This window comes from Pleurodeles waltl, chromosome 2_1, assembly GCF_031143425.1.
Source record: "Pleurodeles waltl isolate 20211129_DDA chromosome 2_1, aPleWal1.hap1.20221129, whole genome shotgun sequence".
Lineage (NCBI taxonomy): Eukaryota > Metazoa > Chordata > Amphibia > Caudata > Salamandridae > Pleurodeles > Pleurodeles waltl.
Window position 1 is genome coordinate 95,603,014 of NC_090438.1, and position 72,089 is coordinate 95,675,102.

The following is a 72,089-nucleotide window of genomic DNA, read 5'->3' on the forward strand; positions in this document are numbered from 1 at the left end:
TTCGGAGCCTGTCAAGTCCTTCTTTTGACCCATTTTGCCAAAGGAAAGGAAGTTGCCTAATAATTATGCACACCTGATATAGGGTGTTGATGTCATTAGACCACACCCCTTCTCATTACAGAGATGCACATCACCTAATATGCTTAATTGGTAGTAGGCTTTCGAGCCTATACAGCTTGGAGTAAGACAACATGCATAAAGAGGATGATGTGGTCAAAATACTCATTTGCCTAATAATTCTGCACTCCCTGAATACAGTGAAATATGGGGGTAACATGCCAGGCAAGATGGTACTTTCCTACAGTGGGTCTCCAGGGTTGGCTATTGACGTGGGGGTCTTTATGAGTGGATCCCCTCCTCATCCTGGTCCCTGATTTGTATATGGTCTGTTTTGCGGTTGCTCACCCCCAACCCCGGCCTCCCCCCCAGCCGCGTGTGCGTGATGCCTTCAGTGTCATATGGGCATTGTTACACGATTTTCAGCTCTGTCAGTGCTCACTATAATCACAGTGTTCTGTCTGTTTGATAGTTGGGGTATTGAAATGCACTACACTAAATGTATAGTGGTTGGCGCCACCCACTAATCAATGTACCTGATACGTTTGTGATGGTTGGTTCGACCTAGTCTAGTGCTATAAATGTTTATTTCATGATGCCTACTGGGCCAGAACACAATGTGTAAACCAAGGTGGCGGCCTCGAACGGGTGCTCTCATTGGTTGGTCAACTGACTGTATTTTTTCTTAATTGTAATATGCTGTAATGTAGTGCATAGTTGAATGTGCCCCTTTCTATGCATAAATAAACAAGTTAAAAAAAAATAAAACACGACACTCCCCGAGATGTCACACGTAAAGGCTGCCACAAATCACCTTTTACTGTTTTGGGTTTTTGATGAGGTGCTGCTTGGGAGCTGGGAGGGTTGAGACAACAGCTGTGACTTGTGGGACTGGCATAGTCACCTACAAACATAAGTACTGTCATCCTTAAACCAGCAGTCTTGCCTAGAGCAAGAGTCGAACTACGACAGGGTCTCCTACTTGTTGAATGGTTATTGTGATTGCACAACTTCAGCCATGCTATTATAGTTGTCTGAGATCCTGATTTTCCTGTGGGAAACTGCTGACAGTTCAGATGGCATGAATGCATATGGTATGGCAAATGTTTGGGCCAATCAGGTGGAGTATGTTGCTGGGGCCTACTTGATGTCATGGTAATGTTTGCTAATCTGAGCTGTTGTTCAGGTGTGATCATGGAAATGTGATGACCCTATTTCTCTTTGTATCTGCAGCATCAGCACCAGCAAGCGAAGGAGACGGGGCAGAGAGAGAGTGGGGAAGCATCTGGCCACGGGACCTCCGGTCAATTCACCACTGACACAGAGGGAACCAGTGGCCTGGCAGGTGAGGAGAATGCCATGGGGAGACCAGACCATCCTCTTAATCACTGGATTCTTCCTACAATGGACACTCCCTAGTGGTGGCGGACCCATCAGGGCATTCTCTGGTAGCATCTTTGTCTACCACCCCCAGTTTTAACACCACTCTCCCTGTTGCTCCCCACCCAGTTGGCTGTGTCCACTCACCCAAGGCGGTGGGTGTCTCATTTGCCGCAGGTACCTCCGCCCTAGTCCTGTTAACCCTGCTGCCCTCAGTAAGGGGGCAACTGACCTCCTGAAAAGCATCTTGGTGTCTCAGTCAGCCATTGCAAATGCCATCAAGGGTTTGGCAACCCAACTCCAACAAATATGCATTCCTGGAGGGCATTCATGGTGCAATGGCAGGCCTACAGAGATCTTTTCAGGCTCTGGCCCTCTCACTGACGGCAGCCAGTCACCCCTCACCTTCCCACACAACAGCCACCACTTCCCCAGACAACACCACCACCCCAGCATTACACACACACGACATCTAGCACACCCACAGGCACCACCACAACAGTCAGTGACACACCCAGCATACCAGCAGACACCACACCAACAGACACCAAAACATCCACCACAAGCACCATACCCAAAGACACCACCCAGACAGAAACACACCCATCCACCACTCCATCCCCCAGCACCTCCACCTCTCAGACCCCCAAGACACACAAATGCACTCACTCACCCATGCAACAGCCACCACCCAGACACAAGCATCCCTCCCAGAAGCATGATCCCATGACATCCACACCTACAGAGCAGACACCCACTCCCTCGAACTCCAAAACCTCACCCCCTTTTGCTACCATCCCTGTGTCCTTAAGAAAGTTGTTTGCTTGACATTAACCTTTCCTGTTCCCTCCAGCCCCCATCCCAGACCCAAGAGGCACTCACCCACCTCCCAGGCCCTCCCTTCCACCTCCAAGGCTCCCCTGCAAATACCCATACCTCTCCCCCAAGAAGAAGCTCACCCCTGCCAAAAAGCAGACCACCCTTCACAAACCCAAGACCACCTCCTCCCAATTCTGACCCCCCCCTCTTCCGCTAAATCCCCCCCCCCCAAAAAAAAAAAGAATGATCCCTGAGGTGCCTGCCCACTTGATGCCCATTCCTGTGGAGGTTTCCTGGCAGTTAGGAGTCAAGTGACTTCACCATGATGTGCATGTGCCAACATGCAAGGACTGACCAATGGCCTTGGACTATTGGAAGTTGTTTGTTAATTAACACAAACTTATGTTTTTGGGGTATACATTTGCCCTGCAATTCCTTTTCTACTTTAATGTTGTTCCAGATTAACTTGTGTTGTCTACCTACAGTTGTGTGTGTTAGACCCTGCTTGCTGATCCATTTGCTGTTGTTTGCAGTATCTGACTTTGTGCACAGTGCTGGTGTCCCCCAAGTCAAGGATATATGTTGATTGTATGGATATCCAGGTGTAAATGCATTGGTGGTGTCATGGCATTGTGTACTGTTTGTTATGCTAAGTATTTCATCTTGTGTTATCCAATGTGAGCATGTATGGTGTTAGACATGCCCCCCTGATATGGATTACGTATTCATCTGATGTGAATCAGCTTGAGTTTTGTCAGTGGAGACATGGAGTGTGTTGAATTGTGCTACCTTTGTTTGCATTTGCCTGTACATGTGCCCATTTAGCTGTGTGTACCTTGCAGCTACTTAAAGGTATGTCCCATGCATTTGAGTTGTATCTGCTTGGTTGACTTGCACTTTCACATTGTGCAGACAGGCGTGTCATTTGGGTTGAATATTGTTTGTCCGAGAGATACCTCAAGGGACAGTTCCTGTGCAATAGTTGTTCTATGGGCAGTTGCAAGTTGATATGTGTCTCAGTGATGCCTCCTTCCCTGGGTGTTTCTGCTGGCCCCATCTCTATTGTGCAGGTATTGTCTATTTTTATATATTGTGCATTTCACTGTCCTTCCATTGTATTTTAATGTGTGTGATGTATGTGTCCATGGCAAGCCTGTTTACTGGTAGTGTTGTTTGTGTTACCTGCCAATTCAATACATATGTCTGTTGAATGTGACAAGAGTCAATGGCATGTGAGTGTGTGAGTAGTATTTGTAGATGTGATGTTGGTGTGTTTGTGTTGTGTGAGACAATGCTGTGTACACTTCAGTGTCCCTGCGCCTGAGATGCGCAGAATTGTGTTTTTGTGTAGTGTTGCAGTGCTAGTGACCTGGTGGCATAGTGTGCCTTTGAATACATCCTTCTTTGTGTTCCATTCCAACCAGGGACACAAGGAGACATATACTTGGTGCCCATAGTGTGATCCCCATATCATGTGGACGACGGAGCAATGATCTGTTGGAGCAGTTAATAACACAGGTAGGTTGTGTACTTACGGTCGGTTGCGCCCACAGTGGCGTTGATTTTGGTCTCCTTCGAAGATCAGCGGCAAGATGTGTGTAATGGGCCTCATGGCAGCACACGGACGTGTAAGGCTGCCGGCAAGTGAGTGTCTTCCTTTATAGTCCCAGTTTCCGCCTTCTGAGACATGGTGGTTGGACCTCCACGTCCCAATGGTGGTGTGCGAATATGTCTGGCAAAAACACTGTCTCCACCGGCCTGTTTGTGCTGCCTCATGAAAGTGGCCGTCTGTGCTGCCTGGTGGTGCGGGCAGGACTGCAGTTGTCTTTTCACCATAGGCCAGCATTACTCATAATCTGGCAGTTTGAAAATCAAGCTGGCGGTGGTCGGACCGCCAACGCCACCAGGCAGTCAAACCACCAAACTTGTAATGAAGCTCTAAATGTTTGAATGCTGCAACATACTCATCCACATTCTCATTTTCCCCTTGCCTGCGTTGAATGAATTTGTACCTGTCCATAGAAAAACAGACTACAGGTGAAAAATGAGCCTCAAAGTCTTATAGCACAATTTAACAAAACATCACCAACTCCTTTCTGCCACACTTTTTTCTCAATTTGATAATGCATTTTTAACCCACCAGGTTCTAAACAATCTAAAAGTACTTTCTTTTCTGGAATAAGTTCTTCTTCGACTGTGAAAATGTAATTACAGAAGTACTGTTTCCAATCCTGCCACCGCATTGATGGTTCTCCTTTGGCTTGTAAAAACGCCTGTGGTTTGACAAGTTTAATGAATTCAAAGCACACATGGTTAATTGCGACCAGGAGGTTTGTGCTACTTGGCTGTGGTAGAAATAAAAGAAAACAAAACACTCAAAAAAAATATTTGTACCACTGTTACAAGCACAATTGTTTAGGTAACTACCTAGTATACAGAGAAAAGACGGAGGAATGCACAACATAATTTGAAAATATGGGTTGCAAACTCAAGTTCTCTACCGTATATTCTGAATGTGCGCCAAAATAATTTCAAGTAATTGTTGAATAAGCGAGCCAGTCTTAGCAGTATGAGCTTAAATGATCTCAGTTGATTTTTCATTGCATGCATGCAGATGCCAGTACGTAATTGCCCGTGTAGCTGCACACGCGGTTAAATGCCGAGTGCTGAAATTGCTGTCGCTTTTATTGATGATGCTCCGCTCACTGTAATCCTCTCGTCTAACTTCATAAGCGCATAAATACTTTCAGCGCAGTTATTGCTAAAACTTTGCTGATACGCCACTCACCTTAATCGTTGGTGTAGGCACTGGGAGTCCTTCACACATATGCCATAAATATGCCCGTGAACTGCCAACAGAACACGCAGATGCGCACGAACTGCCTTTTAATTGCTACACAGAACTAAAGATGATGGCACATCCGGTTCATTGCGTGACGGAACAAATTGTAAATTTACAGCTGTTTGCGGTGCGCAATGTGACGTCGGTGCGCACTATGCCGTCATTGAGACGCACCGCGGACAGCCGTGGACCGCAGCACTGCTAATCATGAAAGTTGAGCATTTTTTTTTAAATCAGGTAAACTAAGGCAGTACCTGTACTTACAGTCAAAGTCGCTGTTTCTAGCCACTCTCTGTCACCGGGCAGCAGTATATGGCCATCAGGTTTGACCGTTGCAGCACGTAGCACTAGAATCCTTGTTCTGGGGCTGAAATTCTTATTTCTTCACAGTTTTGCACTTGTTTTCGCCACTTTCGTAAAGATGATGCTGTACTTCACTCGAGTTGAGACTCCTTTATTCAACCCCAGTATGTAATTCATACAGCGACGGCTACAGAAGCTACTGGCTCGCTGCGCAGTCTCCTCCCCCTCTCAACTTCCACCAAACCCTAGAACCCCGTTTGGTCCCATATTCCATTGCTTGCATTTATAATGCTATTGCTTAGAATGGCCTCATTACCACAGAACAGAATGATTTAGATTTCAGGAAGCAGTTGGCAATCCACAAGTTTGTTAGATGAAACACCCATCCCTACCACGTGGGTGCCCAACTTTGAGGCCTCCTGAGCTTGTCAGCATAATTTTCCCCAAAGGAGCTTCGTGCAGCAAGGGTGCGAGCTGTTCAGGCTTAAAAAGTGTCTGCTGGAGCAGGGCGGCTTGGTGGAAATACAATCTCATGTCTAGATAATGGAATAAATAGATTACCAATATCTGCATAAAAATGCACTTCACATTCTCGACGTTTTCTCGCAGGGCGAGAGGCGTATTTTGAAGCTTCTCTGCGCACAACCTGTACTGTTAATTTGTTCAGAAGAAATACCATTTCAGGCAGTGGCAGGTTCGCTACACTAACTTGGCCAAAACATTTCTGGTGGCCTCATATATGCAGAGCAGCCCTATGTGACGCCAGCTGTGGCTTTGTAATGTGCAATATCGTCTCCCTCTACTCAAAGTAACGTAGGCACAGATAAGGACCATCCAGGCTGTTGCAATGCTGGACTTCTCGTTTCCATCCTACTCAAATTCAGGGCGTGTTCCTAGAAGCAACAACAACTTTTGGAAGACAGGAAACTGTATTCCTTTGTTAAGCACACTGAAAATGATGCTGGCATTGTATTTGGCATTCTTGTGCAAGTGGATTAATCCCAACAAAGTAGAAAATACATATGAGGACTAACACATAACAGTCTTAGAATGTCAACAGCTCAGGTAACCAAGGCGGGCTCACTATAAGCAGCATTTACAATAAAGGAAAAGTGACTTTGCACAAAATAACGTATGTGAATGGGGTTAGGCATTCTTGAGGTTGCAGAGTATATTTTACTGTAAGCTAAAGGTTGTACCATTTTACCCTTAGCCCTGTACCATTAACCCCAAACCCATCAACCTTCATGCTATAACCCGTAGTCTTAACCCTGTACCCTTAGCTCTGCAACCTTAACCATTATCCCCCTAACTCACAACCCATTACCCTGTCCTCTTAACCATGTCCCATAAACCCTGTACACTAAACCCTATACCATAAACTCTGTACCCTTCACCTTCTATCTTTAACCCTGAACTCCCAACCTTATACCCTTAACCATTACCCTGAACTCATAAGATTGTACTTTGATCCTCAACACTGTTCCTTAACCCTGAACCCTTCACCATTGGATCTGTACACTTACCTTTGTTCCCTTAATCTTAAACCCTTAGTCTGGTCTCCTTAACCCTCTACTTTTCACCCAGTAATCTTTACCCTGTACCTTAAATCCTGTATGCTTAACAATTATGCCTGTACTCATAACACTTCCCCTTAACCCTTAACCCTGAATGCTTTACCCTCGATTTGTACTCCTAAACCTCAACCTTAGCCTGGTAAGCGTAACCATGTATCCTTAACCATTAACGATGTATTGAAACCTGTTCTCTTACCTTTTTGCCCTTAACCCTGTATCCTTACCCCATGCCTTTCACCCTGTACTCACAACCCTTTACCCTTAACCAGCACCATTAGCCCTAAATCTCCTTCTTTTAACCCTGTAGCCATAACCCTTAATTATGTGTGAGTTTCTGTGTCTGTACCAGTTCTGTGTTTGTAAAATAATAAGTGCCACTGCCCAAGGCACTGCTCAAATGCCTGCAGCTGGCACTACGAATAGCAAGGATGCACAGTCCTGAATCAAACTCAGTACTGTTAAATTTTCTGCCAGGCATTCACTGCCCCATTATCTCACTTTTACAGGTTTCTGCTTTCTCCCTTGGTGGGGGATTTTATGTATTTCTCTTTCTCCATCTTGTTTTTTTCCCTCTGTTGGCCTCAGGAAATGTCTGATGTAAAGAAATCAGTGCTGGCCTCCAAAAATAAGTGCCAGTGTCCTCCACCGGCTCAAATTAAGCACTGGTGTGGACGTGTGTTCAGTGTGACTTATTTTAATTTTGACGTAGTGATTCCCGATCATATTGATCTGAGTCAATACATTAACAGTAAGGTAAGTTAAAATCTGATGTCATTGTTCATCAGATGTAGCACCTGCGATGTAATGGTCCGCGAAGATGTAGTCTCAGATAGAATAAAATAACTCAGACAAAAGTGTTCTTCACGGAAAATAATTTTCTGGAAAAGCTCATTTTCAGTTAAAGAACTACAACCTAGAAATGCTTTGCATTGAAAATAAGAATTACTGTGGAGTGTATAAAAATGCAATACTCTCTAAGTTTAAAGCTTAGAAACTACAAAACTTTGCTTGACATTTTTAATCAATAGAAAAATATTTATTTTTGGCTTTAGTTTATTTTGATGTGTCTTTAACATTTCCCAAAACCTGTGATTATCTATTAATAATAAGCATATTTGCAAGATTTACAACAATGTTTGATTTATGGAATGATTTAACATGGCATTGTTGAAAGTCAATATACGGTAAAGCGCTCATATTGAGGTGAACCAACAAAAGGTATTTTAGGAAAATCAGAAATACACACTGCGTGTATATACCCATTAATTTTAGTAGGTTTAGATTTTTCACAAAAATCACTACAACCACTGATAGAAATTAGGGTTGTGCATAATTCAAGTAATTTGCTTTTGTGTGAAATTTCAACAAGATTAGATGTAGTTATGCAAAATGTGAATTTGTAATTTTGCTCTATGTTTTAGTATGAAATATGTTCTCACTTCAAACAACTGAGAGCACTTAAAAAGTGCAAAAAAGCAAGGCAAACTTTATCTATTTGCATTCTGTTGTTTCTGTGCATTGGCAGTAAAGTTTTATATCCCTTTTCTACCTCATTTGTACATTAATTCCAACCATTTTGGAATACAACTCTATGTGAAGAGGAGGAAATGACATTAAAATTGTATGTGAATACTCACAAAGCTAGGACTTTGTTGGTTTTCCCCTTTTTCTTCAATGATCTTCCTACCCCCTCCCCCGAATGTCAATATAGCCAACCCTGCCCCTAAACGTAGCACTGCAAATTATCTGTGCACTAGAGGATATTTGTATGCCAAGGCCCAGATTTACTAAACGTTTGTTCTTGTGCCACAAAGCCTCTAAAATAGGCACAAACTGATGCAACGGATCAACTTTCACATGCAAAAGCAATTGTGCACTGAAAACTGGCCTTCATACAAAAACCCCATTACACCATATCCTAATGTTTGCAAGAAGGGTGGGGGGGCAGGGTCTGGGTGGGTCTGTACAAAATCTTTTTTTTTTTCTGTAAAGCCAGTCTACTAAATTTGCATGATCTGGCTTTGTGCCAAGGAGCCAAGTGATATATCGCCTGACATACCTACCTGTAACAGGCATGTTTAATCCCAAAGAATAAATCTTGAAGTATGATCCCTGTGCTGTTGTCTTCACCTAGGCATTTATACTGGAAGGTATACCTCCAATGCATATCCTAAGCTAGTTAGTCACTGCTGAAGTCCATCAAATTTAGTATGATCTCATTGGCAGGTGACTCTTACTAAATATGATGAAGTGTTATATATTGATCTTCAGGTAAAAACAGCACAGCACATTTTCTTGAAGTGCTCTGTTACATAATGGAAGTGAGTCACTGTTACAGTCATCCACACACCCAAATAAAGGGCATCAGGAACTCTCATTTACTCGGGCAGATATGTTTTGGCAGCTATAATGAATTAGGTATCCAAAGTAAATTGTAGCTTGTATCCATAGGGTCAGCTAAGCTGGTGACCTTAGCACATGCTTTTTTTAGGTTTGCCACTAGCCTTAAGCTATTATTCTGTCAGATCAATTGTTTCAAGAAAGTACTTTAATTTTTAGCAATGAACTCAAATATTAGCCAGTAGCTAAAATAAATTCTACACATTAAATACTGGGTTTCTCTGCTTATGAAATGGTGAGGCTCTGCACTATTGGAAGTCAGCTGGCCTTCCGATTGCTGGTATATAAAAATCTCAGCAACATCCTAACTTTGACTGGTATACCAAAATCTCAGTGACATCTGAATAATAGGCTTTGGCTGATATAGAAAAATTCTCAGTGACATCCTAAGAGTAGGTTTTGGGTGGCATATGAAAATATCAGTGACATCCTAAGAGTAGGCTTTGGCATCCTAGACAGGTAGGAGTGATATTTATTTGTTGTTCATGCCAAAGTGCCTCTCTGCACATCACATTTGGAGAAGGTGGATGAATGGTCCTGTCCTAATATATCATGCCAATTTTCCTATTGGACTGTCTTAGATTGGTAACTTATAAGGGCCAAATTTATATTACTTTTGAAGATCATTCCTTGCGTTCATAGACAATTTCAGGTATACTCAACAAGATCTTGATTTTGTTGACTCTTCAAATGTGAACATATCCAATTCTAGATTTTTAACTCTGTAGAAAAGGGCTGTTGCTTTGAGAATGAAATTTCCAATCTTTTTATGGCCGCATTTGAAAAGAAAATATACAGCGATCATCTCAGAACATAACAATATGGAAAAGGTATTCACATAACGAGCAGCTCTGAAGAACTGCTCAAACATGCCCATGAATGGTGCGCCATTGAATGAATGACATCAAGTTCACAATCACCTTTAGGAAGGATAGGATCCATTTTCTGTACTTACACCTTTATCATGACAACAGGACAATATAGGGCTCCCTATAGAGAAAACCAACTGAAAGAAAGACTCTTCAGAATCATGCTAAACTGATCTACTAAAGAAGCCTACTTTACAAATGCAAGTGCTCTTATGGAATGACTAAGGCACAGACCATCCATGAAAACTGCTGAGAACTGCAAAGGACATGCATGGGACACACCAATTGAAAGCTTTCTGGAGCCATCTAGTAAGAAAGATACAAATATTTTGGAATGGGTACCCACTTTTGGAGGCACGTCAAAAACAATAACCAAAAAAATTGCCACATCCTCATTACACTAAAATCACCTCTTGCCAGAATAATTCTTGCTCTAAAGAGAAAGAGAAAATTTAGGGGCCAATTACAAGTCTGGCGGTCACAAGACTGCCAGACTCGCAGTGGTGGGCGGACCGCCGCGGCTGTGGTGGTCCGACCGCCACATTACAAGGTTAGCAGGCAGACCTTCCAACCTACCGCTGTCCCTCGTATTACGACAGATCATAATGAATAGTATACAAAGAGATGTTGAACATACATTCCTTCATGAAAAAGAGAGACAGATTCTTCAGGTCAAATGTTTTCCGGCTGAATAGCTCAAATGAAATAGGAAATCTTACATACATAAGTTATGAATCTCCGAGAACGTTGAAGGAATCCCATTAAGCATTCAAATGCCGTGATCTAAATACCACCATCTTATGATGTGCTCAAATCAATATGTCAACATACTGACCTGGTTAAACATCTACAAGAACAATATGGATGAGTGAAACATTAAAGCAGAGACTATCAAATCACAAACAACACTGCTGAACAAGTCAGTATTCAATAACAAAAACAACACATAATGAATGCCACCAACACTGTGACAACTATTCACTGATTTAGAGCTAAGGACTTGCTTTCATCTAAATACAACAGCACTATATGAGACAAACCAGGTAATGCCCTGAATAACATTTGGTACTCTCTGAGAAAGACTCAGGCAAGCCATAGTCTTTCCTGACTTTTTGGACATGCAAAAAATGTTTTGTTTCACCTCTAACCTAAATCTATTTTCAATCAAACACACCATATCACTACCCAGGTATGCACCATAGATCTGTCATATATCTGACATACTAACTGCATTTTTTAGCCTATACATGAGCAATATTTTAATATGATATATCCATGTTGTTTGAATTTTACAAGTATAAATAATGAGGGTTACTGAAGGATTGTAGCAGTAACAATGCCTTTATTAAAAAACCATACAGACTAAGACATCCATGTTTCCCATTGGACTGAAATCACTCAAGTATCAATGGCATTCGAGGTTGCACAGTTTCCTTGCTTTGGGCCGCAACATCATGATCTGTGATTAGAGCAGCGGAGGGCATACACCTATACATAATTACCTATCCTTTATGAATTGCTTGGAAAAGGAAAGAGTTAGACTTGGAACCCTAAGGCACGATGTACAAAAAGGATATTTAGTGTTTCCTAAATTGTTAAATATCAATCAATCAATGGAAACTTTATTTCGGGCACTAGGCCATAAACGTGCGAACCACAATAAAACACACTTTTCATGTAGAAAAAATAGATAACACACAATATAACAATAAATAGCTGACCCATCTCGCCCACAACACTTATAAAAAATGAGAATAAAACCATCCAACCCAGCCAATAAAATAAATTACAAACTCTAATGTATAATGCAGTCCAGTTTCATAAGGATCGAGATTGTGGCCTTCCCTATTACTGAAGATAGGCAATATAGTTACACAGTATATCACAATCCCAGATCATTGACTGCCATCCCTAATGTGTCCGGAGTAGCATATGCCTTTAACCTTAATCTCCACATGCCCCATACAAATCTGGTCAGTGCGAGCACCAGTGGCTTACTTGTATCAGTTCTCAGAATGCTGAGGGCCACTGGATGCTCCCTGATACCCATATTCCGACACAGTGGAAGAAGCCAGCTCTCAAATATGATTTAAATATGATTTAAGTACCTTTCGTATAGGCAATTACTGATTCATAAGCATTCAGGCCCTCATTGCAACCCTGACGGTCGGTGATAAAGCGGCCGTAATACCGCCAACAAGCCGGTGGTAACAAAAATGGAATTATGACCACGGTGGAAACCGCCCACACAGTCAGCCACTTTAACACACCAACCGCCACGGCAGTAGCAACAAGCACCGCGGCAGTAACCGCCAACAGCCAGGCGGAAGACAATGTACCGCCCACAGTATTACAAGAGGCCTATCCGCCACCTTTTCCGGGGCGGTAATAACGACATCAAAAGCACGGCAGAAACAGTACACAGAAGGCAAAGGACTCACCTCTGGAGACTCAGGGAAGAACCACGCCGCCATGGAGCCCGAACTGCAAGTGTTCCCCATGCTGGTCGACCTCCTCCAACACCAGGAATTCCAATGCCGGCGAAGACGACCACGGTGAGTACTGCCACCTAGCACACAGGGGAGGGGGGAGGAAAATGAGAGTGACACACACACACGCAACATGCAACACCCCCACCCCCACCCCCAACAGTATACACACAAACAGATGCAACAACATTACACATCCACCCCATACCCCTCAGGAATAATGCAAGGACAAAAGGAATTGATTGAAGTGAGTGTAATAAGATAAAATACTAGAAATACGTTCTCACAAATCAAATCATTATTTACATATATACAAATGGAGGGACACTGACCCGTCCATAATGTCCGTGGGTCACAGTGCCACATCACATAGGCCAAGGCCCCATCTTACTCCTGCATTAACACGGAGAGAACACTGCAGGGGCATCAGGTCGAAAATACAAAGGCACCTCAGGGGGATGGGGAATGGGGGGGCACCTCAGCCGGAAGACGGTACAACACCACTTGTCCTTGAGGGGGAAACATGCCTCGTGCGATGTCCTGGGGAGTGCAAAGCCACAGTCTTTCTAGTGGGTGGTTTGCCCACTGCTTGGTCCTGGGGAGTGCAAGGCCACAGTCTCTCAAGTGGGTGGTTTGCCCACAGGTTGGTCCTGGGGAGTGCAAAGCCACATTCTCTCTACTGGGTGGTTTGACCACTGCTTGGTCCTGGGGAGTGCAAAGCCACAGTCTCTCTAGTGGGTGGATTTCCCACTGCTTGGTCCTGGGAAGTGCAAAGCCACAGTCTCTCTAGTGGGTGGTTTGCCCACTGCTTGGTCCTGGGGAGTGCAAGGACACAGTCTCTAAAGTGGATGGCTTCTCCACTTGTTCTGGAGGGGGCTTTGTGCCCAGTGTGCTTCATCCTGGCAAGGATGGGGCGCTTAGATGCCTTCTTCCACAGGTTCTGGAGGGGGCTTTGTGCCCAGTCTGCTTCATCCTGGCAAGGAGGGGGTGAGTGGATGGCTTATTCCACTGGTTCTGGAGGGGGCTTGTGCTCAATCTGCCTCATCCTGGCAAGGAGGGGGTAAGTGGATGGCTTATTCCACTGGTTCTGGAGGTGGCCCTGTGCCCAGTGTGCTTCATCCTGGCAAGTAGGGGGTGAGTGGTTGGCTTCTTCCACTGGTTCTGGAGGGGGCTTTGTGCCCTGTGATGTAGAACTTGGGGAGTGCAAGGTCACAGTCACTCACCTGGGTGTCAGACCCACACGATTTGCAGTGGTCAGGATGCACTACCGTCCATGGAGGCAGGGCTACACACTGCCCGGCGGCGGCGACGGCTGCTCAGTGGTGGGAGTGCCAGTGCTGGTGTCCGTGCTGCCAGTGGTGGGGGGAGGCTCCAGCCCTTCCCCTGCAGCCTCGGATGGCTGCCCACTGGGGCTGCTGCTGCTGGCAGTGGTGCTGGCAGTGGTGCTGGTGGTGGTGCAGGTGGCGGTGCTGGTGGCAGTGCTGGTGGTGGTGCAGGCAGTGGAGGGGGGAAGCTCCAGCCCTTCCCCTGCAGTCTCGGACGGCTGCCCACTGGCGCTGTTACTGCCGGCAGTGGTGCTGGTGGCGGTGCAGGCAGTGGTGGGGGGAGGCTCCAGCCCTTCCCCTGCAGCCTCGGATGGCTAAAGTGCCATGGTTGGTGTTAGGGGCTCAAATTCTGTCCCAGCACCAGCACTCCTGTCCTTCCTGCCTGCAGGGGCAGGCCCTTGCCCTTGCCATCTGGTGGTGCCTCCTTGCCCTTGCCATCTGGTGGTGCCTCCTTGCCCTTGCCAGCTGGTGGCACATCCTTGCCCTTCCCCTTGGCAGCTGCTGGTACATCCTTGCCCTTCCCCTTGGCAGCTGGTGGTACATCCTTGCCCTTCCCCTTGGCAGCTGGTGCAGGCACACTGCCAGTGCTGATGGCTGTTTCCTTGGAGCCTCTCACACCTGCAGTAGCTGTCGAAACTACTGTGGCCGTGGACTGGGTGGCTGAGGTACTAGCCTGGGTTCTGCCCACCCTGGCCTGACATGAAGGACGGGGGGTGTAGGGAAGAGGTCAATGGCGGAGAGGAAAAGCTTCTTAGGGACACTGAGGTGGGAAGAGGGTGAAGGTTTCAGAGTGGAGGAAGTGGTTGTTAGAGGTGTCTGTCTGCTGTGTTTGGGTGCAGGTGCATGGGCTGGATGCTGTTGTGAGGTGGATGGCTGTTGGATGTCTGAGTGCTTGCGTTTGTGTACTTTGGGAGGGGGGTACAGACACAGTGGGAGAGGACACAGGGGACGTGTGCATAGATGTGGGGGTGGTGGCTGCAAGTGAGGGGCATGTAGTGATAGGCATGATGGTGATGGAGGCAGTGGGTGTGGATGTAGTGCATGCAGGTGTGAGTGGAGATGTTATTGGGAGGGAGGTGGACGAGGAGGAGGAGGGGGACACAGTGGGGGCAGTGGATGTTGGTGTGTCTGCATCTGGATGGTGTTTGTGTGAGTGCCTGTGGAATGATGTGTGGTGCTTGTGTTTGCCTGAGCCACTCCTGTGTGTTGTCTTGGGTGCATGCTGGTCTGAATGTGTGCTTGGGATAGGTTGGGGTTCAGGGGAATGGGACTGGGCAGAGGAAGTTGGAGGGTGAGGCTAGAGACAGGAACAATGGCTGCCATCAGGGAGGAGGCCAGAGCCTGCAATGATCTCTGTTTGGCCGCCATGCCAGAGTGAATGCCCTCCAGGAATGCATTTGTTTGTTGCAAATGCCCTGCCAGCCCCTGGATGGCATTCACTATGGTTGACTGCCCAACAGAGATTGATCTCAGGAGGTCGATTGCCTCCTCACTCAGGGCAGCAGGGCTAACTGGGCAGAGCCTGAGGTGCCTGGGGCGAAGGAGATGCCCACCCTCCTGGGTGAGCGGGCACGGGACACACTCTGAGGGGCTGCTGGGAGGGCAGTGCTGGTACGGGGGGTGGCGGCTGTACCTGTAGTTGGGGTGGCCACAGAGCTGTCTACCAACATTAGGGAGCTTCCATCGGAGGAGGTATCACTTTCAGAACTGTCTCCTCCTGTCTCCGCTGTGGTGGTCCCCTCGCCCTACGTCCCACCGGTGCCCTCACCGTCGGTGGATTCGGCCTCTTGGGCCCTGTGGGATGCAGCTCCCTCCGTCGCCGGTGCCTCTGCTCCTCCACCAGATGATGCTAATGCACATAAGGACAGCATGACAAAACAAAAAGGGGGGAAGAGACAGAGGATATACTTGGTCAATGGCAGCAACAACACCGCCCGTTGGCGTACACAAAACACAGGGAACAGCCCTAGGCATTAGGCAGTGCACTACCAGTCACAATGCTATTCACCATGCCATGGACAGTAATACCTAACGCCAATTGCAGCATACATGAGAACCACAGAACCCTGCCCAGTAGTGGATGCCCACTAGCTCGGTTGGAGGTGGAGTTCATCAGCCCCAGCCCAACAAGAAACCTACCCTGCAATGTCCGACCTGGCCTAGGGGCACCAACAGGCCCACATCCCCCACCACGCACAAGTAGTATATTGGGAAACTGTACTCACCCCCTTGAGGCTGCTGTGATAGCCTCAAGCGCCCATCCAGCTCTGGATAGGCCACCGCCAGTATGCAGAACATCAGGGGGATCAGGGTTCGACAGGCACCCCTTCCTCGTTAGGAGGCCATCCCCAGCTGGGCCTCCGCCGTCTTCCTTGCCCAGCGTCTCAGGTCCTCCCACCGTTTCTGACAGTGGGTGCTCCGCCTGCCGTAGACCCCCAGGGTCTATGGTAGGTTCCAGACACAGGTTACAGCAGCACATGCAGTGTAGGTCCTCTCCTGTTGAAGGTCAGATAGCAGGTGAGAGAACAGATAGAAAATGGCAGTCACGTCCGCGGCGGTGCGTACCGTCACCGCCGGCGTCCATCACCATTGGCTACTGTAAGGAGGAGTTGCATGGCGGTACTCGACCGCTTCCCGCAACGGCGCACAACGTCAGCGACATTACCTCATTTCCACCTGTCCATCCACACAGGACAGGCGGACGCCATTTCGAGGGGGGGCAGGCCAGGGCACCTAAATGCGTCACAGCACACATAGGCACCATTTGGGCCTATACAACAACATACTGTTTCTGTCACTACATGTAATGCACTGTACATTTTGGAAATGTTGAGTACTGACCAGATGCTCATCGTTTTGCCCCCTAGATTACAACCGCTGAGGATGAATAGGAGATGGAGACATCCCCGTGTACAGACCCCTGGTGGACTTGGCAACAATGGAGGACAGGCACATTATCCTCACCTACAGACTTGACAGGGACACAATCCAAGAACTGTGTGCCCAATTAGAGCCAGACCTGATCTCTGCTATCCGTCACCCCACTGGGATCCCCCCTCTTGTGCAAGTCCTATCTATGCTCTATTTCTTGGCAAGCGGCTCCTTCCAAGTGACAGTGGGCTTGGCAGCAGGAATGTGTCAGCCAATGTTCTCGATAGTGCTGACCAGAGTGTTGTCTGCCCTGATGAAACACATGCGCAGCTACATTGTTTTCCCCCAGGTGGAGGATTTGGCCACAGTGAAAGCTGACTTCTATGCACTGGGACATATCCCCAACATCATTGGGGCAATTGATAGTACACATATTGCATTTGTCCCCGCCCCGTAGAAATGAACTGGTATTCAGAAATCAAAAGAGCTTTCACTCGATGAATGTGCAGATAGTGTGCCTGGCGGACCAGTACATCTCCCACGTCAATGCAAAGTATCCTGGGTCTGTGCATGATGCCTTTATCCTGAGGAATAGCAGCATCCCATATGTGATGGCTCAAATCCAGAGGCACAGAGTGTGGCTAATAGTTGAGCCCATGGTCCCCACCCAGTATATGTTGGTGTTTGGGTATGGGGTTGGCCCCAAGGGTTAGTGTCTGGCTAACAGGTATCCCTCGGTATTTGCAGGTGACTCTGGTTACCCCAACCTCTCATGGCTACTGACGCCAGTGAGGAATCCCAGGACAAGGGCAGAGGAATGTTACAATGAGGCAAATGGGCTAACAAGAAGAATTATAGAGCGAACCTTGGGCCTCCTGAAAGCCAGGTTTCGGTGCCTCCATCTAATAGGTGGTTCCCTGTACTACTCACCCAAGAAGGTGTGTCAGATCATCGCGGCATGTTGCATGTTGCACAATCCTGCCTTACGTCGCCAGGTACCTTTTCTGCAGGAGGATGAGGCTGGAGATGGGCTTGTGGCAGCGGTGGAGCCTGTGGACAGTGACGAAGATGAAGCAGAGGATGAGGATGTGGACAATAGAACATCAATCATACGACAGTACTTCCAGTGACACACAGGTAAGACACTGTAACTTCACCTTCCATTGCAGTTTTGTATTGTAAATTTTCACTGGCAGGCTGATATTCCCACTACTATGGCCACTTACTGTACCCTTTGACATGTCTATTTACAGAGATCTGTGCCCCACTCTGGCTCCTGGTGTATTGACTGCAGCCAACTACAGGTCATACCTACGTATACATTACCGTACAGTTGAATTGCAATGTCTACAGATTGTTAAACAAATACATAGTTCAATCAGTTGACAGACTCAATACTTGTATTTTTTACAAGGATGCTTATTTATGTGCTAATAAGTGGATGGGGTATTGCTATAGGCTGGGTGGGGTGGTGGAGGAGAGTCCAGGTAAGAGTTCCAGTCTATTTGTATCACAGGTGCATTATCCAAGGGGGCATAGGACGTGGAGCAATGACAGTTGAAGGTGGACAGGGTGACAGAGTGGGACACAAAAGTGACAATCAGGAGAGTCTTATTTCCTGGCGGGGGTCTTGGCAATGTTCTCTGGCTTCTGCCAGGATCGCAGGGACCGTTTGCGGGGTGGTTCTCCTTCTGCAGGGGGTGAGGTGCTGGTGGCCTGTTGTTCCTGTGGCGGGGCCTCCTGTCCACTAGCGTCAGCAGAGGTGGAGGGCTGTTCATCATTTTGGCTACTGTCAGGGGCCCGTTGGTGTGCCACTGCCTCCCTCATGGTGTTGGCCATGTCTGCCATCATCCCTGCAATGGTGACCAGGGTGGTGTGGATGTCCCTCAGGTCCTCCCTGATCCCCAGGTACTGTCCCTCCTGCAGCCGCTGGGTCCCTTGCAACTTGGCCAGTATCTGGCCCATTGTCTCCTGGGAATGGTGGTATGCTCCCAGGATGTTGGTGAGTGCCTCGTGGAGAATCGGTTCCCTAGGTCTGTCCTCCCCCTGTCGCACAGCAGTCCTCCCATCTTCCCTGTTATCCTGTGCATCTGTCCCCTTAACCGTGTGCACACTGCCACTGACCCCAGGTCCCTGATCGTCCTGTGTTTGTGGTGTGGCCTGGGGTCCCTGTAGTGGTGGGCACACTGCTGATTGATGTGTCCTGGGGACAGAGGTATGGGCCCGCTGGGTGTTTCCTGAGGGGGGAGGCTCTGTGGTCGTATGGGGTTGTGCCTGGGTAACCAACTGTCCAGAGATCCCTGATGGGCCAGGTTGGTCATCCTGATCCAGGCGTGCAGAGCTGCTATCGTCACTGTGGGCCTCTTCTGTGGGGGGACTGGATGTTGGTGGCACCTCCTCTCCGGTGAAGTTGGGTGGGACACCTCTAGGGATGTAAATGCAGTGTTATTGTTTCTGCGTGTGACATCTTGTGCATGGGTGTGTTGCCCTATATGGTTGTGATTGCCCTGGCAGCTTATGCTTGTGTGAGTGGTGATTTGGTTGGATAGGTGATTGTCACAAGTGTGCATGCCTTGGTGATGGGTGTCCATGCAGGTCTGTGATTGGTAAATTCACAGCTGTCGCACCATCAGCGAGTGATGACATCACTCATTGCTGGAAGAACATTTATTTTCAACTGCACAGCACAAACAGAACTTTTCTCCCTACAGGCGACTAACTCATAGCTGCATGTTCCTCCAGGAACCACGGAAGGAAGTGGGCAGGAAAAAAAATATAAAGTTCAGGATCAAGAAGAGCTGTGAATATTAGTTAAGGAGTCTGCTGTGGAACATGACAGGGATCTAACCGTTTGTAAATTCACTGAGTGCTGAAAAGAGGCTCGGGACATGAGAACACACTGCTACAACATGCGCTCCTGCAGTAAGGTGAAGATAACAACCAGAATAAAGGAGGATAAAGCTACAGGTCTAGGACCAACCACAGAGCCATCACTCACCTTTATGGAAGAATTAATAGAGACAGCATTCCAGCTAGAAGTCGTCTCTAAGTCTCGAATATAGACGCATCAGCCCTCGTATATGATGCTCCAGGTTAGTTATTTACCATTTATTCACCTGTATAAATATATCTGAATTGAACACTAATTCTATAGCTTGCAAAACAAAAGTAACACCAGAAAGGTTAATATTTCTTTTATAGTTTCAAAATACTGGAAGTAGTATTTCTTCCAACAAGAAGAAATGAGAATTGAGAAAACATTCCATTTCAAGATTTCATAGTGTTAAAAACAATCCATATGGGTAATGTAGGACGTATGAATAAACCAATACTTATGTACAACACTTTTCTCTTTTCATTTCTACCTCCAAGACCTTTATAAAATATCTTATTAATGAGCATATGTTTTAAATATTACTGAAATATAAAATTAAAAAATAATGTTGATAATTAATTAGCCAAGGTAATTTCTAAAACATGCGGATCACTATATTAAATTAATAGTCGTGCTGTCTTTTGACCTACAATACCCATACAACACCACCAGAAAAAGAGGATGTTGAGAAAGCAGTCTGTCACAAAGAAGCTAAAACTGCTGAACCTGTGATTCCCATTCCTAAAGATGCTGAAACTGCACCAGGCAGCCAAAATGCTACCCCTACATTAGGACACCGATCTACAACTATCACTTCATCAGCAGTAACTCAACAATGAACATCACGATCCATTGCTGTTTTAGAACGAGGAATAAAGGCTTTAAGGCCTCTGTAAGGCATAGAATGCAAGAAGCCAGAAAATATCACCTGCTCAGTTCCACGAATTGGAACAATCCATGTTGGTAATTCAAAGAAATCAGCACAGGGCTACTTCTGAATTGAGTAGATGAGTTGCAAAATTAGATAGAACCGTTTCTGAAGGTAATGAGGCCATTAGATCAAGCTCTGAAGGATTAACTATAATTTCAAAGGATCTGGGCACTTAGGCCCATATTTATACTTTTTTAGCGCTGCATTTGCGTCATTTTGTGACGCAAAAGCGGCGCAAACTTACAAAATACAATTGTATTTTGTAAGTTTGCGCCGCTTTTGCACCAAAAAGTGACGCAAACGTGGCGCAAAAAAAGTATAAATATGGGCCTTAAATCGCTGAAAACTCTGCATCACACAGATAGCAACCGAAAGACATGAACATTCACCTGAAAACATTTTGGCGTTCTGTTGAAAGATTGGCTAACCTACCTCAACTATGTGTTGGAGAAAAACTAACATAGAGATGGAGTTAGTACACCACAGTGGTGATGATGTGGCAAGAAGCCTAGCCCAAATATCAAACACCTAAGAGGAAATGCGGACTGCTAATGCAGGAATTAGGGCAATAAGGTTGGTTGGGGAAACTGAGTTGGGACCAACTGTGAGCAGTATTTCCGTTGGACATTGAAAGCATAAATAGAAAAACAAAGAAAATAACTTGTTTTTTTGTTTAAACTTAAGTAATATCTCTATACTCAAGTAATATGTTCATAATGTATATGCTCCTCATCTTCAAATTTATCTCTGAATAACGATAAAAATGTTTGTTTAGTAATCAATAAACATTTTTGGGCATTTATTTAGAAATATATGTCTTTGATGTGTACCTTAAAAGTAGTTGTTTGCAAGATCATTGCTGTGAACATGTCCCTCTGCAGCTCTGGCAGCATCAGATCCTGGTGGTGGAAGCAAAGTGGATTTTTTACATCATTTAATCAGAATTGTCACTTGCCGGGCCAAATGGGAAGCTCCTTCAGAATGCTAGATTATGCATCATAGCACAGGTGACTAGTAATTTACGGTGCATTGCTGGATCATACTCTAACCATCCCCCCACCCACCGTTGTACAGACATTGGAATCTGCACTTAAGTAAGCCAAATATCCCCTCAATAATGCTTTTTGTTTGCCTCTGAGCAGAAACATACCTCATTTTGTTAGGGGTTCGGGATAAAAGTATGGAGTCATAATCTGTGGTCCTAATGCATATGCACGGCCATCTGAAAATTAACAAAGCACTATAGAATTTATGAAATACCCAAACGCAGACAATAAGGTTCATTTTTAAAATGAGCACAGGCAATGGCAAAAGGTCTGGCTTTAAAGGAATGCTATTTGGTAATGTGAAGCATTGCAAGTAAATAGCATGCAAACAGATATGTATTTGTGTGGAAGCAAGGCACTATAAAATAATATTGGTGTAGGTGAAAAGGCCAGGTGACTGTAGAACTGTCAAACAAGACCTAAAAACTCATATAGGTTAATGACTGCCCTTCTCTCATTTGTGCTGCTGCCGAAGAAGTACAACATAAATTATCTAGTTATCTAAGACCCTTTAATAGTATTCTAGTGCCATGTCTATGCCTCTGAAAGTTCAAGCTGAGGCAGCTGGATAAACAAACAAAATGATCACGGTAGTATGGAGGGCAAGCACTTTTTTGTGGTGGAAGCATACAAATTCTGCCCAATCAAAATATGCACTCCTGGCTCCCAGCATGTGGGTGGATCCAAAGCTCCTTTCTAGTGATGCTCAAGTTATTGCCAACTGCTGCTCTGTCAAGCCAGACAATAAAAATCACCCAACAACCACCCATTTCCAAGCTCTCCTCTTGCTATCTGCTCATATAGTCCACAGTGTCTGGAGAAGTAGGAGTCGTGTGGTCCCAGAGTACCGAGCTATTAGATCTGTGAATCGGCATGTGGTACTACAAACTAATTGTATAATTAATTATTGTTGGGCCTGATTCACAACTATAATTTTTGAGTAATTTACATGTTTGAGTAACTTTACTACCATTTTGTGTATTCACAAAATCCAAGTGTAAGTTTCTACTTTAAAAAAAAACAGGAGTAGATCCAGCACCGCACATGACCAACAACTAATATTGCAAAGTTTTCCAATGGAAAATAATGGAGGTATGGAATGAAAATAAAACTCCATAGTAAATAAAATAAAAAACAAAAATCTAAAATATTTAAGAATATAAATAAATATAATTTTATGTTGTATAGTATATATTTATTTCTTTATTGTTCAGTTACAAAATATACTAATACCCACTTTTGAATTTCTAAATTAATTTAACAGTATTTGTTATTAAAATGCAAATAAATTTATTTTAATTCATTCCAGGAATCACTTTTAATAAATATTAATTATATTTTTTCTTTAGGTGAGAATTTATTTTTATTTTTGCATTCAGAAAAATAGGTTTTATTTGATTTAACATAATTCTGTTAATTAAAGTTTTATTTCAAAATTAATGTAATAGGGATGTAGCACTTTTTTATTTTGTTCTACGTGTTTAATAGATATATAATAGTAAATTGTATAGTATTAGTCATTTACATTAATATTTCATATATCTAATATAAAAAATATAAAAAAATAATGTTAAATATATATTTTGAAAACATTCTCTGTACTTCAAAATGTATATGGGTCTGCTCTGACTCGATATTTGAAAATTGCATTTAGCAACTCTGTAGTTTCTCGCACAAAAATAAGAATTCGCTGAATATTCTGTGCAGTGTGCTATTTTAAGAAATACGCCATTAGTGAGTCTTTGTAAATGACAAACAAGGGGCCTGATTTAAAAAGGACCTTCACATTCTTGGTGGAGACCCATGCAGTTATGGCAGGGGTACCACACTCGTGGCAGGGCCCCCGTTCTGCAATTACTCATTGTGGAGGTCTTGCCACGGTTGTGGACTGTGGGGCTTCTGCCACAAGTTCGGAGGCCCTCTGTTAATCAGGCCCAGCCTGATAAGCAGTTGCTAACCAGTTTGTGACTGGTTAGCGACTCGCTATATTTTCATGGGTCAAGGCACAATTTATGCAGGACAGCTGATCAGTTTACTAATGGCCACAGAAGCCCTTGTACCTCCTCTGCTGGTTCCCTGAGATCTTTAATCTGCTTCTCCAGACACAAGTAAACACAATACAGTCATTTGTGTCGATCTTCAGTTTGGCTAAACATTTTGTGACTGCAGCACTGAAGTTAGAGAAGCAAGTCTGTGGACTTGTCTTGCCAGAGTTAAAGGTTTGTGTGGAATTACCCTTTCCAACAGTTTGTTACATCTTTGTGACATAGTAGCCAGGCATTACATTGAAACCCTCCATGTCTCCATTAACTATTGGCACAAGGCGATTCTTGCAACCTGTGATATAGATCTGTGGGTCTAAACCTTTTGATTTAACTGGATCCTTATTTAATCATTGCTGGAACCCAGGGACCCCCATACGAACATTATAGGAATCTGGAGTCCCCTACTGAGTCATTACTGGAAGCCAGGGACATAGGAGTAAGCACTTCACGATTATTTGAATTGCAAAACAATACATAAAAAATACAGAAGCAACCATTCATCACAAATTATGAAATATTTTATTTTATTTAGAAAAAGTTGAGAACATTTCATTTTATTTTAATGGGAAATCTTGTTCTTAGATATATTAAATATTAATGTCAATTACTAATACTATGCAATTTACTATTATATATCAAACATGTAGAACAAAAAAAAAGTGCTACATCCCTATCACATTAATTTTGAAATAAAACTTTAATTAACAGAATGATGTTACATCTAATAAAACCTATTTTTCTGAATGTAAAAATAAAAATAAATTCTCACCTAAAGAAAAAATATCATTAATATTTATTAAAAGTGATGACTGGAATGAATTAAAATGAATTTATTTGCACTTTAATAACAAATACTGTTAAATTAATTTAGAAATTCAAAAGAGGGTATTAGTATATTTTGCAACTGAATAATAAAGAAACAAATATATACTATATAACATCAAATTATATTTATTTATAATTTTTAAATATTTTAGAATTTTTTAATTTCATTTTTAATTGAGGCCACTCATTGTCCATACTATGTTCTATCTGATGCACGTCCACTACTCCCATTAATCAAACTGAGGATACTAACTTAATGTTTAGCCTCTAATATCAAATTCCTCCCCATTTACAATTTTCAATTTTCAATTTGGCTTCTTTAGTTATATACGCTTTATAAATCTGTTAATACTATTTTATTTACTGAGCTGTTGCAAAAACTTTGAGTGGACTTTACGGACCACCAGAGGTCCCAGACAAAAGCCTAAGAACCACTGACATAGATAAAAAGGAAAAAAGATTTTCAACCTCCAGTCTACCGTTGCAATCTAAGCCAGAAGCCAGCCTAGACACATTATTATTTTTCATTTTTTTTCCAGTGATTGTGTGTTTGTCCAAAAGTCACAAAAAATGAAAACATAACATTAATTTACATTTACACTAAACCTTGTACAAAATGTGTTGAAGATCTGGAGCTTCGGCTAAATCAAGGGCAAGACATAGCCAGTCAGGTTGCAATCAAAGCAATCTTTATCAGAACTATGTCCTGCTTAGATGATTGCCCAAAAATAATTATAGATCAAAAGACAACATCCAAAAGGTTGTTATACTAAATCACTTCACCTTAAAGATTGCAGAGTGAAAAAGACAACTAGTGTTATCCACTAAAAACAAACACTATACACATATGTTTGACTATACCAAACCAAAAGGAAGAGTTGTTACATCTGCACTAGGCCTTACAGGGAACAGGGTGTATTAGTGGAATTGTGAGGAATGTAAGAAGGCAGTATTTCTGTGCAATAAGGCAGTGCATATATTCATGCTCAGCACCCAGGAAGGTGTCCTTCAATCAGTGTTGTTTTTGTGGGGGGCTATAGACCCCATGAGTGGTGCTGTGCAGCTTTTTCAGAAAGTTGGCCTGGAAAGGTAGTTACAAAGGCATGGAAGTTTGAAGGATGTTAGTAATGTGTTTTTTCATGTTGTACTTCAAGACAAGACACAATATTTCTGAAGATGTACGAACGGCGAGCCTTAAATATAAACCTAAGCCTATAAAAGCTTGCTCTTTCAGTATTTGTTGTCTGAAGATCCCAATCCAAGATGGTGCTACTGTCTTTTCCTGTGATGCCCATTCCTGCTTCTATAGCATGTAAGGAAGCATTGCTTTGAAATTGTGTTCTTTTGTTCTTTATCACATTCATCACCACTCAATAGCCTTTTCTTGTCTCGATTTTCTATACATTAAGTTAGACGGGATTCCTTCTGGATTTCCTAAATTCTTGATGACTAATGCTGAGTTTTCTCAACCCGGATTTAGGGAGGTTTTAGTGCCTTATTTGCAACTCCTATAACAAACATCATCTTCAGCCAAGTATACCAATACTGCCAAGAATGTTTTTATGCCCTTTGTGGCTTTTTCATACTAACTGGGAACCCCTTAGAAAAAAACAAGACACCTTTCTGCCAGCAATTATGAATGAAAGTATAGAGAACATCACTGCCCTGCATTTTGTTCCCTCCACACTCGATTGTGCACACATACCCATGTTCTCTGCATACGAAGCCCTTAATGTTGTACTCTTAGCCCTGGACACTTTACCTTAAGATTTGTATTCTTAACCTTCGACCCTCAAACCTGTGCCCTGGGTATTATATGCCTTACCTTGTTCCTTATACTCAACCTTGTACCCTATCCTCCTAACTCTTACCTTTTAACCTTGTTCCTTTAATCAGCAAACCTTAAGTGATGTAATATGTGAGGTCACAAGCAGTGCATGAAGAAGACCCAAGTTACAGATAGCTCAGTAAAGTATAACTGGTGAATTTCTGTGTTTTTTCTAGTTTAACTGCATTTTCACCTAACTATAAACTCACTATAACTTTTGTTTTTTTCAGTGAGTTTCTATTTTTTTTTAAACTCAAGTAAGATATTATTACCAGACCTAGCTATAATATCACTTAACCTTTGGTTTTACACACACACACATATATATATATATATATATATATATATATATATATATATATATATATATATATTTGTTTCGCTAGTAACTTTGGTGTCATTTGACAAATCTTCACAAAGCTTTCCTAAAAAAGTTCATCTTTGTCAGCTCCTTTTTGGAAAGGTTGGTGGTGAACCATCAAGTGAGGGATGAGTAAAAAAGGGTGGTCCCAAAATGCTATTTCCATAAGGATTTTTGAACAGTGATACAGGAAATATGGTTGAACAGAATTACACCAAATTTGTGAGAATGCGCGATTACTCAGTTCAGTAGTTTTTTTTAGATATTAAGGGTTAAAATATATAGATATCTGGGCTGGACTTGCCAGATATACTCTGATTGGCCACTTTGATGGGGACGAGTCAATCCTGATTGATTGGTCACAACCTGAACCACATGTTGTTGCAGCAATTGTAGGACGCTGGGACATGATCCTAGTGTCCTGAAATTGAGTAAAAAAATATATAAGGGAATAGGGTGAGCACACTCTGACACCAAAGGACATGAAGGGGGAGCCCTTTGGGGTTGTCTAGCAACAACATGGACAGCATGATGCCCACTAAAATGCATTGTAGAGAAAATCTGTTTTTGAGGGTCAAAAAAAGTAGCACACATGAAGGGTGATAATAGATTGTAGTCACAATGTAAATTTGTTGGAGATATCATACTAATTTAAGGAATTGTGGTGTGTTCTAAGGTGATTTTACCCTATTTAAAATACTAATCCTTTGCTACAGTTTGATGAACCATGTTTGGGAGAAAACAGTTTTCTTTCATAATTCACCCATGGAGGTTATGGAAGTTGCTTGTAACCTCAAATAAGAGCATATTTTCTGTAATCTTACACTAACTTCCTGAGTCGTATGAGAATAATATCTGACACATTGAGTAAAACATGTACTTCTAACAGCAGCAACCTGTCAGTTGATTTCCCTGTGTTCTACTGTAGCCTCCCACAAAGAGAGTGCTAGCATTCTTATTCATGCCAAACGTGTCACACTGAAAGCCGTCTTGATTGAATCAAAGCTGTGAAACTTAAAACAGTTCCTTTAGAAAGTTTAACAAATTGGGGGGGAGGGTATTTTGTTAATAGAAATTATGGTTAGTGCTGTAGAAAGCAAAATTAGGATCCATTTTCCATGAGTTCTTAAATATATTCCTCATCTATTGCAGTAAAACATTCAGATATGCAGACTGAATCAGGGACTTTCAAATCCAGCAACACCCTGCCAGTTAACTATCTGGTGATCATCTGCCGTTTTACCACACTGTTCTCATGAGCAACAAGAGTGATAATATTCTATATTTATTAAGCCTGGCTGGGCATGCGTAATTTACCTCTGTGGAATTCCACAGATTTCCATAAAACCTCTGCGCGATTCAGCTGAGCTCTTCCAATGGAGGAAAACAAACGTTGCTTGCACTCTGGTTTTAGCTCCGGTAGCACGTTGCACGCTGAAAAATCAGCGCAAATGGCATCACACTACCATTTAGTTGATTTTGCTGCTGCTCAAGTAGAAAATCATAAGAGTGATGAGATCAAAGCTATAAAGCTGAAAGTTTTTCTTTGAGGACACTGCAATAAATTAAATATAAATGAAATATGTAAAACATGTTTAATTCTGACAAAACCAAATGAGACTATACTGATTATCTGAGGAATACAGATGTATCTCCATTAGGCAAGATGGCCATTAGGGAGTTGTAACATAGTGCCATTAACACTTTTTATATAAACTGAAGATTTATAAGGTATAGATATTTATTCCCGGAAGTTCAATGAAAATTCTGAGAGATTATACATTGTTGAAGAATGTAAAATCTATGGGTGACTCAGCGGAAGATCTTGCGGAGCATGCAGAGGGTGAGGAAGCAGGCGGAGGACACGGCATTGACTTGCTTGGTCATGGTGAGAAGAGGGTCCAAGATGAAGCCGAGGTTGCGGGCGTGGTCTGAGGGGGGTCGGTGCGGTACGAAGGGCCGCGGGCCACCAGGAGTCGTCCCAAGCGGACGGGGTGTTGCTGAGGATGAGGACTTCCGTTTTGTCAGAGTTCAGCTTTAGGCGGCTGAGCCTCATCCAATCTGCGACGTCCTTCATGCCCTCTTGTAGGTTGGTCTTGGCGCTGGCGGGGTCCTTGGTGAGGGAGAGTATAAGTTGGGTGTCATCGGCGTAGGAGGTGATGATGTCGTGCTTGCGTACGATGTCGGCGAGGGGGCTCATGTAGACATTGAAGAGTGTCGGGCTGAGCGATGAGCCTTGAGGTACGCCGCAGATGATCTCGGTGGGGTCTGAGCAAAACGGTGGGAGGTAAACTCTTTGAGAGCGTTTTGAGAGGAAGGAGGCGATCCAGTCCAGGGCCTGGCCTTGGATCCCAGTGGAGCGGAGGTGGGTTATTAGGGGTTATTAGGGTGCGGTGACAGACGGTGTCGAAGGCCGCCGAGAGGTCGAGGAGGATGAGGGCGACTGTTTCACTGTTGTCCATCAGGGTTCTGATGTCGTCTGTGACTGAGATAAGGGCGGTTTCAGTGCTGTGGTTGGTTCGGAATCCGGTTTGTGAAGGGTCGAGCAGGTTGTTGTCTTCCAGGAAGGTGGTAAGCTGTTTGTTGACGGTCTTCTCTATTACCTTGGCAGGGAAGGGGAGGAGCGAGATGGGGCGGAAGTTTTTCAGGTCGCTAGGATCAGCCGTAGGTTTCTTTGGTAGGGCGTTGACTTCGGCGTGTTTCCAGCTTTCGGGGAAGGTAGCAGAAGAAAATGAAGAGTTGAGGATGTCCTGGAGGTGCGGGGCGATGATGTCGTCGGCTTTATTGAAGATGAAGTGAGGGCAGGGGTCCGATGGGGCGCCGGAGTGGATAGAGTTCATGGTGGTTTTGGTTTCTTCAGTGTTGATGTGGGTCCAGGCGTTGAGGGTGATGGCCGGGGGTGTGGGTTCGGTGATGCTTGGTTGGGTCTGGTGTCCGAAGCTGTCGTCGAGGTCGCTGATCTTGCGATGGAAGACGGTGGCGAGGGAGTTGCACAAGTCTTGTGAGGGCGTGACGGCGTTGGCGAACTCTTTGACGATGCTGAAAAGTTCTCTGGTGTTGTGGCAGTTTTTGTCCAGTCTGTCGGTGAAAAAGTTCCTTTTGGCTGCGCGGATCAGGTGGTGGTGTTCGCGGGTTGCGTTTTTGAGGGCGGTCATGTTGTCGGCGGTGTGGTACTTGCGCCAGGCCTTCTCGAGGGCGCAACAAGTTTTCTTCGATTCTTTAAGGGTGTCAGAGAACCAGAGAGTTTTTTGGGTGATGGCCTGTTGATGCGTGCGTCTGAGGGGAGCAAGGTTGTCTGCGCAGTTGGAGATCCAGTTCGAGAGGCTGAGGGCTGCGTCGTTGGGGTCGGTGGTGAGGGTAGGTTGGTTGATGGCGAGTGCGGAGAGGAGTTGCTCTTCGGGGATTTTGTTCCACTGTCGACGAGGGATGGGTTGAGTGCGGAGGTGGCGGGTCTCGCGTAGGAATGTGAAATGGACACAGCTGTGGTCGGTCCAGTGTAGAGCGGAGGCGTGGCTGAAGGAGACGTGTTTGCTGGCGGAGAAGATAGGGTCAAGCGTGTGTCCGGCGATGTGGGTGGCGGTGTTCACCAGTTGCTTGAGGCCGAGGTTGGCGAGGTTGGCGAGCAGGGCGGTGGTGTTGGGGTCGTTGTTTTGTTCCAGATGGAAGTTGAGGTCGCCTAGGAGGATGTAGTCCGGCGAGGCGAGGGCGTGCGGGGAGACGAAGTCGGCGATGGAGTCGCTGAAAAGGGCGCGCGGTCCGGGGGGACGGTAGACGAGGGATTCTCTGAGGGTGGTCCTGGGGTCGGTGCGAATCTGGAAATGCAGATGTTCAGCGGCGAGAGGGGTGTCTTCGGTGGAGGTGGTGACGCTGATGGAGTCTTTGAAGACGATGGCGATACCTCCTCCTACTTGGTTGGTGCGGTCTTTTCTGGAAATCTTGTAGCCTTCGGGGATGGCAGTGGCAATGTCTGGGGCCGAAGAGGCGTTCATTCAGGTCTCCGTGATGAAGGCGACGTCCGGTGTTGTGGAGTCCAGGAGGTCCCAGAGTTCCACGGCGTGCTTGTGGACAGATCGAGCGTTGACCAGGATGCACTTGAGGTGGTTGATGGCGCGTGGGCTGGTGGTCGTGGTAGTTGCGTGGTGGAAGATGCGTTTGCAGGAGTTGCAGGCGAAGTGAGTGTTGTTGTAATGGTGTACGCCATTTTGCTCATTTCTAGGGGTAGGTGGTGAGCTCTGCTCTGTATGTGGAGCTAACAGAGTTTTGGGCAGTTGAGTTCACCCAAAAACTCAGCTAGCCCTGCCAGCAGAGCTGAGCTCACCACGTGCGCACTGCAGCCCAATTATGGGCTGCACAGTGCAAGCACAGACAGTCTGTGCATGCACTGTATAGCCCATAACTGGGCTGCAGTGCGCACTCTCAGCCTGATGTTGGTGTCAGGCCAGGGCCGTAGGCAGCAAAAGAAAGTTGCACTTTCAGGCATCTTGTGCACCGGCCTGAACCGTGTGCAGTGCACATGGTTCAGGCCGGTGTACAAGAGGCCTGAAATGTCAGCTTTCACTGCCTACAGTCCTCTCCTGAATGCGCCCGATCTCGGAAGTGCTAAGCAGGGTCAGGTCTGGCTAACCAGGCCCGATCCTGCTCAGCGCTTCCGAGATCGAGCACATTCAGGATTCCGCTGCTTATGGAACTCCGCCTCCACAGTATTTCACAGAGTTTTGAATCAACTCAGTCGAAATCCACTGAGTGGAACTCCGTGAACTCTGCCCAGATCTACTAATTTCAAGAATATTTATAAGGTATTCTTACAAACATGCATTTTCAATGGCTAAAACATATATGTGAAGCTGTTGACTTAACATTCTATGTCAGATTGAGTATCTAACATGAAATCTCATTAAGGAAAATAATGACCAAACACTCTTTTGAACAGTATTGATGGCGGAAACCTGGCTCAACCCATGATACAATCCAGCCATTGCCGAGGCCATTCCTCCTGTCTACAAGATAATGACAATGACAGGTACCACAAACCCGGAAGAGGTCTCACGATCATCCACAAAGACCCACTGCGTTCATCCAAAAAGACCCACTGCACTTCCTACTAGATAACAGCCACTCCACAACCAACTCGGACACCCTCGCTTATCACCCACCAGGAAAGCCGCCATCATGCTAAGACTAGAATCCTGAACCAGTTCTGGCAAAGAACGTTTCAACATAGTCAGAGATTTCATCAATCCAATGGCAGCCACCAAAACCATTACCCCCGCACAGGACCTCTGCTAGAACCTCTCAGACTTCTTCCACAACAAAATACTCAAGATCTACTCCAACTTCTCACCCCAATACATCATCATGCAACCTCCCACCACCAGGAATGCCCTTTATCTAATGAAATGGAGCCCACTCTCCACAGAAGACACTGCTGTAATGATGCAGACCATCCATTCAGGGTCCCCCACAGACCTTTGCCCTTACTAAATGTACAACCTGGGAAGAACACTGATCAGTGCCAACCTCACCATCATCATCAACTCCTCCCTCCTTACCAGAACTGTCCTGGATAGCTGGAAACATGCAGAAATCACAGCTTTCCTGAAGAAAGCCTCTGCAAACCTGCACGAACTCAGCAACTACAGACTCATCTCGCTCCTCCCTTTTGCATCCAGAGCCCTGGAGAAAGTGACCAACAGGCAACTTTCCGCTCATCTAGTACAGCACCACCTCCTGCCCTTCACCAAGCCAGGGTTCTGCAGCAAGCACAGCACAGAAACAGCTTTCCTGGCAGCAACCAACAACATTCAGTCCATCATGTAAAGAGGTGAAACCACCGCTCTCATCTTGCTCGACCTCTCAGCGGCCGTTTTCCTCTCCAACAGAACTTAACATGTGAGACTCCCCACTTACACCTCCAAACATAAGAAGCTCATCTGCAGCGTCCCCAAGGGTTCCTCCCTCAGCCCAACTATGTTCAAAGTGTGCATGGCACCCCTCGCCCACATCATAAGAGCCCATGGTATCAACACTGTCTCTTACACCGATGACACTCAGCTCATCCTCTCCCTCACAGACAACATCACTAGGACTAACTTCACCTCCTACATGAACAACGTGACCAGCTGGATGAGAGAGAAGTGCCTTAAACTCAACAGGGACAAAACAAAGATCCTGATCTTTGGAAACAAGAGCTCCTCATGGGACTACTGGTGGCCTTTCGAACTAGCCAGCACACCCACCCACCCCCACAGACCACAACAGAAACTACGGCATCATCCTAGATGACAAACTCAGGATGAATAAATAGGCCAATGCTGTGACAGCATCCTGCTGCATCATTCTCAGAATGCTTCGCAAGATTTTCAAATGTCTCCCCATGCACACAAGAAGCCTGGTCATCCAAACCTCATAACCAGCAGACTCAACAACGGTAATGCACTCTACTTCGGCATCCCCAACCCGCTCACTCAAAAACTCCTGACGTCCAAAACATCACCGCCAGACTCATCCTAGACGCCCCCAGAAGGGCACACATCACTCCCTACCTCACTGAACTACATTGGCTGCCCACCCGGAAACCCTGCCAGATCAAGCTGCTCATACATGCCTACAAAGCCCTCCACAACACCGGGCCAGCATACCTCAATGACCGACTTCAACTCTTTAACATTCCAGACAACTACGCTCTACCGTTCTCAGCCTCGCACAGGTCCCCCAGATATGCAGATGCAAGTCAGGTGCGCATGCCTTCTCCTTCATCACCACCAAGAACTTGAATGTCCTTCCTCAACACATCAGGACAACTCCTTCACTTCTCAACTTCCGCAAGAAACTGAAGACCTGGCCTTTCAACCAGGAGCGCTGACTGGGATACATTCCTGCTCCAGCTTCTGGATACCCTCACAGGTGACAAGCTGCACCTTACAAATCAACATAACATAACATAACATTGGAACTTTACCTAAACCTTAGACTGACTAAAGCCTATCACTTTTTGTTAACTCAATTTAGGTTTAATTTGATACACCATTTGTTTTGTGTACCAAAGCATTGGACAGACAAGGAAAAAAATATTACTTCTGATTGTGATGTAGGTTCAGTGCAAGTTACAGTGCACTTTGTTCTTGTATGTCCTTTTCACTTGCGTATGCGCAAAAGATTTTTGAAGCCAATCTTGGACGAACGCATCTTTAGACAAGTCAGGCCCGTTTTGTTGCACCAGCAGATGTTGACTGATATTATAGCCTGTTATCATGTTGCCTGTCTTTTAATTAGTGCAGTTAATATGTGTTATTCTATGATTTTAGATTGATGCACCAGTTTTAAATGTTGTCTGTGTATCTTTGTTGTTGTTAGCTGCATCTTGGAGGGTTCTAATGTGTTCTGACACATATTATGTCATTATTTTTATGTCTTTATGATTTTAATTAATGCTGTCTCATTTATTATCTTTTATGGTTTATCTGTTCTAAACCTAGTAGAGACTCATTTGATTCTGTTTGACACAAATACATCTATCAGCTTTACCAACGCAGCTACCAATTCTTGGGTGTTTGAAAGATTCAGCAGGATATCATTCACATAATAGAAAGTTTTAAGTTCCCCAGCTGTTGTCATTATTTTATTAATTTGTATATTTGGCAATATTGCATTGCCAGTGTCTCCAAAGCTAGGAGGAAAATTAAGGGTGAAAGAATGGTAAAGTTCAGTAGATGCCATTGGGTTGGCATATAGTCCTTTCTTTAGGGTTAGAAAATTCTGCCCAATACCCATATGTTCCATATTTCTAAAGGGATAGTCCCATCTGGCCCTATTGAATGCATTTTCAGTGTCAAGAGAGAAACGTATTTTCGTGCCCAGATCTTCCCTTCCCTGCCAAATAATGTGTGAGAGTGTGCACACATGTTTAGAGGAAGAGCGGCCAGGCACAACTCCTACTTGTATGGGATGAAACAACAGGAAGATAAGTGTTTTCAGACGATTCCCTAGCACATTGACCAGGATGTTAATATCTACAGTAGTAAGTGAAATGGGTATATGGCTGAACTTTTTAGGGGATCCTTACCTGGTTTCAGAATGACAGATATCTCGGTCATTAGAAATGTGTTCCTTAGCTGTCCCTGTTCTAGAGCCTTCCTGAAAATTGGGTGTGGTGAGAGCGTAATCAAGCTTTGTCTTGTGGATTCCTAAAGTGGGAACTATCCATACGCTACAATAACTTAGGCAGCCTCACCATGTCTATGCGTATATCTATGAGATCATGGTCTGAGACGACAGTCGGTACAAGATCGGTCTACACTGAAGATTGGGCGCGAAAAGGTGAACTATGAAACTAGTTGATTCCACTGTGGATATTATGCAGGCAAGGAGAAAACCCCACAGGTCCACTTGAGTATGATCACAGATCATATCAGTTAGAGTGTGTCTGTCTTAACCATGGCGCAGGTCGGGGGCCTCCGATCTTTTTAGTATGGGTTCTATTGTGGTGTTCCATTCTTTTTTTTTACTGGTTGGGCATGTATGGACCCTTCCCACTGGGTCTACCCACTTGCACAAGATTTTACACGGAAGCTACTAATGAAGAAGTATTGCTACCCATTTTCCTGGATGGCCTGAGGTTGCATTTGTTGTGACTTTTCCAGTTGCTGAACTTGCATGAGGCTTTCACCTTCTTCCGGAATCGTGTGTGTTTCTTGTAAGAGCGCTATATCAGGCCTCTGACAACTGAAGAAAAGTAATGTTTTCTTCCATTTATTATATTTTGTCATACTTTTTACATTCAGAGAGATAATATTCATCTTTATTGTAATACATGTGTTGGTCATGTGTGCAGGGAGTAATGGCATCCAAGGTTAAGTATAGGGTTCTTATGAAAGACCTAGAAAATTATTTGACATTTGGGCTATTGGTTCAAACGCCCAAAAAGCTGGGGCGTAGAAAATAGACACCTGGGTGAAAGAACTCAACTTTTTTCCTTGGGATTATATGTTATATGTAGGTGTGTATCAGGAAATAGGTGTGAAGCTTTCCTGGAGAGAGTAGTGTTGCAATCATGGAACCAACAAGGTTCCAATATGAAAAGGAGAGATGTAAAGGTGATTCAGTTGATAAGTACGATAGGAGAAGGTGTCTAGTGCCTCAACACAGGAACTCTTTAAACCTAAGGCTTGTGGTGATGACAGCGTCAAGGCTCTGGGCTGTTAGACCAACAATATGCTGATCAGGCTGGTAGGCATAGAAGTGAAGAATTTAGAAACTAGGCTCTCCAAGGCATATAGTGGTTATCGCTGGGGACAATATGTTAGGAGACGGGAGGACCATTAGGAGCTCTAAACATGCGCACAAAACAGTAAGAGAAAATGGGAGAATGAGGCAATATCTTATCCCATTGTCACACATGCAAAATACAAACATTCTGGGGTCTTAATAGGTCTATTTAGCATCATAGGGAGTAGTCAAGACCAGCCACCCATCTAAGTGTTTGATCCGGATTCTCACTGGGTAGCCAGACATCAAAATACAAATGAAAAGAGGAGCATTTTTGGAGTACCTTGGCCAGTGTAAGAGTCTGGGTAGCTAGAGCCTTGGAAGAGGAGATTTATGAGTGCTACACCTCTCTCAAACTTTAATATACAATCTGGATTTGTTCCTTGATCGAATGGATTTCCAGGAGTGGTGTGTGTGGTTGTTTGTCCATTTCTATGTTAGCCTTTCCCATTGGAGATGCTCGGCTTGCCCTGAGTCCTCTGTCTGGTCTCTTCTCTCTAATACAGACTCTGGTTCCATTGTCCATATGCGTACCCTCCAGGACATCTAGAAAGGCCTACAGATCCTCTGGTTCCTCGTATTGAAATGTCCATTGATTGTGATGATCACTGTTGCTGGCTCCAGGAGCTCATAATTAATATCTTTCCTGCGTAGCCTCTGGTGGAGTGGAAAAAATCATTCCTCTTGGCCTTGGTATTTGCCGAGAAACCTGCCTGTCATATTGATAGGGACCATGTCTCTTTGCTGCTGTTATGATTTTCTTGGCCTGTTGGTGATGGATAGAGCAGAGTAGAATGTACATTGGGCGTGCAATGGATGATGTAAGGCAATATCGTACTTGATGTGCTCAATGAAGTACATGAGTGGGATTAAAAGTGATATTGAGTGTCACAGGCATAAAGGTGGTAAAGAAAACCATCAAAATCATCATTCTCAACATTTTCCAGAACACCAGGGATAATTATGTTGTCCCTATGACTGTGGTTTTCGGGAACAATAGATTTCTTGTGAATTCGCCACAGTTCACTACCCCAATTCAGTTGCTTATAGAGGTATGTTTTGAGGTTTAGGATCCTCTATTACACCATCATCAATAGTTATTGAAAGCCGTGACCTCCCATCTGTGTGACCATAGTTGTATTTATGGAAACTATGAACAGCTTAGTATCCGCAAGTTCTTTAAGCAAGGTGGCGAGGACAGCGTTGGTGATCATAGAGGTGGAAAACATGGTTGCAGGCTGTGATGGCACTTAGCCACAGCTTACAATAAATAGCAGCTGCCATGTTTGTTTAGCCTTTGGCATGAATCTCAATTGAGGAATGAACCTTACTCAGCTCAGGTTTCTTCCTGAGGACCTGGGCACAGAGATTCGAGTCAAACAGAGGGTTATAAGTTCCATATCTCACATCCCCGGAGAGATAACCCACGTGGTCAAAGATGGATGCCTCAGAAATTCATAGAATGCAAGTGTGCATAGCCAGAGATTTTCTAGGGCTGAATGTCTGGGCAGATATGACCTAACAATCTTAAAAAAGTGGTCCTTTTCACCCAGGTACAGGTGTACTCCCCAGCCTGTGTTTGAAACAGTGCAATATTAGATGGCAATACTTGCCCTCACCACAGGACATTGGCAAACATTGTTCCCCATGAAATTGTCAATCTGCATACCTTTACACTCAAAGGCCTGACTGTTGATATGATTAAGTAGTGTACCTAGATGGCAGCCCATTCCATGATGTCCGCCTCAAAGGTGGGATCATAACCTCCTTTCGAATCCTTCTGGTCTGTGTGAGACCAGTATTGGTATTCTTGACTTGTTTTTTGGGTGGGGCCCTTTTTTCCGTCAGTGTTCAGGAAGTGATCTTGGAGCCCCGGCACCCCACATCATCACCTCACTCTGATCAGGAGTACCAGTAAGTGTCTAGGCTACTGGGTCTCCCGTCAGCAGCATTCATCTGAGATTTGTCCTCTACCATCATCCTGGTTGTCATTCCCAGCATCCTCCATGCTGTGGTAGGAGAGAAAGCAGTCTTTATCAGCGGTTCCTTTCCTTGCACCGGGGCCTCGTGCATTGTCAAGAGAAGCCAGCATTATGTTACCATCCATCTCCCCCACCTTATAGTGAGTGGTTCACTTCTCCTGTGTATTATAGTTTCTCCATCTCCATGGATTTCCCCTTCAGCACACTGCCCAGGAAAATAATAGTAGCATCAGCAAGGATGGATCCCTAGCCTGGGACTTATATTCATCACAAAAGCTGCTCTAGGATGCTGCAGTGCTCATCAGCATCAAGACCTGCCCCTCCCATTTATTGTGAGGTTGTATCTGCAAGGGGGAGATATTTTGGGGCTTAGGACCCACTTGGGGTGTATTGTGATATGAGGGTGTCCCCAAAGGTATTTCTTTGTACCTGAATGTATATATTTGTAATTTAATGCACAGTATTTTGTATAATAATAATTTTTCTTTTAAAAAGCAAAAACACTGACTGGACAATTTTTATTGAGCGTATTGGGATTATTAGCCCACACCATGTCCCCTGAGTTAACCTTTGACTGCTCTGCTTTGCTGCCCTGAAGGACTCAAGTGCTACAATGGGATATTTGGGGTCAGATGTACAAAAAGAAGGAATAGTGATTTCCAAACAGTTTTTAAATAAAGCAATCATTTTTTTTTAAATGTGGCCTTAAAGGAAAACAGGATGCGTTTAAAAAGAAAACAATGAAACTCTGATGTTTCATTTTTTGAGAAATGGCAGTGGTCGATTAAACATGTTTTTCCAACATTCCCAAAGGGCAAGGTTTCCCACGGGGACCCCTTTGAATTTGCCAATGGATTACCACCAAGTTTGAGTTGGTAGTAAAATATCAAGGTTTTGAACCCACATTTAGGTCGCAAAACCTTGATACATAATGCTGGATATCACTATTTGGAAAGGACACCGTAAACCCGCCCCTTCCAAGTAGCGATTTTTACACCCAAACTGCAATTCTGGAGAATCACAGTTTGAGTGTTTGTATATTTAGGAAAGCATTTTTGCAGTCACAAATGGCATGATTTTTGGAAATTACCAGTAAAATGACAGCTGTAGACATATTTCTTGTGAAGGACTCACATCTTTCACAACTAATAATCCAATGTCTTACACTACCCATTCCAACTTCCCAAACCTTCCTTTAAAAGTCTCATATCTCCACTAGGATCCTTTATCTGGCAGGGTGGGCATCCTTGAGTTGTCAAGATTAATGTAGTAAGTGATGGATCACTAGCCATGGCCTACCCCATCTCCTACCATGAAGCTGCACACTTGCTAGTTATTAATGGTTGTTATATGGTTTTGTTTCAAGCCCAACATATAGGACATAACTATGGGTCATCTCAGATGCTTCTCTGCTGCACTAAATACATGCTATAACTCCTCCTCCCCACAAGCTCAACAAGATAAACTGTGCTTCTCAAAATATGGAGGGCTTCACTGACACAATTTAATGGTCTGAATAAATCACACGTGAACGCTATTCTGGATGAGAAATTGATCTGCCCAAATCACTTCTATGAAAGCCTGGGACCTTCTTGATATCTTGACTTTTGGTGATGCAGCATTTTCAAACACAGCAAAATCATTTGAGATTGGTGAACAATTCAGACGCTTGCAGTCCACATTCTTTCGCTTCCTGAATGTATATATTTGTAAGGTATCTGCAACTTAGAAATTACAAGACACTTTTATCTAGCTAATATTGGGAGGACCCCTTTTTCAGCCTACTAAAAGCTAAAGTTATCATTTCCAAGCTATCACCTAGGGATTGGATAAACACCCCAGACACCTTTAATTAGTTTTGAGTCATATGGGTGGACGACTTGGCCCCCCCTTGAAGATGAGGAATATAGATTTGCACAGCAGCAGATGCCGTGAGTTGTTGTTTAAAATAATTTAAACACGTCCAAAGAATATACACTTAATCGTGCAGTGACTATGGAGAAAGCAGCATAGCCCTGATCCAATCTATCTCATGTCTCAAACCAAAGAGGGACACATTCGCCTCATGTTCAGGTCATGCAAGAGTCCTTGACCCTTCAGGGACACCTTCATAACTATGCTGCAAGTGGCCGTGGGCCTCCCAGTTAATATAAACCCGAAAACATTTTCGCTAAATACACTAGAAGATGAAAACTTTACACAGTTCAAAGAGTCATTATTTTTTTTCTGTCCCCTGGCAGACATTAAAAAAAATGACATTACACCGTCCACCCTAAATATGCCGGAGTGTGATGTCCTTCCTCCGAAGGCCCCTATGTAGTTGGGGTGTCAGAGAAAATATTCTGTCAACAGAGCCGGCGTGGTCTACAACAATGGAATACTTAAGCCATACCCATCTTTAAATGAGGCTGGCATACCATGGGTTTGGGGGCACAAAGCTCTAAATTGGCCCCTAAGCGTTTAATAAATACCACTAGATGGCACTTCTCATTTTTGCTTTTGTTTTAGCAGTCTGTATGGCCTGCCTATCTGTTGCAGCTAAATCTACTACTTCCTGGTAAGCACCATCAGTTTTCATTAAATGGCCCAATTTTATTGAATGACTGCAATTGAGTGATGTGCTAGTTTAATGTATCAATAAAGATTTAAGCAATGTGGAAAAAAGAGGGTAAGGAAAACACAACAGCTAGAAAATAGGTTCTATAAAAAGGCAATGTCTTTTGCCATCCCAAGGTGTTTAGTGTGGTTTGCAGGCTTTGTAATAGAACGATATACGCCAGAGAGCATCCCACCACATAGAAAAGGCAGAAGAACTGCATTTTGCGAATAGCTGCATACAATAGTGGTTACAATCATTTGAGAAACCTTACAAGATGTAGTACTCAGTGCATGTCACAAAATCTGTTACCATCAGACAAAATTGGAAGTGTAGTGCTAGGTGGTGATGCTGACCTGAAACTGTGCCAAGGATATTGGTAACTTGGTGCCGGTTCATTGCAGCCAAATGAAGAAATAAGGTAATCTATATTATTATATGTGTTATCTATGGCCCCGACAGAGAGCCACTATTGTTTATTTCTGTTTCTAGATTGTCGACAGACTGCTATGATGTAGCAACAGTTGATAACAAGACTCTTTACTCACTGTTGTTACATCATAAAGGCTTCCAGGTCAGGCTTCCAGGGCTCTGTTAGAGCCTGCCAGTGCAGTGCTGCGTGGCTGCTTTCACTGAAAGCAGAAACACATCTGCAGGAAGGAGAAGGGATGCAGGGAAGGTGATGGAGGCTGCTTAAGGATGGCAGGTAATGTATTTACCTTTTACATTTGGGACTGTGAGGTGAGACCATGTTATGTATGGCGCCCCATTAGTCCTCTGCCCCTGCGTAGCAGTTGAAAGCAGGGCCAGGTGATTTTGGGGTGGACATATATAACATAAAATTCTAGATGTGTAAAAAGCGAATTACGGAGATGTTTTTCACCTCGAGGTTCTGAGTGACATTGTAGAAAATTCGAGGTTCTCTATTGTCTATTTAACATCACTCAGAACCCCTCTGTGAAGACCTTCTCCATAATTCACTGTTACCCATCTATAATTCTATATATGACATGAAAAGTCATGCATTAATAATATCTACAGCATATGCCATACTGAGTAGGAAAAAAAGTTGTACTAAAGGATGTTATCGTAAAATAAAGTTTGACCTATGGATATAGTTACATTGTTTTGTGTTGAGTTCAATGTGTTCCTAGGAATATGAGCTTTGTTTTGACTTGAGCTCCTTTGTGTTTCTTCTTTACATCTCTTGCTCGGTCTTTAGATACAGTGATATCACTAGTTGGATATCTATTTTTGGTCCAGAGGAGAATAAGATGCTAAGCCGTAGAGATTTAGAAAACATCCTTGATGGCAGGGTTAATGCTTCCTCCGTCTAGGCTGGTTTCAGACAGGACCCAGGAGGCACAAAGCAAGTATTGTTGTATTTAACAGTACATGGGCATTACTTCAAGGAATACCTCACCAGGACCAGCACACCTCCTGCTTAGCAACCCATTGTCCTTCAGTTCACCAGTGACTCACCCACCTACATGAATAACCTTTAACCTACATAAAAATACTTAAAGCGGAGCACAAGATACATGGAATGCAGAGAAGGCCAATGCACAAGAGTCTTCATGTACTCGCATACCTTCTTTTAATGTTGAAATCAGTGGTGCAACAAATCTATAACTCCCAAGAGAAATCAAACTTTAACTTCTCATTGTAACTGGCAATTAATGGTTGTGTCCCCTTTTCTGATAACAGGTGGCCTAAAAGGGAAATTCCTGGTTAGTATTTGGTCTGATACTTATTCAATTCCTGTCAGCCTGTGAATCCTTCGAAGAGACCTACCTGGCAACCACCAGTGAGCGTGATGTAGCAGAATGCCAGAAATGGCTGCAGAATGAGCCAGATGCATTTTACTTGTCTGCAGCCGGGAAAGCGCTTTCTGCATTGGAAGGCGATTAATATATATGGAGTCAAAAATCTTTTACCAAAAAAGTGTATTCTATGGCTCTTAATTGGTTAGCATTTAGATTTCTGCTATAGTTTACCTTGCCTAGGCCTTAAAAGTGGAGTTTTATTGGTTCAGGCAGTCATGAAGTTCAGGATACAGCATGATATTTTTAAAAGCATGCACATATTTCAGGTTGGAACCATAATATGTCCAGTACAGCTTCAAATATCAAACACAACATTAAACATTGAGGTTAAATAACAGAATTGTGGAAATGGCCTTAAATCACAAGGCCAAGATCTATGGGCCAGATGTATCAGGATTCCAGTTAGCGATTTCCAAATTGCGATTTTTAAGAACCATGATAGACTATTTGGAAAAAACTCACTCCAAGTACCTGAGAGTGAGAAGCAGAAACGCTGGTCTGACATACAGATAAAAATATGCGCAGTGGGTGTTGCGCAGCGCTCTGTGGAGGAGATCTGAAGCGATGGTATGACTTGCGGTCCCGTGCCAAGGAGAGGGTGGCCAGCAGGTTAGGGAGGCAAAGAGCACCGGAGGCGGACCATCCACCCACACACCATCCACCCCTATGGAAGTCCTGGTACAGTCCACATTGCTGCCAGAAGCTGTCAGTGGTGTAACTGACATTGACACCTCAGGGACACCCAGCACCAGCAAAGGTAAGGCCAGTGATTATGTGTATCCCCACATGTGCATGTACACATGCCCCTTAGGAAATAGAACATAGCTTGATGCACAGTGAAAAGTAGTCCATGTCACATATTACATACAACACAACAGTGCCTTATGTGACTGGTAGTACACAGCCCTAAGGTGAATACACAACATAAATTGCAAGATAGTGGTCAGCCACAAAGAGAAACACCACAAACGACTCAGGGTGACACAATTTAATTGTACATTTAAAGCAACACTGTGGAAATCTGTGACGAATGCTAGAACTGACGTGCTGCACATTGTCCTTGCAGATGACTCGGTCCCTGCTGCTGCTGCAGGACCTGAAAAAGTGGGGGAAGCAGAAACAAAGCCACAGTCTGACTCAAATACCAGTGAGTCATACAGTATTGTTCCGACTAGATGCAGGGCAAGGGTGTTACCGCTGCCAGAGTATAACCTGGACTCAGATGAGATGCCAGAACACGAACCCACACCACCACCACAGGCGAGTCCCACAGGAAGACAGCAGTCCCTGCACCAGCGCCAGCGTCAGTCAACTCCCCTCAGGAGGCGCCACGATGCAGGCAGACAGGGCACAGAAGAAGGAGTGGGCCCATCAATCTTTGGCGGCCTGGAAGCTTCCATGCTGAAGGTGCAGCGCCTGCAATGCAAACATTTGAAGTCACTGCACAGACAGTTTGTGACTCACAATAGCAATATGGGGTTACAAAACAAGCACTTGGAGACCCTGATTGAGGGACAGCAAAGAGCTGCTGAAAACACTAAGGAGTTGACACAGGCCATTGGGGAACTCTGCTCTGAGATACGGCAGGAGTGCGTCAGCCAACGCAGGCGCCATCACCAATATTTGGGAAAGTTTGATAGCTTCTGTAGATCTGTCAATCGGCTTGCAAGTTAAACAGCCCTGATATCACGGCGTGCCGTTGCCACACAGTTGGAGATGGCACATTGCAGTCGGGACATTGCACAGGGACTGGTGCAAATTACCAACGTAGTGGATGCCATGCAAACAGCACGCAGTGCCACAACCAGCAAACTGGGTCTTGGGGACAGTGAGGAGTCCTCTAGCCTCAGCAGTCTGACAGTACCTGTGATTAATCCGAGGCGTCGCAGTGGCAGACACAGTACTGCATGTGAACCTGCTACTAGAGGTGCCAGTGAGGGCACTGAGCACTCATGTGGAGTGCGTGGACATAAGAAGTGATGTTGAGGGCTACAGGGGACCACCTAAACATGTAGAATTACAGTCATGCTATGATGCTAATAGTGTGACACTGTTAATAGTTCATGTCTGCCCATTGTGAATAGCTATGTCCTAATGACACGTTTACCTGAAGTCAAGGTAATAAAGATGCTAACTACTGTAATACATTTCATTTAAGTGGATTTGTCATTACTTACATCAAAAAATGGTTGCGCGTGATGTCAGCACGTCTTTGCCTGCCCTTTGCTGCACTGGTCCTGTCTGCTGGTAGAAGGGGTGGTAAGGGATCATCATCCTCATCTGAGTCTGGTTCCGTGAGTTCCACTGGTATGGCCCTAGTGGTTGCTATGTTGTGCAAGATAGCACATGTGGCTACAATTTTGCATGTTGTCTCAGGGCTGTACTGTAGTGCAACTCCACTCTTCTGGATGCACCTGAAACAGCTCTTCAGCAGCCCAAAAGTGCACTACACCACATTGCGGATAGCCCTATGTGCAGCATTGTACCTCCTCTCGGCCGGGGTTGCAGGGCTCCGGTAGGGCGTTCGCATATAGGTGCACACTGCGTAGGCACTGTCTCCGGAATGCACAGAGAGTAAAATGAGTACATTTGCTGTTTGACGTCCTGCTTACATCAATGCATTATTCTGAACTATCAAAATACCTAGTAGATATCCCTCACCAAACTCCCCAGCTAGCAGTCTTGTGTGTGTAATCCCACTGTGGCCAAAGATGTAGGAGTCATATGTGCTCCCTGGGTATCTGGCCATGAGATCAGTAATGATGTAGGAGGCATTGCATATTACCTGTATGTTCATAGTATGATGGTTTTTAAGGTTGCGATACACATACTCACTGGCCAATGGTGGACAGATTGCTACATATGTCCCATAAATGGCACCTAGGACATGTGGGAACTGTGCAATCTGGTAGAAATTAACTTTAGTTTGTTGTAATGCCTGTGGGGTGTTGGGGAATCTTATGTACAGTTGTATTCTGCTCAGCATGGCATTGAGAAATGCTTAGAAAAACCTAGAGAGGGCACTCTGTGATACCCCTCCAGCTGCTGCTATGACCCCTTGATAGCTCCCTGAGGCTAGTAGGTGCAGGGAGCATAATACCTGCACATGGGTGGGTATGCTATTGATCCTGTGTGTTGTGCGCTGCAGCATGGGTTGTAGCTCAGCTATCAGGTCAAGTATCATGGCTGAGCTTAACCTGTACTTCTCATAAATTTCCTCCTCAGTCTGGTCAAAAAGGGTTATGCGCACTCTAAAAATGCACTCCTGTCTCCTACTCTCTCTCCTCAAACCTGCCAAAATCCTCATTCTCCTCGCCATGTCGTAGAGTGCAGCCATTGTGGATGAGGGCCTGAGGCATTCTGGGCCTCTTTATATAGGTTACACCTGGTTACCACCTGGTTTCAGTTCGTGGTAAATTGCATGTGCAAATCGCCATTCTGCGAAAAATCGCAATTTGCGAGTTTTTGCTACATCGCATTGCGAATCAGTGTTTGCGTGTCGCAATCTGCATATTGCAAATTGCGGCACAATTTAGCGGATCGCTATCTGCGAATCGCTAATCTCTAGCGCAATTAGAGTTTCACAAAATGCGATTCGGTAAATCATATCGCTATTTGCGATACGCTGTTTGCAACACGCTAATTTGTGTCTCATTCGCAAACAATCGCTATTTTTGCGATTTCTTATTTTCGCACTGCGAGTGCCTTTCATACATCGTAAAAAGCATTTTTGCATTCGCAAACGGATATTCGCACCGTTTGTGAATGCAAAAACGCTTGATATATCTGGCCCTATATGCCTAGGTATTGTTGTCACATACCTAGGTAAAACCTCACAAGCCCAGATATACCTCACGTATGGAGGCCTAGATTTACAAATGCTTTGTATCAGGTTAGTGCTACTTTCCTGAAGCAAACCTAAGTCGAAATGTTCTGGTGAGATTTACTATCCAACACAAATTGTGATTTTCATATGTAAGGCAAACTAATGAAAAGTTGTGCAAAGCGCTGCCTTGCATTACTTTGTGTCAAGAGCGCGTTCCATAGATGATGCATGGGCATTTCCATGCAAGCACTCATGGGTTTTGATGCAAATCTGTATCTATAAAGAATTGTAGCACGGGTTTTTTAACCAAATCTTATGCCTCTTTAAAGCAGTCACAATGAGGAGAATTTTTTCATTCTTCCCAATTTTTCCCATTTCCCATGTGTGCTGCAATGTACAGCACACATACAAAGTGGGAAAAGCCTTAAAGCATAGTTTTGTATGGGGCTATTGCACAAGAGTGTCTGCGTTGGCATATGGCTGCCTAACGTGCCAGAAAACAGAGAATGTAGAAAAGCTCCACATCTTGGCAGATATGGTGCTGTTCTGTCCTCTCCTTTTTATGGGCGAGCACAAGGTGCTCCGTCCATTCTGTAATCTCTCTTTGGGCTTCAAACCACGCCCATGCCACGTCAGTCACTTACATAGGTTTGTGGGCTTGCCTTTTAAAGTCTGTTTGCTTTCATTTGTGAAAGGCATGCATACGTCGTGCCTTTTTTGGTGTTTAGCCCACCTACACAGCACCGTTAAAGTACCAAAAACATACGAGGCTCGATGTTTTCAGCCTGGAGTCTGGACTACTTTATCTGTTTATTTTCCACGCAGGGCGATCACTATGCATTTTACATAGCGCGATCGTGCTGCGTTTTTTTTTTGCTTTACAACGCTAATAGCTATAGCTCGAACAAATGCGAGACCTGTTGCATTGAAAATGCTTGTCATACAAAGCAGAGTAGCAACTTTAGTTGCTGCCACATCTTGAATGACGTCTTGATACATCTTGGCCACAGTGCTGTGTATATGTTTTGTTAGCTGCAGAAGGCATGCTAATGCTATTAAGAATGAACTCTGAAAGTGGTTCGCCATAGATGTTTTCTCTTGCTTTCATGTCATGGATATATAGCGGAGTGTGGAATGTCATCCACACTTTGGGCCAGATGTACAAAGCTTAGTGTTTGTAATTAGTAAATTACTAATTTTTGTAATTCACTCTTTGATAATTGCAAACACTAATGTACAAAAGTGTGTTTTGCACTTTCTGTGATTCCAAGTGGGTTACAAGTAGACCTACTGCATGATTATTTATGAGGCAGATCTAAGTTTGCGACCCATTGTCTGCTGAGGTCAGAAGACAACCATGTCTGTGATTGCTTTTAAGTAAAGCAATCTTTTTTGTTTTAAATGCACCCAGTTTTCCTTAAAAGAAAATGGTATATGTTTAAAAATAGAATGATAAGGTGTCTGTTTCATTTTTTAAAAGTAGGAAGTTGTCTGTGGACCACTGGCAGCTCTTAAAAAATATTTTAAAAATTCTATGAATGGCTTACCACCAACTTACAGTTGGTGATAAAATGTGAATGTTTTGCGTCTGAATTTCAGTCGCAAATACATCTGCCCATACAATGCGAATCGGTATTAGGAAGGGACACCCTAAACTTGCCCCTTCCAAATACCGATTCATAATCCAAAATTGCGATTCGGTAACAGGTTACGGAATCACAATTTGGGCTTTGTACATTTGAAAATGCTTTTTGCATATGCAAACAGAAATGAAAAAAAAACTTGTACATCTGGCCCTTTGTTACTGCCCTAGCATCTCTGCAGCAAACTGGGAGCTGAGAAGACACTCTAGGAGATGGGCAAGACATAGTGATCCTCACTCACTGGCCAGGCATTGAATCTCAGCAGCTTTCTTCTTGCTTCTAGGGACCTAGGTCATGGCAAATGAGTGGCATTTGAAGAAAGAGCCTGGCTTCCTTTTTTTTCCTACCGCTGTCCATAAGATTCCTGAACTATAGGTTATAAGATCAGTATTACAGTGGTACAATGCCAATGGTGTGGCAATCTAATGGTGCCAGTTGTGGCATCTGTCAAGCCCTGAATTAAATCTGATACATTAAAGCACACTGTCCAGCTACTACACTTATGGCCCACAGCAAGAAACTGATATAGTTCTTAGGTTACAACCCAGATTTAAAAAATGCTCACACTTGCTTTTTCCGGTTTCATGTTAATGTTTAAATATTGCATAAAGACTTTGTGAACTGTTTGAGAAATGTGAAAGTTGTGAAAAGAGATGTGCACAGAAGAGACCTAAAATAGATGATGTGACTTCTCTGTTGAGTGGTTGCTTTCTTTACAGTTGCTCATGGGCAAATCCTTAACCGTTTCTATGTCTAGTTTGTGGATGTGGATGAAAATTGGTAAACCTTTTAATTAAAATAAATAGCATATTTATGAGAGCCAACTTTGTCTCCGACCAGATGAACACATGTTTCATACAAGCAGAATCAGTGGTTAAATAGAAAGTATTCCTAGGGGCAGGAGTCTTTCCTATGTATAACAGTCATTACTATTACCATCATCATTTTAGCAATATGCTGGAGTACAAAACTGGCAGAGGTAGGGCAGTGCCCAGGGTTGAATTATTCCTGCTCGTTTTTAATGGTGCTCTTTTGTGGGCACTGACGTAGAGAAGAAACACAGGGTCTCATCTCACAGAAACACACTGCAGCCATCTGCTGGCTAGGAACTAACGCTGTTGCTTCTTAGGAGGTGATGTACATCCACTGTAATGCTTCTGCCTCTGCCAGTGACACGTATTTATTTATCCTCTCTGTTCTTACCATACCAATTCAGTGTCTGTAATGTAATACTATACCTTAGAAAAGTGATATATTTTGTAGCACAATGCACACCGGACCAGAATACCTGACGGCTCTCCTTCTACACCCGACCCGACAGCTTCGCTCCGCCAACCTTGCCCTCGCCACCGTCCCATGCATCCGCAGAACCACCATCGGTGGTAGATTGTTCTCGCAACTCGTAGTGCGCTTTCCAAATTCCCTGATTGATTGATTGTACCATAATGGTCCAACAATGGCACTATGAGGCTGGATCTTGTGAGACTTTCAGGGAATCCACATACAGTAATTGTTTCATGCAAATAATCTAACAGGGAATTATTTATAAAGTATTTGGCCGTTTTGAAAAACTCATTTTTTGTGTGTTCTTTGTGGACCAATGTTGGACATCCCTGCTCTTTATTATGTTTAAATGGGGAGGTGACATCTTCAAAATTTGGCAGAGTGCATTCGTTCTTTCATCTCAAGTTTTCCAGTAAAATGTACTTGGCGTGAATCAGAAAATAATGTCATTTTAAGTAAACATGAGATCTAGGCCCTCATTATGACTTTGACGGTTTTCGGGCAAGACCACCATGCGAAATGCCGCCACCATACTGCTAATGGTGGTGGTACAGCGACCACCGTATTACGAGTCACAAAGAATTAACCACCCAAATATAGCCACAAAACCGACACCACCAGGCCGTCCGACGGTGAAATGCCGACTGATCAACATCACACCCCGCCATGCGAGCCCATTTCGACCGCCCTATTACAAGTCATATTTCAGCACAGTGGCACATGTATGGCGGTAAACCAATGGCGTTCTGCACCGCCGCGGTACAGAAACGCACTGGCAATAGTAGCCAATTCCCCGTTGGACAGTTTGAATACCCCACACCTGAAACACATACACACACACCTGCTCACAGCACCATATAACACCCCCCACACTGACAATCTCTTGTAATTACCACGACCAGCCAAAGAGACACGAGCCACGAAGTACCCCTACCCATGTAGCCGACAAGCCCCCTCTGGGCAAGCGAGGGCATCCAACCAGACATCCTGCCGGAACTGATGCCAAGACCAAGGCCACCGCCAGGAAGTGACCCTCTCCTGAACATTCTCCCTTGTGTGTCACTGAGGCACCCTGTTGACTGTCCACTGTCATGTCTCTGTAGTCCCATGGCCACCATACTGGACCTCGACTACCCACAGCTGGCCCAAGTACTCTGTTGAGCACACCCGTCGTGACCCCACTTATCACCCCTTGCACTTGTACATCCCAAATAAACACCATTGGCCACAATCACTGCCTACGTCTTTATTGTCATGAGCACGAAAGATACAGCCATTACGTGCGCAACAGTTAACCCATTGTCCTGCCAATGTATGTGCAAGTGACAGAGGGGGAGCAATATGTAGCAAGGATCACAGTGGAGTAGGCAGTGGCTGGAGCGATGGGTCAAGGGAGGCAACAGGTGAGGCAGAAAACAGAGTGCACCTCAACAATGTACTGAAAGTAGAACAAGACAGGGACATCAATCACTATAGGCATCACATATACCATATCAACACACATGCACTGTAAGTACAGGAAGCCAAGGTAGAGATTGCAAGTCAAGTCCAAAAACACATGGCCATTGCAAACCCACATTCACAAGACATACCTCCCACACAGTCCCACCCTCACAGCAAATAGAGCCACACGTTAGGCAGTTCACACTGCCATGAACACTTATGTTGCACCGCCACCCAGTGTCGGATCCCAGTACAGGATGCAATATAGACGAAACCACCTAGTATAGCACACAGATTGCACTGGATTTGGCAGTTCAGGGAACAATGGTCCTGCACATAGATGTCACAAGTGCAGCAACACAACAGGGGAACGAGAATAGCACTGACCTGTGCACATGAGCCACCAAACTCATGGGCACATGTAACCCCCGCAAACCACCCAGAGTCAGATCTCCAATATCTCTACTTAACACAGACAGCAGGTGGCAACATGGCAAGAGGCAGACAGTGGAATTGGACATTTACCATATATATGACACATACCTGAATCTCAGTGGACGTATTGTTGTATCAGCTCTGCTCTAGAGTCAGCGGCATCCTCATCATCACTCCCCATGGGTGTCAGTAGCCAGGAAAGGTTGGGATAGCCAGAGTCACCTGTTGCACAGAGGTAAGAGCCATGTCAAGACCAGGAGGGTGTAGTGCAGGTTGTGAAGAGTGTTCAGAGTAGAGGGGCACACATATGTAAGGATACACACCGATTAGGCAGGCCCGGTCCCTCTGTAGTGGTGCCATCATGTGTGGGACGGTGCTGTTCCGCAGAATGTAGGAGTCATGCACAGACCCAGGGAACCTGGCCGTCACTTGTGTGATATATTGGTCAGCCAGACACACCATTTGTACATTGGTGGAATAGAAGTTTCTACGGTTCCTACACACTTGTTCACTCCTCCTGGGTGGCACCAGGGCAATATGGGTGCCATCCATGGCCCCTATCACATAAGGGACATGTGCCAGTTCGTAGAAGGCAGCCTTCACAGTGGGCAAATCAGCACGAAGTGGGAACCTGATGTAGCTGGCCATATGTTGTAGCAGTCCACATAGGACGTCCTTCAGGACATTGCTGAACATGGGCTGTGACATCCCTGCTGCCAAACCCACTGTCATCTGGAAGGACCCTGAGGCCAGGAAGTGGAGGACTGACAAGACTTGTACTATGGGAGGGATAGCATTGGGATGTTGAATGGCAGGCAATAGTTTCATCTTCAACTTGGTCACCAGATCCATGAGGGTCAGACGGTTCAGACGATAGGTCTGTATGACGTGTCGCTCTTCCAGGGAGGCAAGGTCGACTAGGGGCCTGTACACTGGAGCATTCCTCATTCTCACCCTTCCACCGTATCTGCAAATGTGAGGGAGTAGAAATCGTGATATGCAGCATTTACTGTGTGGACGCTTATCAGCTGTGCACAGGGCAACATGTTCCACACATGACGCACCTTAAATGCACTCTGAATACACATCGAACATGTAAAATGGCGTCTGCCTGTTCTGCATGCACTGGACAGATTAAAGTGTGCTTATCCCACCGTCGTAACACGTCATGGTCATGGCGGTGGGTGGTCTAAAGCGCTGTGGAACTCCTCATTGGTTAAAATGGTTGCCAATGGGAGACAGGAGCCAATGGTGATCGCCGCTGGGGTTGACGGTGATGTCCGCGGCGGCCGTGACCGCCATGTCATGTGCTCATGCTCACTTGATTTGTGAAAGTCGTGCAGCGAAAACCTCAACCGCATGTGCTGCTGTGTTCTGACTCTGGTCGCCAAGAAGCCACGTCCTGAGGGAGATAGAGTCCCAGCCTTCACCCAGGAGGGATTGGAGAAGCTCGTGGAGGGGGTCCTATCCCTTTATGGACAGTTGCATGGGGCACCAGAGCAGCAGGTGAGGCCAATGTGACTGTCCTGTCTTTGAGTGGCGCATATGGGGGCCTTGGGACGAGTCAGTGTGACTGGAGAATGGACATGGGTGAGGAGTCTGAGCCTACGTGGATTGATGACATGTGGGTGTGGTCATGAGATGTGTGTTGTCCACTGCTGACCCTGTGATACCACTCTACATTAATGTGTCCTTCTCTGTGTGTCACCCTTGCAGGTCAATGTCCATCAGAAGTAGGGGATATGGCGTGCCATCGCCAAACAAGTGCGGACTCTGGGGGTCCATGCCCCGCAGAGCACCCACTGCAGTAAGAGGTGGGAGGACCTGAGACACTAGGCCCGGAAGACCGTGGAGGCCCAGCTGGGGATGTCCTCCCAAATTGGAAGGGGTGCCCATCGGACCCTGACCCCTCTAATGGCCCACATTTTGGCAGTGGCCTACCCTGAGGTGGATGGGCGCATGAGGCAGCACAGCAGCCATGAGGGGGTGAGTACACACTTTCAATTACGATGTATGTTGCCATAGTGGCTCTGGGTGTGCACTATTGTGAAGCTGTGGCGTGGGTACTTGGTGGATGCATGTCCACTATGGGTATTAACCAGCTGGGCAGGATTCGCATCATGAATGTGTGGCTATGCAGTCTGTGAATGGAGGCGCAGCTAGCTCCAATGTGTTATCTGTGTTGTCACATACTACCAAAATGTGCTGGGCAGCACATGACACCAGGATCATAGCATCTGTGGTATCAGGCCATTGTAATCAGTTGATGCCAACCAATGTGCCAGAGATGATTGTTGAGTCCTCAATCTGCTGCCAGGTACTGTATGTGTAGTGAGTTATGGTGGTCCAAGATACCAGTGTGCAATTTGACAATGGCCTAGTTGGCATGCCAAGTAGCCGCCGGGATTCTGTTGGTTCTGTAGTCCAGGAATAGTGTGTCTCTAGAGTGCAGAGTCCTGGGCAGGTGGCAGGTAGGCCTCTCATCATGTACACAATTGCATCTGTATCAGCTTCAGCGGTGTACATGTGCATTGGTGTGGTGACCCCCATGGTGTTCCATTGTTGTAGCATGTGTAGGCGAGGGCATGGCGTGTCATGGCATCAGAAGATGTTGTAGTTACTCTGTGTGACAATTGTGCTGGCATTGACCGACTGCACCCTGTCTCTCTCTCTCCCAACCACCCTCCCTCTCTCTCTCTACTCCTCTGTCTTTGTGTGCATCAGCATCATCTGGCGAAGGATTAGGGGCACCGGCAAGTGGGGATGCTGCAGCCCATGGGACCCAAGAGGCTGATCCCAGCGGGGCTGAGGGTACCAGTGCGACAGAGGGCGAGGGAAGTGCCACAGCGAAGACAGGATCAGCGACACCATCTTCAGATTCCTCCTCTGATGGATGCTCCCTTGTGGTGGCAGAGCCATCTGGAACCATCCAAGCACTGTTCTTGTTCGCCACTCCCCTTACCAGCACCGCCCTCCCTGTAGCTCCCCACCCAATTGCCTGTGCCCTCTCACCCAGGAAGGTGGGCATCTCCTTCCCCGCAGGCACCTCTGCCCCTGCCCCAATCAGCCCTGCTGCCCTCAGTGAGGAGGCTACTGACCTCCTGAGATCCATCTATGTTGGGCAGACAACCATCGTGAATGCCATCCAGGGACTGTCATCCCAGATGCAGCAGACCAATGCTTTCCTGGAAGGCATTCACAGAGCCCTGTCTGGCCTGTGGAGATTATTTCAGGCTCTGGCCTCCTCCTTCGTGGCAGCCAGTGTCCCTTCTTCTTCCGTCCCCCCTCCAGCTACTTGTTCCCAAACCCACATCCCTCTTCCCTCACCCATCCAAGGCACACTTACTGACCCACATGCATCCGCGCAAGAACAGACGCAAGCACCACAAACGCCGCCATGCACTCACACACAACATTCAGATGCAGAAATGCCAACATCCACTCCCTTCACCGACTCCTCCACCACCTCCCCCCTGACAGTCATGACACCACTCACACCTGCAGTCAGCACCTCACCCTTCCAAGATCCTGCCACACGTGCCCTCACTTGCACGTCACCACAATATCAGACCTCCATACATGCACCCTATACACCACATGCGCACACACCATGACAATGAACACCCCCACATGCAGCACATCCAACCTACCTGCAGACACCACCATAACATTCACTCACACATCTCACCTGCCATCTCCCTGCATCTCCCCCATGCCTCATCCCAGTACACCTAACCGCCCCCACTCTCCCATCCAACCCTCACCCAGCACACACATAGCACACACCTACACACCTGCACCCAAGGTACCTCCACATACACACCTCTCAACCATACCCTCTCCCTCCATTCCCAAATGTTCTTCTCACGACCTACCGTGTACCCCTAAGAAATGTTTCCTGACCGAGTTTTTCCCTGTTCTCCAACACTGGCCCAGTCCCTGTCCCCCCCCCCATACCCCCTGTTACACTTCCCAGACCCCTGCCTTCCACCTCGCTGGCCTCGACTGGTCATCGCCATGCTCCTCCCCCACCTAAGACGTCCACCCCCAGCAAGGCCACAGTTACCCCTCCCACAGCCAATACCAAGCCCACTCCCTCTACTTCCAGGACCGGGCCCAAACCAACTCCCCCCTCTTGGCTAAACCACCCCATCCAGTGGCAAGCCTAAGGACCCCCCCTCTCCAGACCCAGCCCAAAGGATCCCCCCTCCAAGCCCAGCCCAAAGGACCCCCCCCTCCATGTCCAAACCCCCACCCCCATTCCTGAGGTGCATGCATGCCCCATTGATGCCCCTGCCCTGTGTAGGCTAGGACTTTGCAGTCAGGAGTCAAGTTGGGGCCTCAGACTGTGCCCTGTGTTGTTGGTGCACAATGGGCAACTTTCGACTGGCCTAATTGTACATAGTTTTATTGGTTTTAAGTTATTTATTAAATATGTACCACTGCACCGTTGGTGTCAATGGAGACAACCTTGTCCTGGCTTTCCTTCCACATGTATGTGTCATAGTTGTGCGATTTTGCATTTGTGTGTGGGGGCGTGGCTTGCGGTGCCGTGTGTGTATGTTGCACGTGTGTGCACTAATGTCCTTCCCTCCAGTGTGTGCTAGGCTTGTGTACTTACGGTTGGTGTCTTGGTCGGCATCGCTGGTCCTGGAAGTCAGTGGCCAGCAGGAGAATTGGGAAGACTTGCAATTCGCTTGCCGTGGTGCCTACGGACATGCCTGTGTTCCTGAAGGTGAGTGTTCCCTTTTATGTTATTCATTGCCGCCACGCTTTTCATGCACTTGAGACCGCCCTGGAAATCCTGGCAGTGTGCAGCCTCATAATACGGACGTGGGAAACTGCCTGACCGCCGGCCTAGAGATGCGTGCCACCGGCTGCCACGGTCCATCCACACTGGCGGTTTGGACGGAAACCTGGCTGTGTTCTGCAGTTGCCTTCCCCCGACTTGTGATATGGCGGTCTTCACCGCCGGGCCCGCGACGGTCCGACCGCCACCTTCACTGAGGCGGTCCACTGACCGCCATACTCGTAATGAGGGCCCTAGTGTTCAAATTTTAAATCTTGAATTCTGTGTTCCATTGTTGACATCCCCACTTGAATTTCATGCAGATTCAATGCACAGCCCAGCATCTCTCTGTAACTTGTGTCAGTGATTAATTTGTGGGGAAAAAATAAGTGCCAGGTCCCTCGTCAAGGGGCCTTAGGTGCTTGCTTACCATGGTCCCTACCAGCACTACCAAAGACAGCACCAATACAACTACTCACCATCACACCCCTACAATTGTGCCAATTCAGATGATTCCAGACCCCTTTAGCTATAGAAATAGCGTGGGTGCCAAATATTAGTCATTTTAAATATATATTAAATTATTAAGCAACTGTTGTTGTGCTAATCTCTAAATTAGACAAAAAGCACCACCATGTGGCAAACTGTCATAGGTGCAGGTGTTGACAATTAAGTGCAGGTGCTGAGCACCAGAAACCACTGTCTCAAATTAAACACTGCCTTGTGTCCCTTAGCTGCCACAGCTGACATAGGAGTATGCTAACCATGAGTACAAGCTAAAATAATGATCATCGTCTTAAACCTAGAAACGCCAGAGACAATTCCACTCTAAATACCTTCAGTTAGACTTCCACAGATGAGACTAGACAAAGACTGTTATTTCTCTGGCATTTACATCTTTCTCTCTATGGCCTGAAACAACCACTGCAGTATTTTCATAGTTTATGTATGCTGTGGACCAGGAGATTACTCCTGGCCACCTGAAACCCTGTTCTATTTTTAAGCACCAATGACTCTGCCCACTCATGGCCTCTTTCAACCTCATAGATAAATTGCACCAGGATCCTGAGACTTCTCTGAATTACTTCCACCTCTGAAACTCCTCATTCTATATAGGTCCCTCATGTTCCCTCCATTTTCTCCATTATATTTGACAAGAATACCTAACTGTTCATCACCTTTCATCAACTCCCACTTACATGACAAAATGATTCACTACCTCAAATTCAGTCCATGTTGGATGGCCCTTCTTTGCCACATGAAGATATTAGGAAACTGGGACTATCTGCTTCTCCTCTATCTCAGTGGTGTAACCAACCATCTCCTTTATTACTGAATTTCTGTCCCTGTTGCTATCATCACAAAACCATTATTTCAACAGACATTTTTTAGCTGCCCACTGAACAGTGCCACTGTACCTATACAATGATTTGCGGACAGTTCACCATGGAACAAATGCCAACACTCTGGATGGCAGTGTTTGTCCCACTGTGATTGCTCTTTTTCTTTTTTACAGGTGGGTACCCCAGTGCCTCCACTAGACTCCCCACTGTCCCACAGACATTTCGTTACCTATAAATGCAGCACTGTTTAGTGAATCGCTGCAGTCCAGGCAGTGAAAAATCCATCCGAATAATTAAAGTGAGCCAAAGTCTGAATACCCAATAACACATCTTTTACCCAACCAAGGCCCTGGTTAGTATTATATTTGAGTCAGCAGGGTTGATCATTGCAACAGTTTTCTTATCAGCCTTCCACACTGCTCCTTTCTTTTGTCAACTTTATCCAGTGCAGTGGAGGTTGAGAAGACTTTCTTGGATCTCTCCCATGTCCTATTAGCAGCAAGCTACTTACTATGAGAAAACCAGTCATGTATAAGTTCATTGTTGGAAATGTAGAGTCACCCCCAGACTTTTTTCCCCTCCTCCTCCACTTTTCTGACCTTGTTGTAGCTGGTCTTCGGACTCTGTGCACTTTACCAGAGCTAAAGTTCTTGTGCTTTCTCCTCTAAACATGGTAACATAGGCTCATTTCCAATTTGCATATTTAATTTACTTATAACTCCCTAGTAAAGTGGTACTACTCAGTGCCAGTAAATTAAGTGCTACTACTGGACCTTCAACACTGATAGTGCCACCCACTTAAGTAGCCCTCTAACCATGGCTCAGACCTGCCATTGCAGAGTTTGTGTGGGCAGTTTTACACTGCCATGTCAACCTGACAAAATAAGCCACCATCTGATATTTCTGAGATTCACAACAGAGAATGACATCAACCTGATGCATTTCGGGATGAGTCTGTCCGTCAGGGGTAAGTGTGACATAGAAGATAAAAAGAAACCATAGCAGCATCATCAATAGATAAACTGTTATCCATCAACAAAAATAATCCAATAATCTGTATTAAGGCCCAGCATCATTCTAAACCACAGCTATTTACCAGGTTTCATCTGTAAATATGGTGCTGTGAAATAACCAACCAAAAACGAAAATGAAGCCCCAAAGAACCCAAGTGATGCATGCTCAGTGATTGTGTTTAAATGCACCTACATCGTCCTACTAAATAATCGTTTTTCTAGGCCCAAACCTTCCCTTTATACCTATAGGTTACCCATAAGTTACACCCTGGACAACCCAGAAGGCAGGGTGGAATGTATTTAAAAAGCAGGACGTGTACTTTTAAGTTTTACATGACCTGGTAGAGAAAAACTCTATTATCCGTTTTTCACTGCTGCAAGGTCTATCTCTCCATAGGATAACATTAGAATTACCTTATTACATTTTATGAGTGTAATTTCCAATTGGGAAGAGATAAACCCTACAAGTCTGGTGTCTCTGGAATCACACTTTAGAATCCAAACGTATGGTAAAGTCAGATTTTAAATAGCAGTTTTGAAAATGCCACTTCTTTAATGTTGGCATTTTCTTGCCTTAGCCATTTGGTGCTTGCAGCCTGTCTCTGATCACATGATTGGGTGTGGATGGCAGTTGTGCTTTGTGTATTCCTCCTAGACAGACACTCACAAGTGGAACTTGGGTGTGTCTTAATGGGCCATTTGTGGCATCAGAGGAGTGAGGAGCTGGGCATGAAACCAGACCTTGCACTGCAGCCTCGCCGCATCTCGGAAGCAGTGCATTGCCTCCACTGCGCAATGCATCTTTGACACAGATCCCTGCAATGCTACACAAACCAGAATTAAAGGTACTTTTGTTCAGTGGTCCTAACTAGATCCTTGTTGCTGGTCTGCACTCCATCACGGTCAGCCTGAACTTGTGACTTTGTCCCAATTGGGCTCAGCCAGCCATCCACAGTAAATGCTTTACACTTTTTGGTGCAATTTTACTTAAAACCTTTGAAATTCAATATCTCCTGTTCCACTAATTGGCTTTTTGTCATTTTGGTCTTGTTTATTTTTTACAGTTTGCTCTAACCCATTGTGGGATCCTTTTTGTGTGGTGTTCGAAGTGTTGCACAAATACTTTGCACTTTGGGTTCAAGGTAAGCCTGACTGTTCACTTCCAAGCTACTAGAGGGTGAGCACAGGTTAATTTGGGGTTTGCTTGTGATTTAACCCAACTAGGGCTGTGATTGCTGCTTGACCAGGGCTCACACCCACATCAACCAGTACCCAGTGTAACATTCCTTAGCCTAGCCTTTAAAATATTACACTGCTAAACAGCCTCCAGTCTCACACAGGTATATGTCTTAACTTCTATTACCTTTAATATCCCAATGCCTTTGTTTACACTTTTTTAAACTTTCAATTGGTTCGACCTTACTTTGCTCATCTAGCCATAACATTGATATGGCATTACCTTGTACCTTTGCTTTGTTCCCTAGCCCTAAACTCTACTGTAGTGTGAACCACTGCCTTAATCCTTGACCAAACATTACAAGGAAATTAATTATGTTTTAATCAATTGATATTATCATGTATTATAAAACTACCCATCCCCAAATTCAATCCAATTAAATTATTTTAAATGTAATAGTTCTAACCATAAATATATTTTTCTAAAAAATGAATAAGCTTATTGATAGGAATACTAATTATATATCTAACCCGTAAAATTAAACGCATCTGAATGAGCAAAAAAAAAATTCAATATTCATTACGTCAAATGAATTTTATACTACAAAAGATCATGCACTAAGCCTAAATTAAATGACATTACACTGAACTATGTACTCCAATGCTATTAGTAAGTTTGTAGTTATAAAATATATTTATTTTTTATTACATTTTCTTATGTTATTTTAGTATCAAGGCTAACATCTGGCTGGATAAAACCACTAGATGTAATTCTAGGCTGGATATGATGTTTTCTCTTTCCCCACATAACATGTTTTGAAACTTTAGAATAAGTCCTCATCCTGTGAAGGGCTTCTCTTCAAATTGATAGCCCGGGCCCTGCGAAAACTTCTGAAGCGCCAGGAAGTTGCAGTGAAAGCGAACACTTACCTTTCATCATCTGTGCTCTAATTTCTGTAAGTTTTACTGATATTTAATCACAAATATACAGGACAGATGTATCAGATGCTGTATCTGAACGGAGGGAAAGGTTTTTGTGCGAGGCATTACTGACGTCCACCTATGCAGCCACCATCCAGGGGATCGTCAGATTGTCCCTTAAGACATAAAGGGGATCATTATGACTTTGGCGGACAGAAAAGCCCATCCACCTGTGGGCCCCATTACGAGTTTCCCAGCGGGAAACAGCCCACAACATTGACGCCGGCTCATAATCGAGCCGGCAGCAATGCTGCAGTGCATAGGGTGCACCGGCACACAGTGAAAAATGCAACAGGGCTGACCATGGGGGCCCCTGCACTGCCCATGGCAAGTGCATGGGCCCCTATGGGGCCCCCTGCACCCTGTCTCTGCCAGCCTTTACATAGCAGGGCAACCGCCATGTAATCGCCAGCGGAGAAGGGACTCATAATCCCCAGGGCAGCGCTGCTTGTAGCGCTTCCCTGGCGGATTGGGACCGCCAGCACCGCCAAAAGTCCCTTCAACGTGACCACTGGCCCTGGTCACTGGGCTATTAATTCAGATGGTGTAGTGGTCCCATGTGAGAAGGAATCCCACTGCATGTCAGTTCTGGCTGTGGTTACTTCCTAACCAGAAGAGGCAGGTGGGGTGGATTTCCTTGCTTGCACTAAGGCTCACATCACCCATGGTGCAACATTGATGAACATTTCCCCTCAATGAGATAGCCAAGTAAGTTGCTTTTTCCTGGTTTACCCCTGACATTTAAATGGGGTTTTCAAGAGCGAGATGAACAGTACTTACCCTGCACAGTATCCTCAATTTTTATAGTTTTTTTTCTTTTTAAAAGAACAAATAATAAAATTTCAATCTATGAAATTGTAACCCAATAGTGCTAAATCAATCACCACCTGACATAATTAAACAAAGCATACTGTACTTTTCTTGATGCCTCTTTCCAAGAACTCTGTGACGTCCACGGCAGGGAGATGGGCTGCACTCTTCCTCGCATGTCTGTTTCATGCTGGCTTGTCGGACTTGACAGGGAAGCCTTGTAGCTACAGCAGGTTTGTAGCTAACCCGCATTGCTGTCATTTTTGGCATGTTTCGGCAGAAGGTATGAGGGCACGCAGAGGAGCAACTCATTTTATTTAGCAAGTACGAGCTTCCTGACGTCGTGCTCGGCCTCTGGTTACCACAGAATGTTGCTGCCTTTGAAATAAACCTAATGGGGCAATAAATACTAGCATTCTCACACAAACTTTACGTTATTTCAGTTTTATAAATAAGGAGACCCTTTTAATGAACCTTATTTTCCTCATCTGTCTGCAAATTGCTTCTGACTGCTGTGTCCCAGCTTTATTCATTGACTATCTCAGTCACATATAGGCAGAATTAAAAACTTGCAACCAAACACTAAGTGAACATTGCTTACCAAAATTATTTTTGAAGTTACTCCTCCTAACCCATTTTCCTTACTGGAGAATATGGATTACTCCTAACCCATTTTCCTTACTGGAGAATATGGATTACTCTGGGAGTGCTTGTCAGGAGTCTCACACCAATATGATAGATACCCTCTCCACCTCTATGAAGAAGCTACCCTCCAGGCTAACGACTTCCAATACTTCTACGAATAAAAGAGTCAAAAAAGGCCCACCCTCCCCCATAGAATCCACGAACACAATCTCAATGGAGCTGCTACTCGAGGAAATTCGGGCACTCAAGTCTTACATGGAGGGCACTAATAGAAAACTTCAAACACTAGATGAAAAATGGTCCTAGGTAGATGATAGAGTTACTAAGAAGGAACAAAGGGTTGAAGTGCGTCCATGATACTGTGCAAACAGTTCTGTCATTGCAGTCTGAAATCTTGCCTTGTAAAACACATGTTGAAGACACTGAAACTCGAAAAAGGAGAAACAATTTGCGCATTTATGGTCTAGCTGAAGAGTGGAGGGTTCCGATCCCACATCTTTTTTCCAAACCTGTCTTCCTAAAGACCTACCTATCTCCCCTCCTTTGACCATTCAAAGGACACATAGACTTGATCATTCTCCACAATCTGCCTCAATTTCAGAGAAACTTGGAGAAGTAATCCTTCATTTATTAGAACACATGGATCTCCTTAAAGTCATCAAAGCAGCTAAAGCCAAAGGTGGTGTTTCATGGTCCGGATCCAACCAAATTTTTTACCAGGATTTTGCCAACATTACAGCAGCCAAAAGGAAAAAGTTTCTTGATATGCGACCAGCTCTCTGTTCTCTTAGTACCAGATTTGGATTATTCCACCCATGTTTATTCAAAGTAACGTACAATAACAAGACTACTGCTTGTGAAGACCCCTCCCTATTGCAAAAGTTTATTGCCAACTGCAGAGGAGAGGTGATGGACACATACAAACTCTCTGTTACTTGATATATGATTTTTTTCACCTTTGCTAATATTTTTCTCAGTTTTCTACTCATCAGTATATAGTATGGTTAATGTTTTTTCAATTCTATTTAAATGCACTACGCATATATTCTTTCTTTTAGGCATGTTCCACGCCTCATCAAGATTCCTCAGATGCCATGTGTGTGTTTTGTTCTCCCTTCTTTTGTAATCGATAATTTTCTAATGTTATTTCGTTGCTTATTTTTTATTTATTTTGTTATTTATATATTCTTACTGTTTTATTTTTTTTATTAATATATTCCCAAGTATAGAATGTTTTCCCTACCTTTACATGGCCTTAAGAACTGTTTCATAGAATGTTAAAGGTTTAGCTTTGCCTTTAAAGCATCAGAGGGTTTTAACTCATCTTTCCAACTTAAAAAGTGATATAGTTTTATTGCAAGAAACTCATGTGCCTCACAAACAAATTTTTATACTTAAAAAGCAGTGGGTTGGTCACTTGTCTGCTTCCCCAGGTACAGGGAAATGCAGTGGAGTGGCTATTTTATGTCATAAATCCTTAAACTCCGATTCTGTGGGATGATAGGTTATTGCATCCATGACTATCAATAAAGTACCTATAACTATTTTTTAATGTCTATGCACCCACTATCTCAGATAAAGCTTTCTGTCCTGTTTTCATTGAATGATGATTATTTCATTGTTGGTGGTCACTGTAATAGGGTTATAAACCATTTTATTGATCAACATTCTAAATCAAAATGTATCTCATCACGCATGCATTCCCAATTTACTTCTACTATAAACCAGAGATTCCTCACTGATGCTCGGAGACTCTGTCATCCTACCCTCCAAGAACACACTTTTTCTCTCCTGTACATTCTTACCTATCTTGAGTTGATTATTTGTTTGTTTATTAAAAATATCTTGCACAACACATTATGCATTCAGATATCAGCTCCATAATGATCTATGACCATGCCCCTGTTACTCTAGATTTAGATCATGTTCCAGCTACTCCTGGCATTAGAAGATTGAGATTTAAAAACCATATTAAAACATTAGAACATTCTTATGTTTATATATATATATATATATTATATATATATATATATATATATATATATATATATAATATATATATATATATATATATATATATATATAGAGAGAGAGTGCATGGCTACCCTAACTCTTCCCAGTGCTAGGTGAGCGAGTGAGCAAGACAGAAAAAAGAATACTGAGGGTCTATTGTAGGAATTATTGTGGATAGAGTCACAGTAAATTATCACTTCTCAAATTCTAAAACTTGTCTAGAAGACAAGGACAAAACAAGGCTGGGAAACTTGTAGCTAATTACCTCAAAATTAAAAAAGATCATACCAAAATGGACTCTCTCTTGACTTCCACTAATCTTGTCATCCTCAAAAATGAAGATATACTAACTGAATTACTAACTTTTTTCCAGATCATTTACACTCCGAAATCCCAAGTTAATAAGGATGACATACTACAATATTTATCCTCTATCAAATCACCTTCCAACCACAATTTAGATTTCTCTTCATTAGATGACATTATTTGCATTGATGATATTCTCACTGATATTCGTTCTATCAAAAAAGGGAAGACCCCTGGGCCTGATGTATTCACCATAGAATTTTACTAATTTTTCTTTAAACTTATTATGCCTAAATTACATCAGCTTTTTACCATTTTATTTCATCTAAATCTGCTGTGGGATCTTTTCAAGAAGCGTTAATATGTCTTATCCCCAAAGAAAACAAAGAACCAACATTCTGTAAAAATTATAGACCCATCTCTCTTGTTAATTTGGATTATAAAATGTTTGCGTAAATCCTTGCCCTTTGTTTGGATCTCCTACTACCTCAATTAATAGAAAGGGTTTATTAAAGTAAGACATATCCCGGATAATACCAGATTCTTTTTTTAATGTTGTAAGTAAGTCCAAATCATCTGAACACTTTTTAGCAGCTTTTTCTGTTGATGCCGAAAAGGCATTTGAATGGGTTTGTTGGGCTTTTATTTTTTTCTACTCTCTCGGTTCGGCTTCGGCACTAAATTTATTAACTTAGGGCACGATTATGAGTACGGCGGTCCATGGTCCACCGTACCCACTATGGCAGTCAGACCGCCGCAACCCTTGGTGGTCCGACTGCCACATTATGATGCTGCACACCACACACCACCACCGGGATCATGGATCTCAACAGGTTGGTGGCAGTGCAAGTCGTGGTCAATCACAGCAGTGCCGATTTTGGCAGCGCCGTGCTCAATGCGACATGCCTTTCTTCCAGACTTTCCATGACGGGGACCCCACCATGGAAAGGCCGGGACCCCACCATGAAAAGGCCAGGACGGTGTGTCAGGGGGGCCCCTGCCCAGGCAGTGACAGACAGTGTGCATTCCGAGTGGGCTGCTGGCGCACCCTGAGAGCCGAGGCCAAGGCTGCTGCACTGTGTCTGCTGGCCAGCCCGGCCGGGAGTTCATAATACGGCGGTGGGGACGTCATCAGATTGGCGGCTGCCTCCCTACTGCTAAACTTGTAATAAGACCCTTAGTCTCCCTATTATATTCTTCTCCCAAAGCATCCATTATAGTTAAAGGCTTTATTTCTCTGTTTTTTGCACTTCATTTTGGAGTTCGACAAGCATTCCCTCTTTCTCCCTTATTATTTGTTCTTGCCCTTGAGCCCTTTTTATATCAGCAATACATATAAACTCAGAAATGTAAGGCTTTCCGTATGGGGACAAGGACCTAACATATTCAGAAAATACAGATGACATTCTGCTTTTCATTTCAGAACCACACACCTCTGTGCCAACCTTCCTTAATGAAGTCACAAACTTTGCATCCATCTCAGGATATAAACTAAATGCCGACAAATGGGAAATTCTCCATAGAATAAGTTATGATTCCAGGAGGATTTCACATCTTCTTCCTTTAATTAGTATACAAATAAAATCAAATATCCTGGTTTATGGTTTAAGGCCTCGATAAAATATACTCCATCCCTCAATCTGAATAAAGTCCTTAAAATACTAACGTCTCTCACTTCTCAGTGGTATCCTCTGTTCTTATCTTGGTAGGGACACTTAGATATGATGAAGATGATGATAGTCCCCATAATACTGTTTTATCTGTCTAAAATCCCAATAAATATCCCGTTTTTTTTATTTTTTTTAAATCTACTCTACTTTGTCTAGATTTTTATTGAATAATAAAAAATCTTGCACATCCCTTCAAAAATGTAAATGACCTAAACATATGGGAGGGTGTTAACTTCCCAGATTTTCCCTCTTACCACAAAGCATTTTGCCTAAAACAATCATCTTGTTAGTTGCTTGAAGATGACTCTATTATATCTCCCCTATAGGCAGATATTGAAAAATCTCTTCTTCATCCCTTTACTTCTCAAGAATTCTTACCCTTTACTCACAAACCTTTACCATTATCTCTCCCCATTATAAACAATGTGCGTAAACTCCTCAAACCTATTTTTAACTCCCAACAGCTTACAGAAGACCAATGTCTACAATCATCAATTTAGCATAAGAAACTTACTAAAATAAATAATAAAACTGTTTTTTGGAAAGCCTGGCATGAAAAAGGTCCCAGTTGGTGTCGTGGGTTCCTTTTAGAGCTTTGCCTGGGCACATGTATTTAGATTAGTCATGTGGCCTGTGCCCTTTTTCCTAGTTACATGCTCTATTTTTATTTATTCAGTTTAATTTGTTTTAGCATAACTGGTTATTAGCAGGAATGTTTTATTTTTCTAATCAGCTGCTGTTCTGTGAACGCGTTCTTTATTGCTTTCAGAGCATGACATCTCACAGGGTACCTCTGCCCAAGGTTGCCCAGTGCGGTTTATGATATTCCTTCTAAATACTGCCGCCACAAGAGTGCGCAGATAACTAGGCACATGATCATGTCAGACCTATTTCTGTTATAAAAACAAGACACAGGGCAGAAGAAGAATAGAGAGGCCATTCCAGCCAGGAGGCCATCCTAGTCTGTATGCCATTTTGTTGCTGCGTTGTTGACTTCAGCCCTTTCTCCACAGTCAACCGAGGAGAAGGCGGGCAGACCCCTGCTTTTCAGGTATGGGTCGGGTGTTCCTTTCATGGACTGAAGTCTGGCAGAGGAGTGGCATACACCGCAGAGCTCTCACATAGATGCTAGGAAGTGGGAGGTATGAATTTTTAGGCTCATATTATTCCAATATGCTGGAGTTGCTCATTTTCTTTTCATTTATTGTAACAATCCTGTTCGTGCTATGCCTTATCTTCCTAATAATCGCAGCTCATCTATTTTATCACAGTTTGCAGTCTTTTCAATAAATTTATTGAAAACTGTCCTGTAACTTTTGTCTGGCTACCTGTGTGTGAGTCTTGTGCCAGTGAGAGAAAAGGGTATGATCTGCCATCCACAACTTCTCTGAGGAGTCACAGAGTGTCATGCGTCAGGCTGCCACAAATCACCTTTACTTTCTAGGTTTGGGTGAGGTGTTACTAGCTAGCTGTCCCCCAGTTAGGCCGACAGCTACCAAATGATGTGGGATTGACTCAGTCACCCACAAGAGGTGGTGCTTCCTCCTGAATCCAGCAGTCTCTCCCCCATGACGAGAGTCCTGCAGCACTGGATTTTCAACCTTTTGATAAAGATTTTTGTCTTCCTTTCACTCTAGCTCATACACGTTTTTCACTTCCTCACTCATATCAAACTAAATACATCGCATTAGCCTCTGTGATCCAATCAACATATGATCGCATCCCGTCAAATATTATTCCTACCTCGGGGCGCCAGAGAGCAGCTGCACCTCGGTGAGGCTCCCGCGGCCCGTACCGATTACCCAACATTATCCTGCCTTAACCACTGTGCAGTGCCTGGCGGGTGTTGCGTGCTGGTGGCTGGGATCCCCTACCTGGTACCAGATTGAAGCGCACACGCGGTTGGATATCGGTGCGCTTGTGATGCACACGGGCTGGGCCTACTGGCGCGGCAGCTGCTCCCGGGCCTCGGAGGCTGGGGCCTGTGGCCTGAGATGAGCGGTGGACGGATCTGCCGCGGGGCGGCCCATTGCATGAGAGGCGGGCGCCTGACCGGAGCACGGGCTGAATCCCTGCGGTTTGGCCTCCTGCAGGAGAACACTGGCGGTGCTTGGGCACGGTCGGCCTTAGTGGCACGGACGGCCTGGAGTGAAGAGGGGCCCACTGGATCGTGCTGAGCGGTCTGCCGAGGAGGCGTCCATGAAACACCCCTCACGGAGGCAAAAAAACACAAGTGGAGGTGAGGTGAGCGGAAGCCCCTGGAGGCCCGGGGGGGGGGGGGAGGGCGCCGCTGGAGATGGGATTGCAGTGTGGCCGCAACGATGCGGAGTGTCTGGGGGCTTCTCCTGGGGATCGGCTGAGCTGCTGCCCCTAGGCAACACACCTTGCTGCTGTTGACTGCTTGCCCCTTCGCTGTAGCATGACAGGTGGCGCGCTTTGGCGACGGGCACCAGGGAGTGGCCCTGCTGAAAGCTCTGGTCCTGCACCTGGTTGAAATGGGGAGATCAGACACTAGGCAGCAAAAACTGCAATTTGGAGTCAAAGAATCCACCAGGGTGCCACCAGAGGGCATGGAAAACGCCGCGTCCCTGCCACCTCAGGGCGAGCAGTCGGAAATGGGCAAAATTAAAGCACTCTTACTCACCATGCAATCCAGCCTATCCTCGATTGACAGCAAAATGGACATGATGACTACCAGGTTGGACCTGCTTACCAATAGACTGGAAAAACAAACAGGGCAGATAACAGAAGCTGAACAATGAATCTCGCATGTTGAAGACACCATGAAGAAAAAAAGTGAGCAACTCCTACAGATGGATAAACTCCTCAAAGTCCTAGTGCTCAAGAATGAAGGTTTGGAAGCCAAATCCAGACAAAACAACTTGCGCATAGTGGGCATTCCGGAATCCGCAAACACTGGCCGTATGGAGCAATATGTTGAGTGATTGCTCCTCACCCTTTTTGGCGAGGATGCTTTTTCAAGGGTACTAGTGGTGGAGAGGGTGCATAGGACCCTGACTGCCAGACTGCCACCTGGGGCCCCGCCAAGACCGATTGTCGCTCGCCTCCTGAATTATAGGGACAGGGATGCTGCATTAAGACTGAGTAGAGAAAAACATCCCCTGCAGTTTGAGGGTAACACCCTGTCGATTTATCCAGATTTCACCATGGCTGTACAGGAGGCTTGGAAAAAATTCACAGCTGTAAAGCAGAAACTGCGGCAAGCGAACATAACTTACACTATGTTATACCCAGCACAACTAAGAATTACCCACAAAGATAGAAAAGTGATATTTACCGCCCCACAGCAGGCAAATGAATATTTAAAATGAGCCAGTGGGGGAGAGACTCTGGAAAGTCCTGCTGGGGTGGGCCCGGACCACTCTTCCACTCTGTCCGACCAGGACTGAGGTTATTCTTCTCTCCGAGGAGGACTCCCCCCATAAAGGAGAATCCTGCACATTATCAACAGTGGCCCCTGTGAGTGTGACTCGGTACCTGGCCTCGGTACCTTTCCGGGCGGCCCCTGACACCTGGGGGTTCTATGGTGGCTCTCTTGACAGCCTTTCACCGGGAAATCCCCATGTACTCTTTGAAATGCAGAATTGTCAATTTGTGGTTATGTTCTAGGGTTCAAAGGGAGGGTTCTTCCGGGCGGGATTGGGCCGCCGAGGTGGGTGGGAGGGAGGGAAGGGGAGTTTACTTTTTATTCTGAGTCACACTGACACATATCTCTTTGGCACTTGGCATCCTATTGGCCCTGTTTCTGGGCTGCACTCTTCCCAAGGCATGGCCAACTAACTTAGCTTTTACCCACGGTGTAAGGGAATGCCTTCCTTGGCATGGTTACCCCCTGACTTTTTGCCTTTTGTTGATGGCAGTTATGATTGAAAGTGTGCTGGGACCCTTCTAACCAGGCCCCAGCACCAGTGTTCTTTCCCTAAACTGTACCTTTGTTCCCACAATTGGCTCAGTCCTGGCACACAGATAAGTCCCTTGTAAATGGTACCCCTGGTACCAAGGGCCCTGTTGCCAGGGAAGGTCTCTAAGGGCTGCAGCATGTCTTATGCCACCCTGGGGACCCCTCACTCAGCACATGCACACTGCCTCACAGCTTGTGTGCGCTGGTGGGGAGAAAATGACTAAGTCGACATGGTACTCCCCTCAGAGTGCTATGCTCACCTCTCACTGCCTGTGGCATAGGTAAGTCACCCCTCTAGCAGGCCTTACTGCCTTAAAGCAGGGTGCACTATACCACAGGTGAGGGCATATGTGCATAAGCACTACGCCCCTACAGTGTCTAAGCAAAACCTTAGACTCTGTAAGGGCAGGGTAGCCATAAAGAGTATATGGTCTGGGAGTTTGTCAGACATAAACTCCACAGTTCCATATCGGCTACACTGAAATCTGGGAAGTTTGGTATCAAACTTCTCAGCACAATAAATGCACACTGATGCCAATGTGGGATTTATTGTAAAATACACCCAGAGGGCATCTTAGAGATGCCCCCTGAATACCAGTCCGACTCCTAGTGCTAGGCTGACCAGTTTCTGCCAGCCTGCCACAACCAGACGAGTTTCTGGCCACATGGGGTGAGTGCCTTTGTCACTCTGTGGCCAGGAACAAAGCCTGTACTGGGTGGAGGTGCTTCTCATCTCCCCCTGCAGGAACTGTAACACCTGGCAGTGAGCCTCAAAGGCTCAAGCCTGGTGTTACAGTGCCTCAGGGCACTCCAGCTAGTGGAGATGCCCGCCCCTCCGGACACAGCCCCCACTTTTGGCGGCAAGTCTGGAGGAGATAATGAGAAAAACAAGGAGGAGGCACCCACCAGTCAGGACAGCCCCTAAGGTGACCTGAGCTGAGGTGACCCCTGCCTTAGGAAATCCTCCATCTTGGTTTGGAGTATTCCCCCCAATAGGATTAGGGATGTGCCCCACTCACCACAGGGATGAGGCACAAAGAGGGTGTAGCCACCCTCAAGGACAGTAGCCATTGGCTACTGCCCCTCCAGACCTATACACATCTCTAAATTGAGGATTTAGGGGCGGCCCTGAACCCAGGAAATCAGATTCCTGCAACCTGAAGAGAAGAAGAAGGACTGCTGACCTGAAAGCCCCGCAGAGAAGACGGAGACGACAACTGACTTGGCCCCAGCCCTACCGGCCTCTCTCCCGACTCAGAGAACATGCACAGCGACGCATCCACCGGGACAAGTGACCTCAGAAGACTCTGAGGACTGCCCGACATCTAAAGGACCAAGAACCTCTCGAGAACAGCGGCACTGTTCAGAAACTGCAACAACTTTGCAACTTTGAAAGAACTCTCCCTTCCCGCCGGAAGCGTAAGACTTCTCACTCTGCACCGATGCCCCCGGCTCGAGCTCCAGAGAACCAACACCGCAGAGAGGACACCCAGGCGACTTCAACGATGAGGACACCCTTGGCTGACCTTCCTGCACCCCCACAGGGACGCCTGCAGAGATGATCCAGAGCCTCCCCCTGACCGCGACTGCCTGATAACAAGGAACCCGATTCCTGGACCAAGCACTGCACCCGCAGCCCCCAGGACTGCGAGGAACCACCTTCCAGTGCAGGAGTGACCAGTAGGAGGCCCTCTTCCTAGCCCAGTCGGTGGCTGGCCTGAGAAGCCCCCCCTGTGCCCTGCCTGCATCGCCTAAGTGACCCCCGGGTCCCTCCATTGCTTCCAATAGCAAACCAGACACCTACTTTGCTCACTGCACCCGGCGGCCCCTGTGCCGCTGCGGTTGTGTTTTGTGTGCCTGTTTGCGACTCCAGTGCTCTACAACCCCCCCCGGTCTGCTCCCTGAGGACGCAGGTACTTATCTGTAAGCAGACCGAAACCAGAGCACCCCTATTCTCAATAGGCGCCTATGTGTTTTGGGCCATCCTTTGACCTCTACACTTGACCTGCTCTGTGTTGCTGGTGTGGTGACTTTGGGGTTGCCTTGAACCCCCAACGGTGGGCTGCCTATGCCCAGGAGACTGACTGTGTAAGTGCTTTACTTACCTGAGAAACTTAACCAAACTTACCTCCCCCAGGAACTGCTGATTTTTGCAGTGTCCACTTTTAAAATAGCTTATTGCCATTTTAACCTAAACCTTGTGTACTACTGTTTTGAATCAAAGTTCTATACTTAACTGTGTGAAGTTCCTTGCATTTTATATACCTACCTCAAATCTT